General features: G+C 42.0%; 1 protein-coding gene across 1 annotated transcript; it reads right to left on the reverse strand.

Moving 5' to 3' along the window:
• Nucleotides 1–809: 809 nt before the first annotated feature.
• Nucleotides 810–45,697, reverse strand: Smc3 (structural maintenance of chromosomes 3). Its single transcript, XM_021152028.3, has 29 exons — nucleotides 45,445–45,697; nucleotides 44,459–44,534; nucleotides 32,069–32,107; nucleotides 30,668–30,735; nucleotides 27,448–27,519; nucleotides 27,042–27,121; nucleotides 26,741–26,819; nucleotides 25,088–25,205; nucleotides 23,655–23,830; nucleotides 22,859–22,939; nucleotides 22,320–22,484; nucleotides 21,958–22,079; nucleotides 20,378–20,591; nucleotides 16,973–17,076; nucleotides 16,775–16,874; nucleotides 16,107–16,267; nucleotides 15,549–15,690; nucleotides 13,201–13,351; nucleotides 10,904–11,056; nucleotides 9,255–9,406; nucleotides 8,518–8,676; nucleotides 6,312–6,419; nucleotides 5,716–5,824; nucleotides 4,184–4,431; nucleotides 3,883–4,095; nucleotides 3,493–3,684; nucleotides 3,176–3,353; nucleotides 1,533–1,639; nucleotides 810–997 (listed from the first exon to the last, which is right to left on the reverse strand). Exons 1-29 carry the CDS (start codon nucleotides 45,457–45,459, stop codon nucleotides 926–928), a joined length of 3,654 nt encoding a protein of 1,217 aa, XP_021007687.1. The 5' UTR covers nucleotides 45,460–45,697; the 3' UTR covers nucleotides 810–925.
• Between the last annotated feature and the right edge of the window lie 26,392 nt (nucleotides 45,698–72,089).

Below are 72,089 nucleotides of genomic sequence, written 5' to 3' on the forward strand. Positions count from 1 at the left end.
GCATGTATTAAGTGTCTCCTGGAACTGCCTGACTTAGTCAACAAGGAAACCGCATGGCTCACATTTGGTATCAGCATCTGAATCCCACGTAAAACTGATTTTCCATATCTATGGCTTTGGTTAAGAGAGTCATATTAAATTTACAATGTTGAAAGGGGTCTGGGGAGATGGCTCAGCAGTTAGGAGCACCGGCTGTTCTTCCAGTGGTCCTGTGGCAGCTCACAAACATCTATAATCAGACCCATGAGATCCCATACCCGTGTGTATGATGTAAGCACAGAAAAGAATGTTCAAAGGACGATCATACTGAGTATAAGCAGGGCTGTTAGCAGTCCTCAAACTCTGCACCACCTGAGGAAATTTTAAGCAAGGTGGTTGGGAGGGCACTTCCTTAAGACTGACTGGACTAGCCTAAGGAAAGACTTTAGCACTGTGACACTTTGGAAAATTCAAAACAGATTATAAACCATGGCCAGAATTGAAAACCCAGTGAGTAATTAACAGAATACAGAGCTGTACTTTTTGGCCTCTGGTAACTGAAAGCAACACTTTCTTATGCAAAATATGTATTTAATGTTTCTAACCATTACAAAGACCAAGGCCACATTTACACTAAGTTAGTCACAAACCAATTATTTAATACAAGCTATAAAATAATTGGGAAGAATATTTAGAATATCTCAAAAGATTTAAAATAGGAGGACACTTTACAAAAAGCCGCGTAGGAAATAAAATTCCTCAACTATATGTAGAAATGTAACATTACAGGGGAGCTTATAAAATACAAAGACAAGTATAAAAGGACTGTGTACTCTAAATCTAAAAACTCAATAATAACCAAATATTTAGTTTTAAAATTTACAGTTTCTGGGTATGGACCACATTATTATACACATCTTCCAAGACAGCAAGCATTATCCTTCAGTTAACCATGTGTGGTATCGTCTTCTACAAAATCTTTGGCCATCTCTGCTGTGATCACATCAATGTGACTAACCTGAAGAAGAATAAACGTTAAAGTCTGTTAAATCTTAAAGAACATACCAGTTAGTACCAGTTAGTACCTGCACTGCACAGAGTAGTATCCAATATGCACAGCCTGCCACCAATGACATTTCTAAATTTACATGCCAAGTGGTTCTGAAGCACCGACTGTGAGAGTCTTTACAGCCCTGTCTGCTCACTGTGGAAGAGTAATCAGCGCTCCACAGCCTGGCATGGTGAACCCTGTAATTCCAGCTCTCTGGAGGCAGGGGCAGGGTTGCCAGCCCAGGGCAGCCTGGGCAACAGTAACTTGTTTTGAGGCTGCTGAGGATCAAGACCTTATCAAGGTCGTTAGATAAGCAGTCACCACCCACATCTTTTTCTCTTAATGAAAATCAAGGTCATAAATGGTTAAAAAGTTAAAAGCTTTTCATTTTTGAGGAAGACATCATTTAAATAATGACTTTCTAAGTCTTTTTTCAGTAAAATAACATAAAATAAAAATTATAAAAAAAAGTAAATATCAACCTAAAAGAAAGTAAAATTACCTTATTTCTGAACTTTACACCGTAGAATTTGTCAGCTGACTCAAGCAATTCAGGCCTAAAAGTAGTAGTAATAAACTGGGCATGTACAGCTAGCTCCATAATCATATCTGTGAAAACAAAGACTAAGTTAGTAAATCTTTTATCACACCTGAAAATTTAAAAAGGAACTGTTTTTATTTCTGACTACAACTCAAATCTGTCAAAGCAGCCTGTAATTTCTACTGTAGGAATATAATCTTTAACCCTAGTGTGTGTTACAGCTACAGAAGGAGACAGTTTTATTTACTAGAAAGGAACACTGGAAGCAGGAGGACCAGATGTTCAAGGCCATCCTACATAACACTGTCCCAAAATGAAAAATAAAAACAAAAACCCAATCTGAAATAGAAGACTTTTAGCACAGACACGTCAGAGCCAAACATTTCTCATACACACAAGTAATAATGGCAGCCATCCCTGTACTGTTGCTCCCTCCAACAGCTCCCAACTTCTAAGATCAGATTTAGCATCTAGAAGTAAAAAAGCAGGTTTATGACAAGCACTGCCTTCTGAACATCTTGTCATATGTGTGTTTCTGCATATACGTGTGTGCCCGGTACCCTCCCTCAGAGTCATATGTGTGTTTCTGCATATACATGTGTGTGTCCGGTACTCTCCCTCAGAGTCATATGTGTGTCATATGTGTGTTTCTGCATATACATGTGTGTGCCCAGTACCCTCCCTCAGAGTCATATGTGTGTCATATGTGTGTTTCTGCATATACATGTGTGTGCCCGGTACCCTCCCTCAGAGTCAGAAGAGGGTGTTGGATCCCTTTGGAGTCATGGATGACCATGAACACACCATATGGGTGTGAAATCAAATCCAGGCCGGTCCTCTGCAATAGCAGCAATGATCTTAACTGCTACACAATCTCCAATCCCGCAAGCACTACTCTTTACACTGAAAAGACAGACAGATCAAGTTTTAAGGCCTTTGTATAAAAACTTAATTGAAGGATTTTTCAAGTGGAAGAATTACATCTATTTGTCAAAAGTAAACTCTGAAACAGTCTAATAACAAACCACAAGAACTATTCAGAGAAAATACTATTCAATATACACAGGCAACAAATGACTAGGGGTAAGCTACCATGATCGTCTTTAAGGCTTTCCTTGAGACAGTGCTCAATGCATCCCAGACTGGCCATGAACGGACTCCACCTTCTAAGTGCTAAGAGCACGGACAAGTGCCACCGTGCCCGGTTTACGCAGTACCGCATATCAAGCCCATGGTTCTGTGCTAGCTGGGTGAGCACTCTATGCCCAGCCGGCCAGTTCTGCATTTAAGCCAGAGGCTGACACTGCTGTCCTCCTGATTATTTTTAATCACAATTGTGGGTTCATGGGTGTGGGTCAAAGAACAACTTGTGGGAATTAGGAATTCGTTTCCCTCCACTCTGTGGGACACAGGGATTGGAGTAAGGTTTCCCAGGCTTGTGGCAAGGAACCAACTGAGCTGTCTTGGTGGCCTCCCCTTCACGGAACCTGAAGCTCCTGGTTCTGGTTAGACTGTCTGGCCTGAGTTCCCAGGATCCCAGGCACTTTACTCCCCATCTCCCCAGCCCACAGCAAGTTCTCACTGAACAGAGATCAGAACTGTACCTGACACGGCTTTTCTGTGCTGAGCATCCAAAGCTTGGTCGATCTCGTCAAACAGGTAAAAAGGAGCAGGGTCACATTTCTGAATGGCAAAGATGAGAGCAAGGGCTACCAGAGATTTCTGTCCTCCTGAAAGCTGCTGCATCTCTCTCATCTCCCCTTGCTTCCCTGTAAACGACACCTAAGAAAACACAGACAGTGTTACTACCCCAAAGAGACTGTGCCATCACCCAATAAAATTAAGTGGCACACGAGCAGTTCAGGTAAAATATGACTTCTACTACGGTAATGCTGTAAGAAAAATATAAAGGGATTTTTACCCTGATGCCAACTCCTGTGAACTGGTCAACTGATGGGACACTGCTCTGTGACCCAGAGCCCCGCTCACTCTCGCCACTCCCTTCTCCTTCGTCCTGAGACTGGCTGCCCTCCACATCTCCTTTCTTCATCACCAAAGTCGCTTTGCCACCAGGTACCAACTTCTGGAAAACTTCACTGAAGTTCTTAGATACCTTAAAGAAAATTCAAATGTTGCTTAGGCATATTTCTATACTTGAAACAAGTATTTAAAAGCAAGTAGAGGTATTTTTAACTCTTTGCCAAACACAACTCTTTCCAGAGCTGCACAACTCCGTGAGCAGCTGTGAGCTGGATTAGTCCACGCACATTAGATCCACCTCCACACTAGGTTCATTATCAACAGAACACACCTGTTTGAAAGTTAACTGAATAGCTTCATATTTTCTAAGTTCGAGCACATTCATCAATTCCATGATTGATTTGTAGCCTCTATCCAATTCCTCTTGCCGCTTTATCAGCTTTTCTTTCTGCTCAGAGAAATTCACAAACTGATCTAGAGCCTTTTTGTTCACGTGGCTGTACTTCTTTAACTCTGTGTTGCATTGCTCCAGTTTTCGAAACAACTAAAAGAGAAATAAATAAATTAACACACTCACAGGCCACAGGGAATCTTACAAGGTTACTATAAACTTAAAGTGCAGTTAGACTTACCTGCTTAAGGCTCAGTGTCTGGTACTTCTCAAATGCTTCCTGGGGGAGGGATCCCAGCTCCCGGATTTTCTTCATACACTCTTCCTTCTTCTTCAACAGCATGCCTTGCCGGTTGGTCATCTTCTCCAGTTCTTTAGTATCATGATTTATGGCATCCATGTGTTCTTTCTCCATATTTTTCCAGCGCTCCATACTTTTCTGGAGCTCTTTAATCCCAGCTTCTGTTTTGTCAATGGAATTGTCCAAATCTAAGGGGGGGAGGGGCAACAAAATGAAGGGCTTTAAGACCCACTTCATAATCAGAATCTTATCTGAGTAGACTTTAATGGTCAGATTTTCTTACGTAAGTTTTAAGTTTTCGTGGTGTTTAAATTTTACTGTGAAGCTGACAAATCACCTAATTCCAAACAGTTTTCACCTGAGCACTAATATAGGAAAACTTGTAGAATCATTTGCATATCTATACTGTATTATGCATAATGTATACATACATACATTTATATACATTAAAGAGGTAATGACACTCTTTCTTTTCAGACCATGCTTACTAATCATCAGTTAGGAACTGTCAGTGCCGCTGGTGCATGGCCTGGTAAGGACCTAGCAGTAGCCTTTCATCAGTAGTAATGATCCTGAGAGCGTCAGCTGGGACATTCACGTGCACCATGATGGAACACAGGAAAGGGTATTACATCTTCTGTTCACAGCATATATAACTGCATGGACATGGGGGCACACAACTTAATCCCAACATTGGGAAGGCAAAGACAGGCAGACTCTGAGAGTTCAAGGTCAGCCTGATCTACACCAGCTAGGGCTTCAGTTAATTTGTTGCAAAAACAAAACAAAGGTAAATAAGTAACCAGACTCTCCAGATGACCACCTGGATAGAGTTCAATGCCCCACACACACCAGCATGAAGGAAGGAAAGAACTGCCATGCCCACCCACTAACCCCAACTTCTCTCTAGTTCCCTCCTTAAAATTTCACCTCCAGGCCGGGCAGTGGTGGCGCACGCCTGTAATCCCAGCACTTGGGAGGCAGAGGCAGGCGGATTTCTGAGTTCGAGGCCAGCCTGGTCTACCGAGTGAGTTCCAGGACAGCCAGGGCTACGCAGAGAAACCCTGTCTTGAAGAACAAAATAAACAAACAAACAAAAATTCTCACCTCCTGCCCTAATAAATAAAATATAGAACATTTACTAATCTCATGAAACTGCCAAAAATATTTTAATAAAAAAGTGAGTTTTGTATTTCATTTTGTAGTAAACAATTTTGCAAAACAAACTAAATTCAATAAAATACTGAAAAAAATGTTTAATGATTTATTTTTATATTATGTACATTGGTGTTATGCCTGCTTGTATGTGTGTATGATGGTGCCAGATGCCCTGGAATTGGAGTTACAGACAGTTGTGAGCTGCCATGTGGGTGCTGGGAATTGAACCCAGGTCCTTTGGAAGGGCAGCCAGTGCTCTTAAACACTGAGTCAACTTTCCAGGCCCCTGGAAAAAATTTAAACTAAGCATTTACCTTCTGATCTTGCCATAGTATCTTTTACTCTTTTATTAATAGCTTCAAGTTCTGATGTTGTGGCAGTAAGAACAGTACCACCTTCTGTCTCTCTCAGTTCATTAAGTTCCTGCAATACCAAAAAATAAAATTTAATGAGATTAAATCTCAAAGTATGAATTATGAGTTATATATACACTAAAATATACGTATATTAAACCTGTTATAACTGGTTATTTAAATGAACATTCAAGGAAGCAAACGTCGTGTGCCTGTCCTCATGTACATATATGTGTATGTATTTGGCAGAAGCCATTAAAGCAGAAAAACTTAATAATCTAATTACTAGGAAATCTGAGTGCCTAACTACTGAGATAAACTAACACTAATCATGTGAGCATCTAGAACTTTTCATGATTGTAACCATACAAAGTCAATGCTATTACACTTATTTTACACTACAGGAAATCACAACAGAAATATGAAATACTTGCGCAGGTCACACACTAGGTGGCAGTGCTAGCACTACAACCTAAGGAGCATACTCAGCATGTCCTCTGGCCTGACCTTCTTCCTATCACTTATGATTAGCCCAGAGCTCTTGGAAAACAATATACCTGTTCTACTTGGTCCAAGCGTTTCCTGAGATTCTCATTCAAGTAAGTCTCTACTCGAGTAATAATACCTTCTAGTTTAATTCTTTCATTTAGCAGCTGTCTGTTTTCCTAGAATAGTAGAAGAAAAAATTAGAAAGTGTTAAAATGTGTCAAGAAATCTGTTAAGGGCCAGAGATGGCTCAGCAGTCGGTAAAGGCACCTGCCACACTGTGGGGTGACTTGAGCTTAATCCTGGAACACAGGAAGGTAGAAACAGAGTCAACCCCTCATACAAGGCTACCCTCCCCCCACATATGCACTGCAACATACACATGCAGCCCACCCAACACACACAAACACACAAGCAATAATAAAGTAACATTTAAGGAAGAAGGATGAGGGAGTGCCAATGTGCTGTCCCATTGGCTGCACTCAAATGAGCTCAAACAGGAGCTGTTCTTGTTTTTTCCTTTTTGAAATTTATTTATTTATGCATTTAAGCGTTCTATCTGCATGTACACCTGTGTGCTAGAAGAGGGCATCAGATCCCACTATAGATGGTTGTGAGTCACCATGTGGTTGCAGGGAATTGAACTAGGGACCTCTGGAAGAACAGGCTGAGCCATCTCTCCAGTCCTAAAATGGGACTTATTCAACCATCGGGTGCAAGGAGAGAACCAATTCTCACAAGCTGTTCTATGATCTCCATATCTAGCCAAGAAACTAAAAAGTAATTTTCAAGTTGTGTCTGTTCTAGTCTCCTCTCTCTCTCTCTCTCTCTCTCTCTCTCTCTCTCTCTCTCTCTCTCTCTCTCTTTAAAGACATATTACCAAGGAGACTGAAGAGCTGGCCCAGGAGTTAAGAACACCAATACAGCGGCTCACAACCCATCTCTATCTATCTCCAGGTCCAGGGGACCTGACATCCGCTCCTGGCCTCCTAGGGCACCAGGTTTTTAAGTAGTGTACATACATATACATACGCAGGCAAAACACTTATACATATTAAATAAGGATAAAAGGCATGGGGCTATCAAAAGCAACATTCTTTTCCTGTTTTTAGTTTTTGGACTCAGTTTTGATGGTTTGCATTCAGTGGATAAAGGTGTGTGCTGCCAAGGCCGGAGTTCCATTCCCAGGGGTTGTCTTCTGACCTCCACATGTGTGAATGCACATGTACAACACACCACACACACACACACACACACACCACACCACACACACACACACACACCACACAGACATGAGTGGGACAGACTAGGCTACATGTGGAGACATTTACAGGAAAAAATAAAACCAAATGTTATTAAAACATTAAATGAAAATATCATACACAAAGGAGGTTGTATCAGCATTATGTGTGTGCACGCATATTCATGTAAGTGCATATAAAGAGAGCTAACAGACTAACACCGTCTACCTGACAAGCTCTACACCAAACAGGAGACAAGTCTCTGAACAGGCCTTCAAGACAGGGATTTTCTCTAAGGTTCTTTGAGGTGGGAGGGCCTACTCTGAATGTAAGAGGCACCATTCCATGGGCTGGGGATCTGAACTGCGTAAAAGTAAGCAAGCTCAATACAGGCATTCACTTCCCCTCTGCTTCAGATGCGGTGACCATCTATCTGCCTTAAGTTCCTGTTGGCACTGAGTATCCCAGTACTGACACCAGTACTATGCTGTGAGCCAAAAGGAACCCACTCTCCCTAAAGCTGCTCCTGTTGGTATTTTATCAAAAGTGACCACTGCTCTTACTAACCCTCAACATGCACTGAGTAAGACAAAGAAAATGAAGACTTCATGTATAATCCTAAGATAGCCAGAACAGCTTAGACAAATGTATCAAAAACCTTATTTACTCTCATGGGTATTCAAGCTGCATGTCTGGTTTTCCTATTTTCTTAATATATTTAACATTATCATCTTAACATTATTCTCTCTGTTTTAAAAAAGATTTATTTATTATTATAGATAAGTACACTGTAGCTGTCTTCGGACACTCCGGAAAAGGGTGTCAGATCCCATTATAGATGACTGTGAGCCATCATGTGGTTGCTGGGAATTGAACTCAGGACTTTTGGAAGAGCAGTCAGTGCTCTTACTGGCTGAGCCATCTCTCCAGCCCCATTATTCTCTTTCAAATATATACTTTTTGAGATAGGGTCTTCCTGTGCATCTAACAATAGCCAAGTCTTCAGCAGGTTTTCCTCACTGCTAGGTGTACTTGCCTGCTGCAGTTGACGGATTTCATCATTCAGAGCGTCGACTCTTTTCTGATCTTCCAGACTGAGTTGAGAAAGCAAATCCGTTCCCAGCTCTGCTTTCAGTGATTCTCTGGTGGACTCCATAGCATGCAGACTTGCCTCCAAGCTTTGTAAGCTACGTTGCTACATGAGATTATCAATTATTAATATTAGTTACTGTTACATCTCATAGTAAGACACTGAAAACTATATATATATATATATAATTATATATATATATTATTATATATATTAAGTGAGCTAAACAACTACATCAACTCAATTATTTAAGCACAACGACGTTGATGCGCTGTTAGATTTATAAACTGTATTTTGTGCTTATGATAGTTATAAGTTATGATAGGTTTATTGCGATAAAAATGGAAAGTGTACTAACTAAATTTTTTTCTTTTTGGTGCCAGGGAGTTGGACCCAGGACCTCAGGAAAGGATGCTGGGCAAAGCTCTACCACCAAGCCCCTCCAGTTCAATCGATAGAGCTGTGTAGGTATTTATAATCCAAAACTGAGAGAAGGGACAAATATTACAACTATTCAGGTATATTGTAAAAGCAAAAATTGGCAGATTGTTTTTGAATAAGAAAACATCTTTCTTGTCTTTTACTACTGATATATAAAGCCAGAAGTCAATGATACATGTATAACCTATGATCCACCCCAAGTGTACATTAAAGCAAAACTATAATGAAGCACACTTACGGACCTTTGGCATGAAGGTCTTTTCTGATTGCTGTCTCTTCTCTTTTAGCATCTTCATCTCTGATAATATGCTATCTCTGGATGCTTTAAATTTTCTTTGTTGGGTCTCTATCTGCTGCATTTGGTTCATCAACTGGTCAATTTCATTATTAATCCATATACAAGGCTAAGGGAAATTCTCTTAAGGTTGTAAATATATTCTACATTTTCTTCATTTCTTACAAATACACCATCATGAATCCTCTCCTCTATTCCCCCAGACTTACGGGACTACGCCAATGTTGAACTAAATACTACCACTAAAAATGTTCAATCATAAGAGAAATTTGAAGCATTTTGCCACACATTTTACTCTAAAATATGCATACTTATTTAACTTACAGTTGAACAAAACAACATAGAAATTATTAAAAAATGTTAAGCAAAATCAAGTAATAGCATGTGTGTGTATATATTATATATACATATGATATATATATTATATATATACACACAAACATATACACATATATACTTAAATTCATTTTTATTAAAAAACTAAATATGCAGAAGGCACTGCTTTGGTGACTCAGGTATGAAGAACAGCCTTGCCTAATGTGAAATAATGAACCTAAACAGTCAGTCAAATATACAGATAGCTGGAAGCTGTCAACATCCTCTCTCATGCATCTGTGTGCACGGAGGTGGTGGACATGGACAAGTGTGGGTGAAGGGCAGGGGTTAACATTTGTTGTTTTTTTTTACTCTTCTCCACGTTTCTTTCTTCATGAGTTTGGAAAGCACCAGAGGGTTAAGCTCACTAGCAGCAAACTCCTAGTCTCCACCTGTGCCCATCCTTTCAGCACACCCAGCCTTTCACACCAGTGCTGGGAAATCCGAACTCAGGTCTTCAGGCTTGTGCTGCAACCATCTGACCCACTGAGCCAGCACACAAGCATTCCTTTTCTTAAAACTTCCTCACATCCTGCCCTAACATCTTGCCACATTTAAGCAGTTCTCAAAGTACTACACAGATCCTTGCAGGGCACAGCTAAGGCATTTGTCTTTCTCCGTACTACACATAGGACATCACACCAAAAGCAGCATGGTGGTTTTAAGAATTGCGTATGTGTAAGAGCTCTGTTGGAGCTGAACCTGCCACCTTCCACGTAGCACTACACTCACTTGGAAGACCTGCAGATACTCATAATCGGAAAGCTGTGGTCATTACCTCCACTAACAAATCCACCCCAACTTTTGCCAAGAGAGTAAACCCTAAATGATGTTTTCCAGTGCTTCCATCCACTAAGTAGATCTGAAATCTATTTAACAATAGCATTACTGGTGCTGCTCCTTAAACCATCAGCCAGGTCTCCCCTTCCATTTCCCCTGTGGTCTGACAACCTTGAATTCTGTTGCTTCTCAAATTCTATGTCTTCAAAGCATGCACTAGTACTGTCTACTTAACAGTGAAACAAACATCAGAATTATCTTTTTAAAATCTTTTCTTAGTCTTCAGAAGTTAAACAAGCTCTTGTGCTTAAATAAAAAGCAAAGTGAAATGTGCAACATTCCCCTCCACTATTCATGAAAGAAAGCATGTAATGTACAGACAGCACATGCCATCAATGCTGTCTTTCTCTGCAGTCCCGTCACGCTCAAACAGAAGGATATTTTCAATGTTCCTGCGTAGGTTTTCATTGAGCTTTGCCTCGAGCTCACCCAGCTCTTCCTCTGCCTTTCTAACGTCTTTCTGTAACTCAAGCCGAGACTTTCTTGTGTCGTAATAGCCTCCAGTCAGAGCACCTCGATGGCTGACTTGATCACCTACAGACAAAAAGGAAGGAGCCGTTCTCTTTACCAGCCTCCATTCAATGAGTAACTTATAATGAAATATTATTAACCTGAGGGCTTTAACAACAGGAGACTTAAGAGGGAAAATCAAGAATTCTACTTATTCCTAAATATCCTACTTTTCTTTTTTTGTTTGTTTTTTCCAAGACAGGACTTCTCTGTGTAGCCCTGGCTGTCCTCATACTCTGAGATCCGCCTGTTTCTGCCTCCCAAATGATGGGATTTAAAAGTGTGCACCACCACCACCTTTCAACCCCCAAAATATCGTACTTCTCAATGTAAAATTGGTAGTCTTTAATTTGGGAAGATCTGAACATCAACAATTTGAGAAAATGTGGAATCACAGTGAATTTAAAGTAAAAATCCACTAACACAAATCTGAGAGGAGGGCTCTCTGTCAAAGTGCAAGCAGAATAAATGAGAGAAGGACCACTGTTCTGAAACCCGGCTATTAGAAGAAACAAGGATGTTTATCAACAAAGCATTCTTAAGCAACTGACAGGTATGTATGCATGTAGACTTTTCTATGTATTTATTTTTGAGCAACAGTCTTGGCTGTCCTGGAGCTAGCGATGTAGTCCAGGCTGCCCTGAAAGTGGAGATCTACATGCCCCAGCCTCCTAAATGTTGGGATAAAGGTGTGTACCACCAAGACAAGTTCAGAGTAACCTCACATTACTTTGGCTACAAGTAAAGTACCTTTACCTGAGAGACATGCTAAACTTTAGCACAACGAGTAGGAGGATACAGTCTAAGAAACATACATCACTCATACAGTAGTCAGACCAAGAATGCTGACTGGAATAAATATGACAAATCCCAAGACTGAATATTTTCTCAGAGTCACTTGCCAGGGAGGTGACAGGGGGGAGCTGAGTGTGGTGGCGCACGCCTTTAATGGCAGCATCTGGGTGGCAGAGGTAAGAATCTGTGAGCTCTGAGATGCTCTGGTCTATATTAGTTAAGTTCCAGGATAGCCAGAGTACGTAGTGAGACCCTGTGTCCCATTTCCTGTCTTCTACCCACAAGTGCCAAAAAGGAAGGGAGGCAGGAGGCACTGTCATTTAGTAATGTTCAAATATTTAGGTGTAACAATGTACTGGGAATGCCTTTGTTAAGAGACACTGCAAAGTTCTAGAGATGAACTGCTGTAATGTTTAAAGCTCATTTCACTCCTGCTCTCTGGCTCTCCTCTTGGCTTCTGCTCCCTTCCCCTCCCCCTTTCTCTCCAGGTGCTCATGGCCGGCCTCTATTCCTCTACTCTTTCACTCTTTCTCTGCCTTTCTCTGTCTCTATTAGCCCCTTAACTCCCCTCCCTATACCCTGAATAAACTTTATTCTATACTAAAACAACAACAAAAACAAAATAAAACAAAACAAAACACAAAGCTATTTTCATTCAGATGACAATGTGGGTATGCTACTTTGAGAAATTAAACAAAAATGAGTAATACACGGAACTACATTATTAAAAATTCTGATCATGAGTTACACAGATAAATGCAACTATATTTGAGTGGGGAAAAGTTCATGCTATCATTCTTGGAAGGAAATGTAACATTACTAGAACTTATGACTTCTTTATAAAGAAAAGTTATCTCAAAATATTATTTAACGAAGCTTCAAATTTTTGAAATTTTGGTAGTTAGCTGGGTGTGATGATGCATGCTTTTAATTCTAGCACTTGGGAGACAGAGGCGAACAGATCTCTGAGTCTAAAGCCATCCTAGTCTACATATGAGTTCCAGGCTAGCCATAGCTATACAGTTGAAATTCTGTTTCAAAAAAAAAAAAAAAAAAAAGGTTATTATATCCATTTTTAACTATTATTTTAAAGAATATTAAAATTATTTTGGTAATTATCCACTAAACTGGTCTTTCAGTGACCCAAGGCATTATACTTAACACATTCTCATTTGTGAGAAAAGGTCCATGGGCTTTATTGTTCAACAGCCAGAGGAGCACACTGTGCCAGAGACCAAATGCGTACACTTACAAGTTAACTCTTCTAAAACCTACAATGTACACACCAAATATGTATAGCCCAGGTGACAGATTACATATCCCATGTTAAATGTTTTATTAGCATGTGCTTAAAGCTAATTACTATTACAAACCTTCCAAAGTAATACAGTCCATAGTGAAGGCCCGGGCCAGCTGAGTCGAAACTTCCATGCTCCGACAGATCAGTGTCTTTCCAAAGACATGTTTGAAAGCTTTGTCAAATCTGGGATTGTACCTCAGCTTACTGATCATAGGAATAGCATCCTGCAACAAATATTTTGTTAGGAAAAATACTGTCACATAGTTGATTAAAAACTGTCTGCACAATTTTTACTATCATCTATGTCTTTATGAAATGAAAAACACAAGTGGCCTTTATACAGAGAGCGTTAGTTAGAAAAATCATTCTACTGAACTACAATGGAAAGTCTGCCTCTGCAACCAAAGGGTGAACAGCTCCTTACTGGGAAGAACAACTCTTTTTCTTTTTCTTTTTCTTTTTTTTTTCTTTTTTTTGGTTTTTGGAGACAGGGTTTCTCTGTGTAGCCCTGGCTGTCCTGGAACTCACTCTGTAGACCAGGCTGGCCTTGAACTCAGAAATCCGCCTGCCTCTGCCTCCTAAGTTCTAGGATTAAAGGTGTGTGCCACCACTGCCCTGCTTGAAGAACAACTGAGCTGACCATGAAAGCTTAACTCCTGGTTCTGCCTCTAGATGTTTTCTTTGGAGGACTTGCTTAACTTATCTAGTTAAGACCTACTATGTGTTCAAGACGTAACAACAGTCCTTCCTTATAAAGCTATAAAAAGTAAATGAAGTAATATATAAAAATGAGGAGGTTTATGTAACACAAAGGGTAAAGGTACAGAACTAGTTTTCCCTCAGTGTTCTAACTGGATATGGCAGGCATCTAAATTAGATATTCAGAAAAGCACTTTTTCAGATAGTATTTATTTTCCTGTGCAAGCATGAGGATCAGAATGCAGAGCCAGTACCCATGGCAGCACACAGCTGTAACCCCAGCACTGCAGACAGGCTGCTGGGGAGGCTGCAGATAGGGGGATCCCTGGAGCGCACGGGACAAGTTCATCCAGCCACTTAGTGAGGTGCAGGGTTAGTGAAATGACCCTGCCTCAAAAATTATGCTGAGGAGGGTAGAGGAGGACACTCTCTGGCCCCTACTTGCACATAAGCACACACACACACCATTTTTAATTCCCTAAACTCAGGACTTTTTAATAATTAGAGATAGCCACCACACAGCACAAGGAATACACTACAGTCCAGAAGCCATTTGTAGCCACACTGAAGCTACCTCTGTGGTTATCCTCTGAAGGTGCTCACTACTCAGACTGCTCTATCTTCTAACTCTCTGGCCTATAATTTCAGTAAGTCACTTTTTACTGTGCAGCAGAACCACATTGCATCCATTCTTCTGTCTGTCGTGCTAAGGATGGACAGAGCACCATACGCATTGCAAAAGTGTTCTCCAATGAGCCACATATATCGACCTGAAGCTCTCTTTACAGAGTGTGTGTGTGTGTGTGTGTGTGTATACGCCTGTACTGCATGTGTAAGAACATGTTTGGACATGGCCACAGTATGCATGCAGAGGACAGAGGACAATTTGAAAGGCTCAGTTCTCTCCTTCTACCAGGTGGACTCCAGGGACTGACCCTGGGTGGTCAGAATGGCAGCGCATGCCGTCACCGAGAGTCATCCCCCAGCTTTCTTCTACCAGGTGGACTCCAGGGACTGACCCTGGGTGGTCAGAATGGCAGCGCATGCCTTCACTGAGAGTCATCCCCACAGCTTTCTTCTAGCAGGTGGACTCCAGGGATTGACTGACCCTGGGTGGTGAGAATGGCAGCGCATGCCTTCACGGAGAGTCATCCCCCCAGCTTTCTTTTGTGTCTTGTCTCACTCATATGACCTCATATCTGTGAGCCTCAATTTTATTCCCCAGAATTTCAAAGTAAAATTAGTAGATTTGAAAGCAGGAAAGATTCTCAATATTCTCCTTAAATTACCAATTATTCTATACAGGTTCAGCCTTAATCCTAGAGCAAGACAGTTTGCTACAACAACATGCTGAAATCAAATACCTCAAAACAACATTACAACAGCTGGCAAGCCCTTACAGGACATATAAAAATATAACAAGAATAGACATTTCTTAGACTATTTTAAAAGCATATCCAGAAAGCCTCAACATACTCCTTTTATGTGACAGGATTCTTCCCAAATCCCTAAGCCTGCTGTCACTCTGAAGGTGAACATATATACAATGTTTTGTTCCATGTCTTGGCTGTGACCTCTTCACACTCAGCCCAACACTAAGTATACTCCATGCAATGCGTGTTTACCTTACAGACCACAGAATCCCAATATACCTAAGCACCAGCACATATTAAGCAGATGTCACAATAAAAACAACTTAGGGAGACTTTAACTGTGACTTACATTGGTTTCAGGATAGGCAGTATCTCTCACATCTAACTTGTTAAGAGGCAGGAAAGTCACCTCTCCAGGAAGATTCATTTTATTGAACTCCATTAAAATTTTTGTGCTGACTTCATCTGAATCAACTATGTGATAAAATAACCTGCATAAACAGAATAAGACACATCTTTACTGCCAGGCTGTAAGGTGCCACAGACATTTAAGGACCACACAATTCACATTTTTCTATGCAATCCAATCAATTTATCTGAAGAAAAAACTTCCAATGAAATGGAAATTCCCAAAGGGTAAAGTTCTAGTTTCTGAAATGTGAAACAAGTATCTAGCACCTACTTCTTTACTAGAAAGTTAAATATAGAACCAAGAAAAAGAGGATAATGGAAGACATATTGTACAAAATTACAAAATTGTTTTTAGATTATTCTCATTTCTTCTTTATCTTTAAAAGAAAAACAACAAAACCCATGTAAATGTCAGGCAAAACAAAACCCAACCAAAAAAACAAACAAACAAAACACAACCCCTACCCCCAAAAAAACCCAAAAACCCAAACCGTACCTGTTACCAGCAGTGACTTCCACACAAGTATAGAAAGCTGGTTCACACTCAAAGTTATTCATCACAATGCCATGGTAGCCATTTTGAACATGTTGGTTTATACCTTTTCGCCGAAAATGTTCCAGCACTTTGTTAATGCTATCTATTCCATTTAAAATGGCCTGGAAAGTAATCAATGAAAAATATTAGCACCACTAGCAACACTCTTGCTGTCAAAAAATGAGCCTACTAAGCCATTCAATTAGACATAGTACTAAAAATTAAATACTGTCTAGCATACCATCCACTTGAAACATGGTAACTACATTTTGCATAACTGTGGGTTCTGTTCTATGATGCTAGAGTTTAAAATGGGCTCTTTAACAACCAAAATGGCTTTCACTGCTACAGGTAATGAACCAGGTCTGATGGCACACACCTGTGCTTCCAGCACTCAGTGAGCAGAGCAGGAGCACGAACGAGCCTGAGGTCAGTAGAGCTATGTGAGTAGACCTCTCAACAAACAAAGCAAAGTAGGAAAGTATAAAGCAAGTAAGACAAAGAAAAACTGCCAACATAGCCCAACCACACCATACTTGTGAGTGACCTGGCTCAGCCATCTTGTCCTGGGGACACACGGACTGGAGTTACTGTAGTGACTGGTAGATGACCCAACAAGACCCGCTTACCTTCCCTGTTGCGGCTCTAAGAAGTTGCTGCTTCTTCTCCAGGTCTTCTCTTTTAGCAGCAAGTGCTTGTTGCTCTGCATTCTCCTCTCTCCACAAGTAACTAGTGAGTAAGAGTGAGGCGTGGACAGTATTTAAGAGTTACATACCAAAGTCAAACACAGGCTATGTCAACATTACAGCATATCTTAGTCTACTCACTTTCTTTCACTTTGTAGTTCATCTTTCTTATTTTTTACTTCATAATATTTTCTGTCCAGTTCTTCAACTCGAGCTTTGACTTCATTAAGATCCTGATCCAGTTTCTATGGGAAAAAATTTTTCAAAAAGATGTTTTAGGCACATTCAAAGGTGAAATTTAACACATATGTAATTTATAATAAACAAAAAAAAAGTTAAGTCGTGGAAATAGCCTAGACTAAAGCAGATTAGAGAAAGTAACAAGTAAATAAAATATAAAATTCTGGATCTAATATTGAATCCCATTTTCATCCAACTTTAAGAAATATATTTGCACAAAAGCCCCCTGGAAACCCTAACCACTATTTATACACAAAAGAAACAATCTGAGTGTGACATCAAAAATATTAGCACAGAGCTCTTTCTATAAGCAGTGAGAGGCCAACTTGAAAATGGTTCATGCCGGGCGTGGTGGCACACGCCTTTAATCCCAGCACTTGGTAGGCAGAGGCAGGCGGATTTCTGAGTTCGAGGCCAGCCTGGTCTACAGAGTGAGTTCCAGGACAGCCAGGGCTACACAGAGAAACCCTGTCTCAAAACCAAAAAGAAAAAAAAAAAAAAAAGAAAATGGTTCACTGTTTTCTTATCCATAAAACCCTGTAAGTCATGTAAATCTGAAAACTCGAATTCTTGTGTTCACTTTAAGAACACACTTGAGACTGCCTAGGCCAGCAGGAATATGCAAGTGGGGAAAGCCTCCACATATCAGGAAGATGCCACTTTAAAGAAGCAATCAATATGTGGCATTTTTGGCAGATATCAATGATACCATTTCGTATGGCCAGGCCTAACAACAGGGTTGAACCTGGGTTGTAGCCTAAAGTGTAGAAGTTTTGTTGCACATGCTTAAAGCTGCAGAGAGAACACTCAGCAAACATATGCAGGTGAACAGAACACCTGGGATGCGCTGTCTAACTTACAGAGCTCATGGTTCAATTAATCCACACAAGCTCCACCACACTGACACGATCCTAAATAAAACAAACTGTCCCTAAGTCAAACAAGGAGGTATACAGAAGAAAACATCCCAGAAGAACTAGAGAAACAACATTATGGCTCAGAGATAAATGCAACATAAAGTAAAACAAAACAAAAAGAGATAAGCATGTTTGTGCCTAAGTTAAAAAACACCAAATACATGTGTTTATGTATCTACACACATGTATTTTAAGATTTTATGGTTTCTCATGTTTTGAAACCAACGACCACTTAGAGCAGACCTCACAGTTTAGGTGCAGGCGTTTCCTTTCCTGGACACATGTCCCAGACTCTCCTCGTCCACCCTACAACCTTCCACTCACACTCGCACAGACGTGCAGAGAGATGGGGGTTCTTTCTTAAGCTGAACTAAAACTTCCATCCTCTACTTCAAGTTTTAAGAAAATTTTAACTAAATATGTAAACAATGCTTAACTCATTTAGAAAGAACTAAAAAAAAATCACTATTATTTTAACTAACAAAAATATTTTGCAGTGACTTATAAAGCTGATGGAAGAGCTAGCTGTGCAGTTAGTGCTTGCTGCTCTCACAGGGGACCCACATCGAATGGGTCGTGTCTGCCTGCTCCACAGGATCAGGCCGACACGCTATCTAGTCTCTTCTGGCCTCCCCACACACCGACATGCACATACCCACACATCAACACACCCGAATACATTAAGTTAAAAAAAAGTCTAAAAAAATAAAAACTGTTAGAATAAGAAACTGAACACTAATTAATAATATAAATGTATCTTAGATTTGTCTAACATTATTAGGTAAAGGCAGAGTCAAGAAGTGATGGTGCACGCCTTTAATCCCAGCACTCAGTAGGCAGAGGGAGGCAGATTTCTGTAAGTTTGAAGCCAGAGTCTACAGAGTGAGTTCAAGAACAGCCAGCTGCATCCCCTGCCTGAATTAAATAAATGAATAAAAATTAAGGCAGATTATGAGGTAATGAAAACATTTAAAATATACTCAGTTCAGGAGCTGGAGAGATGGCTTACACTGACATACATGCAGGCAAAACACCAATGCACATAAAATAAAAACAAATCAGTTAAAAATAAATAAAATAAAATATGCTCAATCTATGCAAACATCACTAGCATGGACTAACTATCCTTAGGAAACAAAAAGAGGGGCCACTGAGATGGCTTAGTAGGTAAATCTCAAGACCCAACCAAATCAATCCCCAGGACCCTCACAGTGGAAGATGAGAATCTCCATACCTGTACTAATGAAAGCACACATACACAGTACACAAGACAACAAACACTGTGTACTGCTGGTTTTGTGTGTCAACTTGACACAGCTGGAGTTATCACAGAGAAAGAAGCCTCCCTTGAGGAAATGCCTCCAGGAGATCCAGCTGTAAGGCATTTTCTCAATTAGTGAGCAAGGGTGGGAGGGCCCATTGTGGGTGGTGCCATCCCTGGGCTGGTAGTCTTGGGTTCTATAAGAAAGAAAGCTGAGCAAGCCAGGGGAAGCAAGCCAGTAAAGAACATCCCTCCATGGCCTCTGCATCAGCTCCTGCTTCCTGACCTGCTTGAGTTCCAGTCCTGACTTCCTTTGGTGATGAACAGCCATGTGGAAGTATAAGCTGAATAAACCCTTTCCTCCCCAACTTGCTTCTTGGTCTGATGTTTTGTGCAGGAATACAAACCCTGAGTAAGACACACTGTGTGTAATAAAACTGTGGCAGCCTTTCTAACCCTGAGTAAGATACACTATGTGTACTAACTGTGGCAGCCTTTCTAACTGAGCAGCTTCTTTGTTCATTTTAAGAACAGCATGGTGGAGGGAGCTGGGGAGATGGCACAATGGGACTTGTTTCCATGCCTGATTATCTCAGATCAACCATTTGAAGGAGAGATCTGAGTCCTACAAGATGTCCTCTGACCTATACACATACAAACACTAAGGGAGGGGAAAGAAAAAAAAAAACGGGCATGGTGGCACACGCCTTTAATCCCAGAACTTGGGAGGCAGAGGCAGGCGAATTTCTGAGTTCGAGGCCAGCCTAGTCTATACAGTAAGTTCCAGGACAGCCAGGGCTACACAGAGAAACCCTGTCTTGAAAAAAAACAAAACAAAATCAGATTTTTAAGTATGCAAACTTACTTAAAAACAACACAAAGCAGATAAAATGTATATGTTTATCTTACTAAAAAATTTTTTTCACAAAACATACTAAAGTTCTTATTCTTATGGTCAGTGATGGCGCACACCTATTTCTAACATTTAGGAGACTGAAACAAGATTGCTTTGAGTTTAGGGATGGCCTGGGCTACACAGTGAATTATAGATATAGCCTGAGCAACAGAGTAAGACATTGTCTCAAACAACAAACCAAACTAAAAAATATAAAGCAAAATTTTTCTTACATTATATTGCTCCAGATTTTTCTCTTTATTTGCCTCGGTGTCCTCCAAATCCTTGTGAATAGCAGCAATCTGTCTTTTCTTATCATTAATTGCCTGATCTAAAGACTTCAGTTCCTTTTTAATCCATTTATCCCTTTCTTCTTTTGATGTAAACTGGCTTCCTCGACCCTGCTTTGCATAAAGATCAGTTCTTTCCTGTGTAGCTTGAGCCAACCTACGGAATACAAGCCAAATACAAGAAATAAAAAATGTAATTATCAACCCTATAGAAACTATCCTTTTAAAAATTACATTGCACGGGGACTGTAGGTTATTGAGACGGCTCAGGACCCAGATGGTAGAAGGAAAACAAGCTCTTCAGGGCTATCCTCTCACCTCCACACATGACGAGCACAGTGAAATAAACAGGGGCAGGGGTTGAGTGCTAAACATAACTGCTAACTGATAAAGCTCCTGCATCACTGTTTTGACTGTACTAACACCAAAGGAACTTTAACATCATCATAACTACAAGCAGAACAATCCCTTTACTAAGGATTTTAGACAGACCCAAGATCTCAATGATCACTAAATTCTAGATACTGCCCTACCTCAGGAGCTTTCAGAAATACTCGAAGTATAGTTAACCAATACATGAACTTTCAACTATACAATAAAACACTCTAAATGATAATATAAAGTGTTTTAGACATCTAGAATGTAAGTATTCTGATTACACAAAACCAATTTAAATCTCCTCCTGACCTCCACACGCACACAATAAAAAGGGATGGCGCTTGGGCACGATGGTTCATGCCTTCAACCCAGCACTGAGGAGGCAGAGGCAGATAGATCTCTGAGTTCAAGACTGGCCAGAGCTATAGTGAGGCTGTCTTTATTTAAAAAGGGGGGGGGAGCCAGGGATGGTGGTGATGGTGGTGGCACATGCCCTTAGTCCCAGTACTCAGTTGGCAGAGGCAGGTGAACCTCTGGTCTACAGAGGACAGGACAGCCAAGACTACACAGAGACCCTGTCTCAAAATACAACAATTAACTAATTAACGTAAACCCAAGAGTGGGTATGTTTAGCCTCCCAGGGCTTTTGAGTAGTAGCAACCTAGACGGTATGTGGGTGTGATGGCACAGACTATCCTTATAAGGCGAGACCCAGTCTCAGAACCAGAACATGGCTCACAATAATCATCAGCACTGTTCATATGAACTGGCCTATGATTTTTGTCTCTACCATGCTAAGACCTTCTAACATAGTAGGTTGTATAGAGGAACTTAGCAGGCAAATTCAGGAGAAGCTTGGCAACACAGGCTCTTGCCTTGTGCTATGCACATAACCTCTGCTAAGTGCACTTAGCAACCTGGGTCTCCATCCTGCACTGCCTCGTTCCTCTTCCCAACCTCCTGAGAACTACCTGCTTGTGTTCAAACGTGTTTTTGTTTTTCTCTTATTAAAACTACTGGTTATTTTCTTTTAGTGTATACATCTTTTCCAATTCTTTAAACAAGACACCAAGAACCTGCAAACACCCAGAGATCACTGGTAACAACTATGTAGTAAGGTTAATTATTGGTGAAAATTCTCAGACCTAGCAATTCCTCGCTCTTCTTTTTCTTTTACGCTGTTGAATTTAGGTTCTGTTTCTGCCAGTTCTTTCTGCTTTTCTTCTATTTTTTCAAGCAGCTTCTGCCTCTCTTTTAATAAACGTTTCTGTAAATAAAGCAAGTAAAACACAATCTGCTTAATTTATACATCAGCAAAAAGTTTTCTCATGAAAATAAATAATTCTACAACTAAGTTATTAGTAAAAAGAGCATTTACTAGTTGATAATTGAGTACAAATTAAATGTGGCAAACCTTCTACCAATCCTCCAGTCTGCATCCATCAAAGAAACCGTTATCTTCAGTAGTCTGGCCATCACCACAGCCTCCATTGCAGCAGTAACTTACCCGCTGTTCACTGTTGCCCGCCAGCTCATCTTGTAAATCCTTGGCTTTAAGCTCCAACTTGGTCCTTTGCTTAATCTGTTCTTGTCTTTCAGCACTAAGCTGTTCTTTTTCTTCTTTCATAGCTGAAATTTTTGTTTTCAATTCTCTAACCTGGCGCTCAATATCCTAATCAAAGAGAGAATGCAGGTCATAAGCAGAAGGACAGTGGAAGGACCGTGCCGTCGCAAAACCTTTGTGGCCTTGCATGCACAGACCGTGAGAGTGCACAGGTCACAGAGCACAAGAGAGGACCAGAGGAAAAATTTATGGAACTGGTTCTCTCTTATCCAGAGATGGAACTCGGGCTGCTGGGCTTGCACCCATACACACACTTCGCTGGCTCCATCCTTTTCTTTCACTTGAAACTTAATACAACAATTATTTTCCAATATTCAACTTCTGTCCATCCCCTTTATCATCACCATCCCACAATTCTAGTACAAAAAAAAATTCTTAACTGCTGAAAATTCAAAGAACTCTGAGCTCAGGCATGGCCTCACCTCCATTTTGTCTCTTGCGTCCTGCTGGGCGTCCCTTAGTTGTCTGGACTTCTCTCCACTCGTTTCTCGCTTAGCAGAAAGCTGAAAAACAAAACAGCCTACCAGCTCTAAATCACTGTGTAGCTAGCATTTTATAACATACAGTTAAAATTACTTTGTAATTGCGAAGAAAAACTAAGAGTAATCATTTGCTTAAAATTTTATAGAGAAAAATTGTTTTCCACTAAGTCACGGATAATCTAAAATAAGTTTTTGTATAAAACATCATCATTATTTTACAAAATACATTCTAAAATGTGAAGAAAAAAATATCTGGCCTAGAGTGCTAGAAAGATGGCTCAGCGGTTAAGAGCACTGACTGCTCTTCCGGAGGTCCTGATTTCAAATCCCAGCAACCACATGGTGGCTCAACCATCTGTTATGAGACCCGATTCCCTCTTCTAGTGTCTGAAGACAGCTACAGTGTACTTACGTATGATAAATTAAATAAATAAATAAAAAAATCTTAAAAAAAAAAATCTGGCCTAAAATAACCCTCTACTGTATTCTAGAAATAATTAGAGCACTAAACATTCCCTTGTCAGTAACCTAAAGGAAATTATTAACCAGTGAATCTATGTACACTCAATAGTCACAACTAGTCTGGGTTTTACAATAAAACTATCTCAAAATACACACCAACAAGAGGTTTTCACTTTTAACTTTCTAATTAGAAATTACTAAGAGGTACAAATGCAGCAGAGAAGTTAACATGCTCACAAAGCAAACCCACTGTGACTGCCAAGGCAGCACTGACCTCGTCGAGCTTGGCGCGTGTCTCGTTGAGCTCCTGGTTGTAGATGGTGTACTCCAGGGCGCGCCTCATCTTATCCCACTTCTGATACTGGGCCAGCTCCTCCTTCTCCTCCTCTAGAGTGTGCAGGCGCTCCTCAATGTACTTTAACAACTCATTGATCTTTTCCCGTTTGCCCTCTTCAAAACAAAAATAAACCAATGGAAAGAAGATGGTGCTGAATAAACTTGTAAAATATAAATTAAAATTACCCTCTAGAATATAGCATTCTTTCTTTGATATCATGTGGTAATGAAATCTAAGATGTAAAAACAGCAATCAAGATTTTTTAATGAGGGCTGGTGAGATGGCTCAGTGGGTAAAGCACCCGACTGCTCTTCCGAAGGTCCAGAGTTCAAATCCCAGCAACCACATGGTGGCTCACAACCATCCGTAACGAGATCTGGCGCCCTCTTCTGGAGTGTCTGAAGACAGCTACAGTGTACTTACATATAATAAATAAATAAATCTTTAAAAAAAAAAAAATTTTTTAATGAAAAACAATGAACAAATTCACCCTCTAACAATCTCTCTTCCATGTGGCAGACGCAGCTCAGCTCAGGTCTGCCTTCCCGTCAGTGTACTTACTATTCCGCAACATTTGAGAAAAGGACCATCACTAGCATTACTAAGTCTCAGTTTTTATCACTAAGGGCACTGCATGCCATTACCATACAATGAGTCCTTAACTATAATCTAGGCATGACATTATCTCCACTGCTATCATCTACAAAACAAGCTTCCAGACAAAAGTCTTGGGACCAATTTACTATAACTTTAAGCCCACAACCGTCTGTTTCTAGGCAAAGTAGGGTTCTTGTAGTAAATACACTAGTAAGGACTCCAAGTTCTATTCTACATCTACCTGTTTCTGAACCATTTAGCACTTGTAACGACTGATACGCCAGTATCTGGAGAGGAGGGAGAAGCAACCAATTACTGACTCTCTGCTAACACTCCTGAGGAAGCCCAGACAAAACCTGCTTCACTTAAAGGCCCTATTATCTAACAACAGTCTGTCTGTCGTTTTCTTTTCTTTTTTTTTTCCCCTTCTTTTTTTGGTTTTGAGACAGAGTTTCTCTGTGTAGCCCTGGCTGTCCTGGAACTCACTCTGTAGACCAGGATAGCCTCGAACTCAGAAATCCACCTGCCTCTGCCTTCCAAATGCTGGGATCAAAGGCGTGCACCACCACTGCCCAGCAACAGTCTTTCTTTACTCAAAGATAAACTACTAGATACCCCAAACCTTAAACTACTTCAACCCTCATTTTGCTTTATTCAGTATGCAGGACAATTACTATAGGATGTATTTCTGAGGTCAGACAATGCCATTTAACTATTATTAACACAAGAACAATAACTCACAAGAGAAATTATACAGCACACGTTTATTTTACCTGTCTCTTTCATCAGGGAGATGCTTTCTTCTTTCCGCTCATCATACACTCTAGTACCAGCTACTTCTCTCAACAGCTTTAATCTCTGAGAATCTGGTGCTGTTGCCATTTGGTTGATCTATAATTTTGGAAAAAAAATTAACTATTGACTACACCCACTCCTTAAGAATAAACTTTTTAAATGTTAAAATTTTTAGGCTTTATTGTTCTGATTCTTTTTGAGACAGGTTTTATCTCTGTAGCCCTGGCTGTCCTGAAACTTTAATAAATATACCAGCCTAGCCTCAAACTTAGAGACCCACATGCCTCTAGCTGGGTCCTCTACAAGAACAGATAGTGCTCTTAACCACTGAGCCATCTCTCCAGCCCTTCTTCAGACTCTTCTTTTAACAGGCTATATTAAAATCCTAACAAGACTGTATGAAGATGGTTCAGTGGATATACAAATGTCTGTGCTAAAGACCTGACCTCCAAAACCCACTTAAGGGTGGAAAACAAGAGGTGACTACAAGGTTGTTCTCTGACTTCCACACACAAGCTGTAGCACAAACCCACATACCATGCACACACATCAATAATTTTTACAAAAAAATAACAAGAACTGTATGCTCTAATAAACAAAGATACTGGTACAACCTAAGTGGCATGTGACTTAGACACCAAAATACTACCACTGCATTGAAGAGATTGTGTTATTCTTAACACTTTTACATTAAAAAAGAAATGGTTCTGAGCTAAGACACTATGGTTTATCAAAGTACACACATCAAGCAATACTCTAGGAAAAAGATTCCCAAACAAAAACATCTACTGATGAGTAAGTTCTGAGATGGAAATTATGGAGGAGCAGCAGACTAAGCAGCCAGAGTCTGTAGTCCAGCTGAGAGAAGATCCCAGGGGATAACACGCAGCACCGTGCTGTGCTTCTGCCAATGTAAGCGTTGTGATAGTAACTTAGCTGTTAACCCTGTGATACCATAAAAACGGAACATTACTTTTAGAAGGCTTCCTTCCTTCCTTCCTTCCTTCCTTCTTTGGTTTTCTGAAACAGGGTTTTCCCTCTATAACCCTGACTGTCCTGGAACTTGTGCTGTAGACCAGGCTGGCCTCAAACTCAGAGATCTGCCTGCCTCTGCCTCCCAAGTGCTGGGATCAAAGGCGTGCATTACCACTGTCCGGCTTAGGAAGTAATTTTTTTCAAAACTAATCTTTATAGAACTTATGCAATAGTCTTAGATATGATCACCGTAACTTCTAAAAGCCAAAGTCTTCCAATATACACTACCTCAGAGGTCACTAATAAACAAGACCCACTTAATCTACTGATGGACTTCTTCCAATATAAAGCTACTGTAGGTGCCTAGTGGTGGCATGTCCTTTAACTCCAGCACGAGGTCCACACAGGCAGTCAGAGCTCTGTGAGTTTGAGGTCAGAGGCCAGTCTACATGTATTTGGTACTTCATAGCCATGAAAAACCATTAACATCAATAAAAAAAAGTCAATGAATACAAAAGACAGTAATGCCTAGTTTTTTTGGTCCAACTTAACAATTAGAACCAATAAATCAAAATCATTCAGGGGAAGACCATATCAAGAAAAATAATTTCTACCCAAAAAAAAAAAAAAAAAAAAAAAGAATCCAATTCTTTTACCTTTCCTTGTTTAACAATGTAATAAGGATTACTTCTGGAAAACCCAGCACTTTCAAGGAGATTCATCACATCATTTTTCCTGTTAATATACAAGAGAAATTTCAAGATAAATAATTTTAAAACATCCAACAATAAACAAGCAAATTAACTTGGAAGTTAAGTAGTGTTAGAAACTATAGACTAGACACTGAATCTCTCAGAGGAACCTGGGACTGCATGTTCACACCAAATGCTCTGGTAAGAACCCACTTGTGTTTTTATGAACATTTGTAACAAACTGTAAACAAAAACAAATCCTTACGTGACCATCTTCTTATCTAGGAAATACTGATCCTTTTTGGCACCAATAACTCTTCGAAGTGAAACTTCCTCTTTATCAATCTAAGAAGGAAAAAAAAAAAGGAAAAAGCCCAGATAGGCAAGTAGGCAACTTTACCTAAGTTCATTTTAAAGTCCTTGATCATAACTATTTCAGATTTCCAATGATTTCACTTAAGATGATACTATAATATTTAGAAAACATTTTCTTACAATTGCTTTACATAATCCTGTTCACTAGAGTGCTCATTAAAATTCAAACACAAAATCCATTGACAAACTAGTTATTTACTTTAGCATGAACTAAATTATAAATCTTTAATGCTTATAATTTTAGGTTATTGCATAAAATTCTCAACATTACTGAAAAGAAATTGACTGTCACTTACTGGTAACCGGTTGTCCGAATTGTCAAAAATGATTTCCACAAAAGCAGAAATAACACGAGGACCTGTACCCTCCTGGAATGTTGGGGGGGAAAAAAGGAATAAGGTATTTGTAACTTAAGTGGTATTTTCATATTCTTTAAATCCATTTTAAAGTCTAGGACAAAGAGACATGGAAGAGTACACCTGTAATCTCAGCACCTGGGAGACTAAGGCAGGAGGATTATCATTTAGTTCAATGTCAGCCTGGGCTACACAGTAAGACCCGTCTGTGCCCTCCACCTAGCCCCCAACACACGTATATAAAGCTGAGTACATAGCACAGGGCTCCATCCTTGGAGGTTGCACTCTGGCCTGTCTTTGTTTTATTTTTGAGACAGAGTTAGTTACAGTATGTAGCCATAGTGGCCTCAAACTCAGAGGCCATGCTGTCTCTGCCTCCCACGTGCTGGAATTAAAGGGCTGCACCATGGTGGTTAGTTGCTTCTTGTCCACCATGAGATGAGGAGCATCTGCCATGCGTTCTCAACCCATGACGGTCTTCTTACTCTGGAGCCAGAGCAACAGAAGCAAGGACGAGGGACTGAATCATAGGAATTGAACCAACAGAAATGTCTGCCCTGAAGCTGTTTGTGCCAGGCATTTTATTACAGCAACAAAACACCACTGAACTCAGGTTTAAATCTGAAACTACTTTATTGGGGCACGATAGCATGTAGTCACCTAATTCTACCGAATTGCTAATAATCAATATACTCTGAGGCTTCTTTCTTGTAGTCCCATCTTCAGGGAACTCTAAGAAACCATGTGATTACTAGACATCTGTTTTTAAAACATTTGAGGCATAGTATGTGATGTTAAATCTGTTAACATAAATGCACACACTCAGAGCAATCTATGAGACATCTGCGTACTAAATCCAGATGGTTCACCATCTCTTCTACCCAGCTCGGGTATCATTCACTGTATCAAGTCACTGCATGTGTTCTGGCAATGGTAAAGTACCCGCAGAGCTGGCACGAGGGCCTGAGTCTGGAGCCACAGCATCACGGAGAAGCTGAGTACCCTCGTATTTGGGGAAAGGAGACAGTCAGGAAAGGCACCTAGGCGCTCACTGGCCAGCAGCCTAGTCGAATGGGATTTTTAAGATCAAGCTCAGTGAGGTCCCAGACAGCAACAGAGGAAAACACCTGTCCAACCCCTCCCCATACACACCCTCCAAAGGTTATTGCTTTCAATGCCGATCTGAGAAGCCTAGTGAACATCTTATACTATATCAGTTTTGATCACTCAGCTACAAACTCAAAACAAAGAAGAAAAAAGTCAATGTTTAAAAGGGACTTCCTATATGTAAAAAACACCATTTAGATATACTGTACAATTTTATCTCATCTTAAAGTTATATACAATATTTAAATTTTTTAAAGCTTTTATTTAATTTGTGTTCTCCTTACATGTATATCTGTTTGAGACTGTGAGATCCCCTAGAACTGGAATTACAGACAGTTGTGAACTGCAATGTGGATGCTGGGATTTGAACCTGGGTCCATTGAAAGAGCAGCCAGGGCTCTTGACTAAGTCATCTCTCCAGCCTCCTATATACAATATTTAAATCAGCTAAATTGTGGTGTCTCATCACAGCCATTTGTAACTTCTTAACTCTAATGAAATTTATAACAACTTTGCTTACAGGTTTTGTTTTGCAGTGTTGGGGGTCAAACCTGTTGGTCTCAAGCAAGCCAGGCAGGCATTCTGCCACTGAACTACATCACCAGCCCTCAGCATACTACTTTCCACACTGAAAACAAGATTACTAAGTACAAACACAGACTTCATTTGGTTTGCAATGGTCGATTCTGTATGCCCGCAACTTCTAGCTGTCATCTTAAAGCTCCCCAATTCTCAAGTCTTTGTCTTCAGCAAACTTGTCTACAGAACCATGGCAGTCTTACATAAATGTAAATGGGGAGATGAGATGGTTCAGTGAGTAAGAACCCCTACTGTTCTTGCAGAGGACCCAGGTTCAGTTCCCAGCACCCACACAGGGTGGCTTACAACCAGTTTCAAAGAATCCAATGCTCTCTAGCTTCTCAAGGACCTGCGTTCATCTGACTCATACACAGAGAAGCAGGGAAGCAAATGCACATACACACACACAAGTAAAATTTAAAAGAAAGAAATGTAAAAAGCCACGAATGGTGGCTCACACCTCTAAATCCAGCACTTGAGACGAGGCAAGAGGATTACAAGCCTGAAGTCAACTGAGCAATGAAGTGAAAACTTGTCTCAAGCTAAACAAGGGCTGGCAAGGTGGGTCACCAAGAAAGAAAGAATGCTTGCCATACAACCTTGCTGCCCTGAGTCCAACCACAGGAACTCAAAGGAGAGAAACCGATTCCCCAAAGTCCTCTGATCTTAATACACACACCTTGGCACATGTACCCACACACACAGAGACACACACAATAACTTCTAAAAAACAAAACCAGAAAAAGTTCATATAGAAAAAGTATATATATCTTTCTTCTATTATAAAATTATCAGGCCTATCTGGCCCTGATGTAGTACACTAAATTTTACAACAAAATAACACACTTAAGGAATTAAGATTATATCGTGTTCACAGAGGATCTTTAACTTGAACTTTTAAAAAAATTTTATTTATTTACTTATTTAATGTAAGTACACTGTAGCTGTCTTCACACACTCCAGGAAAGGGCATCAGATTTCGTTGCAGATGGTTGTAAGCCACGCTGGGATTTGAACTCAGGACCTTTGGAAGAGCAGTCAGTGCTCTTAACCACTGAGCCATCTCACTAGCCCCTTGAACTTTTTTTTAAAAGATGTATTTATTTTTACTTTACATACAGATTTGCCTGCATATGTGTCTATGCACCACATGTATGCCTGGTACCCAGAGACCAGAAGGAAATACAGAAATTTGTGAGCCATCATGTGGATGCTGGAAATACAGCCAATCCCCTGGAAGAGCAGCCAGTGTGCTCTTAACCAATGAGGCATCCTTCCAGTCTGTCTCCCCACCTCCTTTTAAGATAGGAGGAACTAAGAAAGCCCTGGGTGGCCTCAAAAATCAAGGCACTCCTGACTTTCTTCCAAAAGCTGCAATTATAGGAAGGAGTGAGCTGCTAAACCCAGCAATTCTTTTTCTCAAAGTGAAGATTGAATGTATGTTTAAAAATACTTAATAACGAGTCTCACTCACATGCAACAAAGCCAATCGCTGCTCTGGACGAAGATGGCTGAATTCATCACTGAGAACAAACTGGATTGCTAGAAACACAAAAATAAGATTATTAGCATATCCTAAAGGAGAACTTAGGGCTTATTCACAACTCCATAACTTAAGAATGCCACATGCAATGTAACAAACACCTCAGATAAGTTGTTTCACACATAATGACTGTAGACAATGCTCCAGTACATCAGACTAATCGCTGGTAGGGAAATCAAGAAATTGAGCTTCTGCTGACAAGGACATCAAGTATCACAAAAACTAAGAGAGAAGCAGAAGGCAGGCCCTCTCCCTGATAATAGAGAAGCAGAAGGCAGGCCCTCTCCCTGATAATAGAGAAGCAGAAGGCAGGCCCTCTCCCTGATAAAAGCTTACACTGACTACACCTAGGTCACTACTATGCAGTTATGTGCTACTACATAACAACAAACTACATAAGAAGGCCACGTAAGGTCTTAATCGCCTAAAAAATATTTTTGTCTAATAATGTACAACGCACTGCTACGCCTGAACACATACAGGGAACTGTTCTAAATTCCCAGCTCCTGCCGCACTGCTTATGCCACAGTTCTATGAGAACTAGTCCTCATTACACACAAAATACCTAGTTAGTGGGCCACTGTCAAGATACAGAACGCTTTAATTCAGTTATTCTGGTCCAGGTCCTGGGATCGCTAAACTACAAGTCAGCCTGAGAACACAGGGAGGCAACACTCACAGTGGACAGTGCTACGCGCTCTGACAGACTGGTCTCCTCCTCCTCCTCGTGGGATGGGGAGATTGAAACTGCCCTCCTTTCTCTGGGATTCTGAGCTGTACGCTTTCCTTCTATCTGCTCTCTGACCAGCACCAAGTCACAGCCATTACAGGAGTTTGTTTCTGCATCCTTCAGACACATGTGTAAAGACACAGACCCTTTCCTCCTACTAAGCGCTGTTTTCCATGAGCACCACCCACTAAGCTAACATTTTTAACCCCTCCTTAGACTACAGCCCAACTTGCCTCATTTTTTTTCTCCACAAAGAATTGCTAACAAAGGCATCTTATATTTCCATCCTTAAAGAATTTTCAAATCTCTATCATCTTCAAACAGGTATCAATATTTTTTGCTACACTACTTTATCATTTCTTGGACTCCATCTAAGATAGACACTGCCATTATTACAGCATAAATAATTTCAACAAGTGTCTCTGCTGTCTCAAAGACAGACTGAACACACACAATTTAGATCTAACCTGCTACACTAAACAACCACCATGTATGACTTCTTAGGTTTCATACAAACATCATTTCAGAAATCAATTATTTAATAAACCATCTTAAAAACACTTGAGTTCATATAGTTAAAAAATCCAAAAATCTATACTTACCATAAAAGAAGTTGCTTTTTCCAGAGCCATTTCTGCCCACTATAAAATTTAAAAACTACAGATTAGTTCATATAAAAACCAGACAATTTAAATGTATTAAACTGACTTTAAAATTTTAAATGCAACCTTCTAACATACTACCTTAATATTTAAATAAAAAGTAGTGAGCAGAAGAAACCAACAGAGCTGTAATCACCTACTGAGTTTAATCTTTATATAGACTTTATATAAGAGTCTTTCTTTGTTCTACTTTGAAACCAAATCTTTGTACATACCCTGGTAGGTCTCATATTATGCAGTCCAGGCTAGCTGCTAACTTATAATCCTGCTGCCTCAGCTACCCAAGCTCTTGCCTTCAGTTTTTCTTTTCTTTCATTGTCTGTGTCTGTTGTGTTTGCGTACACCTATGCATGCCTGTGGAGGGCAAAAGTCAACATGGGTGTCTTCCTCTCTTGCTCACCTTAGTTTTGAAGACAGCCTCTCACTGAACCTGCAGTTCACTGTTTTAGCTACACTGACTGGCCAGCAACCTGGTACAATCTATTCCAGGCTCAGTGCTAAGGCTACAGACATGCCCCACTTCGACAAGGATGCTGATCAAGCCCCACGCCTGCAGAGCAAGCACTGTACCCACTGAGCCACCCCATTCCCTTGATTCTCTTGCTCTTTCCTATATTTTAAGTAGAAGTAACTATGCTACCTGACATTGGTAACTCATTAAAATGCATGAAAAATTACACCTAAATTATACATGCTACTTTAGCAATTAGATTCACATACTGTTACCTTTCTAAAATGCTTAACCATTTAAGCTCCCATGCATTCTCATGCTAAATTACTTGTGATCAGCCTTATACACTGATGCAGCCTAGTGGAACTACAAAAGTAGAGATAATTATAAAGCACTTCTTTGATTTTGTGTGGTTTTTGGAGACAGGGTCTCATACTATGTAACCTGGAACTAGCTATATAGACTAGGCTGGCTTCAAACTAACAAGAGATCTTCCTACCTCTGTACCCTAGTTCTGGGAATAAAGGTGTACACCACCATCCCTAGCTACGAGGCATGTTTTAAAGACATTTAGCTTTATTTTTAAGGTGTTTGGTGGTTTGGTTCGGTTTTGGAGACAGGATTTCTCCATTTTATAGCCCTGGCTGGCCTGGGCCCTTGCTCTATAGACCAGACAGACCATGAGCTCACAGAGATCAACCTGCCTCTGCTTCCTAAGTGCTGGGAGTGTGCCTTGTAGAGATTTTAGAGAGAGTGTGTGTGTGTGTGTGTGTGCGCGTGCGCGCGCATTCACACAGAAGTTTTGAGTGAAGGGTGCTAGGAACTGAACCCTGACCCTAAGCTAAAGCACTACATGCTCATAACTCCAGTCATCTCTCCAGTTCGGAAAGGCACTTGAATTTGAATATTAACAAATCTACATATTTGGATTTCACCAGCCAAATCCTGGGTAATATGAGAACCAAAATTGCTACCCTGATTAGAAGAAACAATTCATTAGTTTTACAACAATAGTAAGATAAATAAACACGGAGAGCTCTTGTTTAAAAGGGGATACCCATTGTCAAGTGATAAAAAGCAAAGAATGGTACAAATAGAAAAATCATTATTTTGGAACTATCAAACTAAAGGCAAAACTCATCAATAATTGTTAAGTATAAAGGCAATTTAAAAAATATACAGTTGCATGGGGCTAGAGAGATGGCTCAGTGTTAAAAGCACTGGCTCCTCTTTCAGAGGTCCTGAATTCAGTTCTCAGTTTGCAACTCCAGTTCCAGGAAATCTAATGTCCTCTTCTGTTCCAGTCACTAGTTATGCACATGGTACAGCCATAAATACAGGCAAAACACCCAAATGCAGAGAGTAGAATAACAGGGAATAGAATAGTTGCATGGTCCAAAAGTATTTCCCTGTATTCATTATTTACAAGGGGAAAAAACAGTACATATAACACTAGCCATGCCCCCGACCAGTTAAGTAATTAACAGCACCAATAAGGTGAATGGACCTGTCTCCAAAACTGCTGTGAAAACACAGGACACTGTAGCACTTCTCAAAAATACCAATGCAATAAAAGATAAAAATTTACCAAGCAGAGTGGTACAGACCTGTAATCTAAACACTCTAAAGGCTAAAGGCTGGGGACTTCTAATTAACAGCCCGTGACAGACACAGCAAGGCCTATTGCAAAACTAAATAAATATTAAGTAAATAAGCTAAATAAAAACACTGTCCATGGAAGGATAAACCTCCTAGTAGTCGAATGCTATAAAATAAACCCTAGCACCACACACAAGCTGTTGACCAGGGAGTCTCCAAGCACCCACAAACATTATAGATTATTGCCAATGTACTCGGCTGACTACTAGAACTATATTGAGAGATCCTATTGCTGAAGGCACCACAGACTTTGGTTGCAAGACACGGAGAGATCAAGTTCTATCTGAGCTGCAAGTTTCCTGCCAGTTTTCATAGGGCTGGAAAGTATTACAGCAGCTGCTGGGGGAGAAAAGTTATCAATAGTCCCAACCCAGCTGTGGACCCCATAAACTGCAATAATGACCTGCCTGGTAAGATCTGCCTAGTGGTGTAACTGTGGCCTGACTATTGTGGGGGTAACCTAGGCTTTCTGGTTGGATGTGAGGCTCCCTCCACAGGTGGATGCTATAAGCCTACACAAATCTCAGGGTTAGCAACATCAGAGCCCCAGGGAAGAACTTTCTACAGTTTTGTTAAATGGACATGACAGTTTTTTAGTTTTTGAGACATGGTTTCTCTGCATAGCCCTGGCTGTCCTGGAACTCACTTTGTAGACCAGGCTGGCCTCGAACTCAGAAATCCACCTGCCTCTGCCTCCCGAGTGCTGGGATTAAAGGCGTGAGCCACCACGCCTGGCCAACAGTTTTTATTTTTAAGATTTTGTTTTTATGTGTATAGGTGTTTTGATTACAAGTATATCTGGTCACCACATGCATGCCTGGTGTCTACAAGGTCCAGAAAAGGGCATCAAATCCCCTAGAACTGGAGTTCAGACAATGGTTTAACTGCCACGTGGGTATTAGGAATCCAACAGTCATCTGAAAGAGTACCCAGATGCTCTTAATTCCTGAGCCATTTCTGTAGACCCTACGTGGACGTGGTATAAGGCTGCTTCTAAACATGTTTATGCCCTTTGATGAGTGAGCCAGGGCAGTGCTAGAGAGCTTGCCCCAGGTATGAGTACAGGAGAGTTAGCCGGCTCAAATAACTCTCAGGCCCAGATCCATGGCTGAGTTGGTCCACCCCAGTATCTACCCTCATCAATGACTTGTGGAGCTATTGAATTGAAGAAGTCAGTCCTACAGATCCCAAACATCAGGATCTCCATGACTTAGGTCAACAACAGGATATCAGAGGAGTCCCAGTGAGATTCCAGTATTGATTGACGGTGTGTAGCACAAGCCCAAGGCCTCAAACCAGACCAATGGCTCATTGCAATAAACATGCAAGCAAAGAAGTGTGGACAAAGAACATACTGTGGGACATACTATATCTCTCCCAATGAGGGTTTTTTGGGGGCCAGGGAGTGCTGCAAGGGTAGATAGCGGGTACAAGGGGACAGGGAGAGATGATTGAGATTAGGATGCACAATGTGAAATTCACAAAAAACCAATACAAGGTATTTTAGAAAATTGTAAACAGGGGGCTGGAAAGATGGCTCAGAGGTTAAAAGCACTCACTGGCTGCTCTTCCAGAGGACCTGAGTTCAATTCCCAGCAACCACATGGTGGCTCATAATCATCTATAATGAGATCTGGTGCCCTCTTCCAGCCTGAAGGTATAGATGCAGGTAAAACACTATATACATATTTTTTTTAAAAAAAGAAGATTGTAAATATACATATGGCTGGTTAAATTTCAATTTCAGACAGTGAATAATATTTTAGTGTGTGTACATCTTATCCAGTATTTCCTCTGTCTTTCTTGAAATTTCTAGTGATTAAACGATCATCATCAAACAAGGGGAAATGCTAAACCTACTGTTGTGTAGAAATGTGCACAAATTCCAGATAGCTACAGGAGTCGCATGCACTCTCCTTTCTAGTGCTCAGTAGTTTAATTAAAGATGCTTGTGAAATTTAAATTAAAAAGTTATTTGTATCCATAGATTAGTGCTGCTCTCAGACTTCATCAGAGCAGCATCTCTTTTACAGATTTGCAGTGGTTAATGCAATGACTTAGAACTGCCAAACTGCAGAGACTATGAAGTGCTTGTCCCTAAATGAAAGTCATCGTCATCCTTTTTAAAAAAAAAAAAAAAAAAAAAAAAAAGACAGGGTTTCTCTGTGGTTCTGACTGTCCTGGAACTCACTCTAAACTAAGCTGGTCTGGAACTCCAGCTGCCTCTGCCTCCCGAATGCTGGGATTAAAGGCGTGTACCAGCACCACCCACTGAGACTGTCTTGTAGACTCGGATGGCACTACAGCCGTCAACTCACTGCAGCTATGATCACTTGCACAAGACTGGACCCAGCACCATTTCATCACTGAGGGCTGTGAGCTACAAGAGGCCCCACCACTCACTGAAGGTAACTAATGTGTATTGAGGAAAGAGCGTCAGTGTCTGCAACAGTGCAGCACTGACAAGCTGACAGGCTCCAACAGCTAAGCAGCCCCAGACTCACATTCCTGCAAGCAGCCATAATGAAACTCAGTGGAGCAGAAGTTAAGTGGGCGGGGCTTCAGTGTGTGGTGGGAGTGAGAGTGAGGTTAATGGAGTCCTTTTGTGAAGACTCATAAGTATATACATTATCAAATACATTTTTAAAAGGGGGGAAAAAAAGGTTGTTGAATGTTCCAGATTAAGGAAGTTTAAAGAAATATGGCAATTACGTCTAATAGTTAATAATAAACTGGATCTTTTATAGGGGAATTCTGTAAAGAATACATCTGGGCCAATCAAAAATAACTAAAAACTGGAGAGAAGAAATTAATATTAACTTTATTTAAACTAGTAACTATACAACGACTACAAAAATATCCCTGTCATGCAAATGACATATTCCAGTCAGAGGGAAAAGATGCACATATCTTACTGGGTGTCTTAGTCAGGGTCTCTATGCCTGCACAAATATAATGACTACTAAGAAGCAAGTTGGGGAGGAAAGGGTTTATTCAGCTTACACTTCCATGCTGCTGTTCATCACCAAAGGAAGTCAGGACTGGAACTCAAGCAGGCCAGAAAGCAGGAGCTGATGCAGAGGCCATGGAGGGATGCTCCTTACCAGCTTGCTTTCCCTGGCTTGCTCAGCCTGCTCTCTTATAGAACCAAGACTACCAGCCCAGAGATGGTCCCACCCACAAGGGGACCTCTGCCCTTGATCACTAATTGAGAAAATGCCTTACAGTTGGATCTCATGGAGGCATTTCCTCAACTGAAGCTCCTTTCTCTGTGATAACTCCAGCCTGTGTCAAGCTGACACAAAATTAGCCATTACACTTGGGCAAGGTGGGGAGTAAAAAGTATAATAAAAAAATTACGATGACTAAAAATAAGCATTTGCCAGGCAGTGGTGATGCATGCCTTTTATCCTAGCACTTGGGAGGCAGAGGCAAGCGGATTTCTGAGTTCGAGGAACAGCCTGGTCTAGAGTTCTAGGACAGCCAGGGCTATACAGAGAAACCCTGCCTCGAAAAAACAAAAAAACAAAAAAATAAAAGCATTTGTTCTCATTGGGAAAAATTCCCATAAAGTCAAAATTAATTCTAAATAAAAGCTGAAAAGATAATGTGAGTTTATGTACTTTAAATGACAACTGGAGCTAGAGAGATGGTCATGGTTAAGAGCATAGCCCTCTTTAGGACCCAGGCTTGGTTCCTAGCACCCACCTGTGCTCACAACCACCTCTAACTCCAGCTCCAAAGAAATCCAATGGCTCTGCCTCCACTGGTACCTGTGCTTACACATCTTAAACATAAGTCACAATCCAGTAATAACTTAAAAACTAAGCATCTCTATAAAAACTACTCCTATCCATAGAGTAAAAACACTAAAAACCTAAAAGGATGGTAGATATTTAATAAAAGTAGACATTCAAGACCTATTTTGAGCTGGGCATAGTGGCACATGCCCGTAACTCAGAAGGCAGAGAAAGGACTCCAGCAAGCTTCAGATCAGCCAAGTCTCTAGCTCTGAGGTAGCAATCTTGAGTTTGATGCCAGACTGGGCTACCCAAGACTATATGGAAACTAAAATTATTCTAGCCTCAATGTAACAAAAACAAGCATTTATTCTAGAGGTAAAAAATGGATTTTCTAACATTTAAGGTGAAGCCATTTTTATTTAATAAAGCTTAAATAAGTCTCAACTCTTAATGGAATCCTGAGGTAGTGAAGACTTCTACAGGACAGGATCTTTGGTTGTCTCAGCCTAGTCTGAGATACATGCAAGAGAGGCCTGTGAATATCTAAGGGAAACTGTAACACCACAAGTCCTTCAGAGTTCGTATCCAGAGCAAAACATTCCAAAAGCACCAGGGAATAATTATGTCTTATGCAGTAAACTACGACCAACTAGATGGCAGGCACCAGTGGACAAATCGTTCTCCAGACTTCTCTCATTTGACCTTTCAAGTCATGGTAGATCCAGAAGCTGTTTGGAAGTTATCAAACATGACAAGGCAAATGTGTCTTCTTTAAAAATCTGAGATGGGGGCTGGAGAGATCACTGGGTGGTTAAGAGCATGTGTTACTGCAGAGGATCTGGGTTCCCTTCTTAGCAGTCACATGGTTCACAACCATGACTTAACTCCAGTTCCAGAGCATTTATGATTTTTGTAGGCATAAAGCATGAACATAATAGACTCACACACATGCAAACAAAACAACCATACACAATGTAGTGGCTTGAACAATAGTCTCCAGTTAGTGAAACTGTTTGGCAAGGACTGGGAGGTATGGCCTTGTTGGAAGGTGTGTCATTGGGAGTGACTTTGAGGTTTCAAAAGTCCATGCCATTCCCAGTTAGCTCTGCCTCATGCTTGTGGATAAAGGTGAGTACTTAACTACTACTGCACCACGCCTGCAGCCATGTTTCTCACCATGACGTCATGTACTCAAACCCTCTGAAATTGTACATCCCAAATAAACTCTTCCTGCTATGAGCAGCCTTGGTCATAGCGTTATTACAGCAACGGAAAAGTAACTAAAACATAAACAAGGAAAGGTTCGTCTCAGTTTCCCCCCTCACTCTTACCCTTAAGACTAACTTTCATTTAATCTTTTAGCAGCTATGCCTGCTTACTGTCTTCCAGAAAACCAGGATTAACACAGCTATCTTTTTAAAAAACATTTGTGTGTGTCTGTGTACAAGGAAGCCAAGAGTACACTGGATCCCCTGAAGCTGGATCGTAAGTGGCTGTTAGCCTCCTGATGTGTGTGCAGTAGAAACCCAGTTCAGCAAATGCTCTTTATTACTGAGCTACCACTCAGCCCGGGGTTTCCTTATTAATGATTTTGAGCTGAACATGGTATATTCCTGTAATCCTAGCAAACAGGAGGCTGAGGCAGGAGGATCAAGAATTTTAAGTCCCAGCTTGCACTATATAGTGAAACTTTGCCTCAAAATGAATGAATGAATGAAATTTTAAGAGAGACAGTGGAAGAACAATCATTTCTAGATGGAATTACAATTTTTTTAAAGATTTATTTATTTATTATATGTAAGTACACTGTAGCTGTCTTCAGACACTCCAGAAGAGGGCGCCAGATCTCATTATAGATGGTTGTGAGCCACCATGTGGTTGCTGGGATTTGAACTCTGGACCTTTGGAAGAGCAGTCGGGTGCTCTTACCCACTGAGCCATCTCACCAGCCCGGAATTACAATTTAATTTCTTTTAGTTTACATGATTTCTCATAATATCCTAAATTATTTATTAAAAACTGGCAGAAGGCCCCTAAAAAGTATCTACAAATCAATCATAGTATACACAGGGTTAAGACTGGTTCTAGAAGAGACCTCCTCTCTAGCCAAGAATACCAAAGTCTGAAGATACACAAACCCCTTCAATAAAATGGCATAACGTGTACATACAAGCCTCTCTGGATTAGTTATAATGTCCAAATGCTATGGTTAAATAAGATTAAAAATCTGATCCTTGGGGCCTGGAACAAGCAGGCCAGAGCAAGAGGAAGAAAGGGAAGGGGGAAAAAGAAAAAGAGATTAAAAAAAAAAATGTACTGGCTGGGTTTGTATCAACTTGACAGAGCTGGAGTTATCACAGAGAAAGGAGCTTCAGTTGGGGAAATGCCTCCACGAGATCAAGCTGCAAGGCATTTTCTCAATTAGTGATCAAGGGCGGGACCATCTCAGGGCTGGTAGTCTTGGTTCTATAAGAGAGCAGGCTGAAGCCAGGCATGGTGGTGCACGCCTTTAATCCCAGCACTTGGGAGACAGAGGCAGGTGGATTTCTGAGTTCGAGGACAGTCAGGGCTATACAGAGAAACCCTGTCTCGGGAGAAAAAAAAGAGAGAGAGAGAGAGAGAGAGAGAGAGCTCGAGCGAGAGCGAGCGAGCAGGCTGAGCAAGCCAGGGGAAGCAAGCCAATAAGGAACATCCCTCCATGGCCTCTGCATCAGCTCCTGCTCCCTGACCTGCTTGAGTTCCAGTCCTGACTTCCTTTGGTGATGAACAGCAGTGTGGAAGTGTAAGCTGAATAAACCCTTTCCTCCCCAACTTGCTTCTTGGTCATGATGTTTGTGCAGGAATAGAAACCCTGACTAAGACAAATTGGTACCAGCAGAGTGGGGTATTCCTGTGACAACCTGACCATGTTTTAGGGAGGACTGTGGAAGGACTTTGGAACTTTGGGCTAGAAGATCCACTCGGTGTTAAGAGCTCTGTCAGATGTTGTGTAGGAGCTTGGGAGATAATGTTGAGAACAGTGCAGAAGATGGAGACCTGGCTTGTGAAATTTCAGAGGGAAAATTAAAGACTCTTTTCGGGGCCATTGCTATTTTAGAGTTTGATTATTCTGTGGTTCTGGTTAGCTGGGACTGAAGAATCAGCTGTGATTAACAAGATACCAGAACTACTAAAGCAAAACCTTTGCATTACTGGGACTATTGATGCTGGTTAGCTGGAGCTAAGAAATTAGCAGTGATTAAGAAGAGACCAGCATCGTTGAGGTGACATCTTCTGGGAAGTGTTTTCTGAAAGCACAAAGAGGCCGTATTCCAGAGATAGTCAAGGTTGTACTCCTGCTACAGCGGGACTTGGTAATGTGTAAGAATCACCCAGGTGGTACTGGTTTTGAAGGCATAAAAGGGTCACGCAGAGTAGCTGAGGCTCGGCACTGTCAGAAGCCATGGAAGGCCATTGGTGAAGGTGCAGCCTCAGTTGCAATTGAGGGCCCAGGACTGAAGGGGTCACGCAGTGTTTTGGAGATGCCAGTACCATGAGATGACCACCAAGAGCAGAAGCAGTGGAGTACAGACATCTGGAGCCTAGAGGACGACGTGTGTGCTACAAAGGGCATGGCTGGAGAAGTGACCCAAGCCCTTGAAGGGGCCCAGAAGATCGTGAGTTGGCTCCCAGACATTGGATGGTTGGAGATTGATTTTTGCTTTTGATTGTGACTGTGCCCTGATATTTTCCCTCTTGAAAGAAGAAACTATTTTAGTGGAGCCCACAGCTAAGAGACTTTTAATTGTAAAAAGACTTTGGATTTTAAAAGAGATGGATATTTTAAAGAGATTGAAATTTTAAGAATATGTAAAGACTGTGGGATGTTTAAAGTTATTTAGATCTTGGGGATGAATAAGAATGTAAGGGTTGAGGCTTACTAGTGATGTGTTTGTGTGTCAAGTTGACAAGGGGTCAACTGTACTGGCTGGTTTTGTGTCAACTTGACACAGCTGGAGTTATCACAGAGAAAGGAGCTTCAGTTGGGGAAATGCCTCCATGAGATCCAACTGTAAGGCATTTTCTCAATTAGTGATCAAGGGGGGAGGGGGTGTCCCTTGTGGGTGGTGCCATCTCTGGGCTGGTAGTCTTGGTTCTATAAGAGAGCAGGCTGAGCAAGTCAGGGGAAGCAAGCCAGTAAGGTACATCCCTCCATGGCCTCTGCATCAGCTCCTGCTTCCTGACCTGCTTGAGTTCCAGTCCTGACTTCCTTGGTGATGAACAGCAGTGTGGAAGTGTAAGCTGAATAAACCCTTTCCTCCCCAACTTGCTTCTTAAGTCATGATGTTTGTGCAGGAATAGAAACCCTGACTAAGACAAAAAATTTGATCCTTTTGTTGTACTCTCTGCCAGAAATGCTATATAAGTAACTGTCATACTATACTATTTTAGGGAACAATGATAAAAAACTGTAGATTCACAAGGGTAGTTTTTCCTTGCTCTAAGGTATCTTCAGTTTGTCTTTGTTAGATCTGAAGACTGGAGACAAGGACATACAGGGCAAACAATATTTGGGCAATCACAGAGGCAAAGATCAGCACAAGAGGTATTTGCTTTCAAATCTTTTATTTTAGGCTCAAAATCATTAAACAAGTTGGGTTTTTTTTTTTTTTTTTTTTTTAGGTTTACTTATTTCATCTTCTGTGGATGTGTATCTTACCTGCATGTATGTATATGCATATCATGCATGTGTGCCTGGTGCCAGGAGGTCAGAGGCATTGACTGGATCCCCTCAAACAAGTTATGGGTGGTTATGAACCACCACTGTGGGTGCTGGGAATCAAACTAGGTCCTCTGCAAGCGCTCTTAACTGCTGAGCCTCCTCCCCAGCCCCTCACTATATATTTAAAAGACAACTTCACCGCCTAACTACTTCCCACTTTCCTCCCATTAATAACAACTTCCCATCTGTCTCACAGTGAACAGCACCAGGCAGGAAAAGTAGCATCAAGAAAGGAACTTAGTTAAACTTAGTTAAAACTTAGAATTCTTACTTTCCTCTCAAAAGAAACTATGTTGCAAGCAAAGGGACAGAACTACTGCTATCTGACTAAAACAAAAATACTTAACTGACCTCATAGACATGATTCTAGATAGCAATCACTATCTCACAGATGACAACCACGCAACTGAAATATTAAGGCATTTTTCAGCTTAGAAGTAAAAGAAATATCAAATCTAGTTATTATTTCTTTTTCTCCATTTCTAGGATTTACAGACCAGCAAACACCAGGAAGCTCCTATAATGAAATGCAGCAAAAGCCCAGTACAATGGAGATGCTTGTGCGGCGAGTTAGTCAGTTAGCACCCTCTGAAGCTCAAGCACAAGGAGAACAAACGGCATTCTACTCTACTCTCACAAAGGGGGCAGCCCATGTACCAACGGCAGGAAGAGCCTAGCCTCCAACCATCCTGCCACAGACTACATTCATCTTCAATTCCTCAACTCAAGAGTCCTCTCACTTTAGCCTCTTAAGTAGCTGGAATTAAGTGACCACTCCTGGATTTCCTTCGTTGTTTTCTTTCATATGTTATGTAAATAATGCCTGGTTCTCTAAAGGCCTTCTGTGAACACTGGCATTCATTTTTTCCCCCTCGACTGAGTCTGCTCGCAGATCTCACCTCTCCTGTACTGACAATGCTAGACAAGGTCCTGATGAGGCCCGATCAGAACTCACTCCTGCTGGTACCAGAAACCCCAACCTCTATTCTCCAGGACCGCCTAGCCCACTGTCTAGAGTACCTCATCTGGCTGGCCTAGCAAACTGCAACTAGGACACTGTAACAGACAAACCATCAATGCCAGAACCTGTCCTCTCATGTCTAGCACTAACTTCATCCATCCTTCAAAATTCATCGGCGTGTGGTTTCCTCAGCAAAACGGAGACTTTAAACACTAAAAAAAAACCTTAACTAAGTACTGTTAATGGCAACAACCATGTGCGCTTTAATCTCAAATTTCCATATACCTTCTCTTTACTCTTTCCAATGGCCTTCTGAGACAGGTAGTGTCTGTTCACGTCTCTCATAAAAACTCACACTCACAAAGAAATTGGCAAGGGATAAAGACCACAATCTGCAAATAAGCTATCCTTCAAAGAAAGTAACAGTGATGGACCAAGAACAAAACAGGCGACACCGTCTCATGTAAAAGGTTCTGAAATGAAGACACATCATCAACATCACACACACACACACACACACACGCTAGGCAATCATTTCACTACTTACACCACTGGGCTCCAAAATGATTTACCCGTCTGAGTTACACAAACATTTTATTTTTATAAAATAAGCAATTCGTCGGTGCAGACACGAAACAGGTAATCTCATTGAGGAATATTAACATTCAAAGACAACTCCCGTCTCCCCTGGCCTGTCAACGTCTATCGGTAGCAATTCTAAGTCTGACATAGTAAACCAAGAACACCTACTTACCGATGACATTATGTTTGGAGCTGAAGGGATCTACAATTGTTTGGTCTCGGTAACTTCGGAAGCCCTGGATGATCACCTATTAAAGAAGAGACGACCCTTGAGAGCACAGAAAGAAAGCACTTCTAGGGCAACATTCTTTCCTTCTCCGCCTCTTGCTTCTCTCGCAAGGCAAGACAGAAACGGTCCACTCGGCGGAGACCATTGCGATTGGGAGCAAGCAAGTTAAAGATTCGCTAAACCCCTTCCGACACGGCCTGCAATGCAACCCTTGCTGGTGCAGGGCTGCTCTGGGAGAAGCTCTCCAAACCGAGCACTGCACGACAGTCAAGGTCCAGACAGCAGGCAGGCAGGCAGGCGAGCGAGCGAGCTGGTCGCATCCTTCAGCCAGCCCCAACGAGTCCATCGAGGAAAAAGAAATAAGATAATAAAAATTTAAGCGAAAAGGGGATAGATAGATAGGCTCGGAACGCTCCGAGCCTGACCCGTCCAATAGAAAAACGTCGCGCGACCCAGCGCGTGTCCCGGGGGCTCGGCGCTCTTGCGCGGGAAGAGCATTTTTGACAGAAGTAAACAACCCAGTGAGCAGGCGCGACGCGTCCTGCAGCGAGGGTCCGCCCTGCTGGGGCAAAGCCTGAGCGGGCAAGGCGGAGATCGCCTGCAGCCCAGCTCCGGGGCCTCGCGAAGGCGGCCCGTGCACGGCCATGCCTGCCTGCAGAACGACGCGGCCTCCCAGCAGCTCGCAGCAGAGCCCCGCGGCGCCCGAGGAAGCCGGGCCTCCGCCTGCAGCCCGCCGCGCCCGGCCCGGCTCCGCTCGGCTCGGCTCGGCTCCGCTCCGCTCCACGCACCGCGCCCCGGGGGAAAGCGCCGACTGCAGCCCGGCGCTCGGCTCCTCAGGGCCCCGCTCCTCCCCGCCCCCCAAGCCCAGGCCGGCCCTGACCCACCCGGGGCGCGCTCCGGGACACCCCGCCGCCTCTCACGGCCCTTACCTGCTTGATGTACATGGCTCCGCGCCCCTCGGCAGGGGGATGGCGTCACCTCAGCACCGCAGCAGCGCGGCCGCAGGCTCAGACCAGCAAGACGGCCCCCTCCTCACGGCGCTCCGCTCGCTCCCGCTCGCTCCCCCCCCCTTGTGGCCAAACAAAATGGCGGCGGCCGCGGAGGCGGAGCCCGCGCGTCGGGCGGAACCACGATGGAAGCGATGCGGATCGCAGGGGGGAGTCGGGGCCGGTCCCGCTCTGTCGCGTAGGAAAGGCTTCCCTCCCGCGGCCCTCTTAGGCGGACTGGATCTGAGAAAAGGATTTTAGTATCCTCTTGTTTTGCTGAGAATCACTTGGGAGTCCGACTCGGAGGAGCCCCGCTCCAGAGGCCGGCGGGAATTCCCTCCGGACGCACGGACTGTGGTCGCGCCCGCGAGGGGCGGGGCCTGCTCGGCGCCAAAGCCTGGAGCGAGAGGAGCGGAGCCAATCGCCGAGCGCGCCGGAGGTCACGTGGTCGCCGGGCCGCTTAAAAAGGATGTGGCCTGTCAGCCTAGCGCCTGACTTGAATGTAGGTCTCATTGTGACTGCCGGGGGTTCTGAGCTCAGAACCTCCGCGCTCCCATTATTCTCTTTATTAGCTCAGAGCGCCTCCTGCTGGTTCCGAGCCTCCTGACAGCTCTGAGAGGACTGGAGGACGCGAGAACATTTGAAGGGATTGATTTAGGGAGGTTGTCTTTAGTTTTCCAAGCCCCGATTTCACCTTGTGGCTAAGGATGACTTTAAACTCCTTATAGAAAGACCTGTACAATTGCCACAGAGAAATTTCTTGAAATAGGTAGGTTAAGAAAAGAAAAAAGAAAAAAAGGAGCCGGGCAGTGGTGGCGCACGCCTTTAATCCCTGCACTCGGGAGGCAGAGGCAGGCGGATTTCTGAGTTCGAGGCCAGCCTGGTCTACAAAGTGAGTTCCAGGACAGCCAGGGCTACACAGAGAAACTCTGTCTCAAAAAAAAAAGAAAAGAAAAGAAAAAAGAAGAGGGGCTGGTGAGATGGCTCAGTGGGTAAGAGCACCCGACTGCTCTTCCAAAGGTCCAGAGTTCAAATCCCAGCAACCACATGGTGGCTAACAACCATCCGTAACGAGATCTGGCGCCCTCTTCTGGAGTGTCTGAAGATAGCTACAGTGTACTTACACATAATAAATAAATAAATCTTAAAAAAAAGAAAAAAGAAAGAGATTTAATTTAAAATTTCATTTTGGGAGTTAAGGACCTCTACCCCTGCCAATTTGTGAGGGTTTTGGGTATATTATGAACAGAATTCTAAGCCTTCATTCAATTCCTCAGGATGACGACTGGTTTTGCAGCACAGTTGGTAAAGCCCTAGTTTGTCCTATAGGCGGTCTTAAGACTCTTCCCCAGCACTGGGTAAACTAGCCTAGTGGCACACATCTGTGATCCCAGAACCCTGGGAAGGTGGATGCAAGATCAAAAGTTCAAATTCATCTACTGCTTAGTGAGTTTGAAGGAGACCCTATTTTTCAATAATAACGAAGTCACCGTGATGGTTTCCACTACAATGAGATTTTTACTTTCTTCCTTAGGCCTTTACACACTTTATGAACTTTATTCAGTTAGCTTGTATAATCATATAAATAGGAAGAAAAGGTTTTTTTTAATCTCTACAATATCAAATAAGTGATTTTAGACTATTGCCTTGTTTATATTTATTGTCTCTCTCCATGACAGTAAAATCTAAGAGATGAAGAATTTCATTTTGTTACTATTACTCTCTTCAGCAATTATTTTGCACAAAGTAACCAAATCTTATGAAGGGAAAATGCACAGAGGCCAAGTTCTTACCACAGTGCCTGGCTCTCCTGGCTTTTAACAGTTATCACAGATTACTAAGTATCAAGCGGTATAAAATGAAAGTGAAATAGACGCCACAAAGAAATACCATTGAAAACCTGGTGTGGTGGCGCACGCCTTTAATCCTAGCACTCTAGAGGCAGAGGCAGGCGGATTTCTGAGTTCGAGGCCAGCCTGGTCTACAAAGTGAGTTCCAAGACAGCCAGGACTATGGAGAAACCCTGTCTTGAACCCCCCCCCCCACCAAAAAAAAAAAAAAAAAGAAAAGAAAAGAAAGACCATTGAGCAATAAAAAAGGATTCATTCTACAAACATGAATGAATTTCTTTTTTAAAATGCTAAGAGAAGGAAGCTGGCTACACAAAGGCTACAGAGCACATGACTGCATTCAACACCAGATAAGATGGTTGTAGGGTCTTTGAATCGAAAGGTTTAAGATAATTATACATGCCAGGCAGTGCTGGTGCATGCCTTTAACCCCAGCACTTGGGAGGCAAAGACAGGTGGATTTCTGAGTTCGAGGCCAGCCTGGTCTACAGAGTGAGTTCCAGGACAGCCACGGCTGTACAGAGAAACCCTGTCTTGAAAAAACCTAAAAAAATAAAAATAAATAAAAATAAAAAAAGATAATTATACATAACATTGATAGCACTTCATAGTAGCTGAAAACTAAGGGTACAGGTAGTTTATATAGAAGGCGCTCTCAGAGAGTAATGGGGTCCAAGAGAATGAGACATTAAAGAGAGAAAAGCCAGGAACTTCTACTCCAACCAAGGAGGTCCTCTGGGGTCAATCCTGGGGCACTCAGTGAGATTGGGACAAGGTATATTGTCATATGGAAACAGGGCAACTTGGGGACGACCTTCAGACCCTTGACCCTTGACTTTGCCCTGCTTTGGAAGGTAAGCTGTGCTTGGCTGTGCAGCCTCCCTCTGCCTTAGATAAAGAAGCAGAGAACTGAGTTGTATTGGTATAGCACAGAAAAGGTCAGCTTAGGAACTTTGAGAAGGTCATGAGACACTCCTCCCTCCGGAAGGGCAAGGCTAATTAACATTTCAACAACAGGGCGGACCCTTTGCCCACCTACAGACAAGGGAAGTCCTTGTCACCTCATTCCCTAAAGACCAGTCAGTTTAAAGGGTGCACTGTTCCGCCAATCATATTATGCCTAGTTGCTGATGCTCTATTCTGCCCCTGGAAACCATTTAAAAAACTCGCTGAACGGGTCCTGGGGGCTGCCTCTCCTTCCGGGTCTGGGACAACCCTAGTGCACTGGAACAATAAGTTCCTCTTGCTTTTTGCATCGATCCTGGCTCCACATGGTTCACTGAGGAGGCCCCAGTAAGCTAAGGCTCCCCGGAGTCTTACAGCACTTGAGGATGAAGTCTTCCAAATGTAAGGAGCTGTCTGCAGCCGGTTCTGCTAAGGACTTATGTTTGTAGGGGATGATTGGTTTTGTTTGTTTTCTTCTGTTTTACTTATGTAGCCAAGTTAGCCTGGAACTCTTGCTCTGAAGCCCTGGTGTCCTGAAACTTGATCCTTTTGCCTCTAGGGCACTGGGATTACAGCTCTCTCTCTCTCTCTATCTCTCTCTCTCTCTCTCTCTCTCTCTGTGTGTGTGTGTGTGTGTGTGTGTGTGTGTGTGTGTCTGGGTGTGTGTGTGTCTCTCTCTGTCTTTCTCTCCCTCCCTCTGTGTGTGTTTGTCTCTCTCTCCCTCCCTCTCCCTCACCCTCTCCCTCCTCTATGTTTCTCTCTTCACACTTTAGAAGATATTTATTTATGGTGCTTCCTTATTTGACAGCCACAACATGCCATGAGGCAGTGGGGAACATATTTAAACTTCTAAGTTTTTGTTATGTTTTGGGTTTTTTTTAGGTTTGGATGTTTTTTATTTTATTTATTCATTTTACACCCCTCTCATTGCCCCCCACCAATCCTTCCCCCATTCAACCCTCCCATTCTCCTCTGAGTGGGTGGGGGCCGCCTGGATACCCCCCCCCCGGCCCCCTGTACATCAAGTCTCTTTGAGGCTAGACACATCCTTTCCCACTGAGGCCAGATAAGGCACCTCAGCTAGAAGAACAAATCCCACAAACAGGCAACAGCTTTTGGGATAGCCCCCGCTCCATCTGCTACATATGTGCAGGAGGGTGAGGAGGGAGGCGGGGGTGCGGTGGGGGTAGGAATTCCTCATGTGTCTCTTAGAAGACCAGGACCTCTCCCCCTTTTAGTTCAACAAAAGCCTCTGTCTCTAACACCAATAAACTGTATATATAAGAAAAATTGTGAAAACTATCAGTTAAGAATCACATTCACAATATTCAGTCCACATGCATTTGGCAACCTTGGAGAAAGTATTGTACTATCTATCCTGCCTTGGTGAGTCCAAAGTTCTGTACCTAAGTCATTTTCTTAAATCCTAAACAACTTAAGCTTAATTGTGAGACTGTGACTATCTAGTCTTCAGCATCGTCAAAGACCTGTGACGGATAAATATTCCCTGAATAAACAGTGAAGGTGCAGAGCAAGCAGATTCCAAAATTATAAAATGACAGAGGTTGAAGGCTATCAGGACAGATACCAAGATACTTCTGCAACACTGGAACATCGTCTTCATCCTTCTGGCCCACAATATCTGACAGACATTTTGTGAAGCAGCAATGATGAAGAACTGCCTATCTTGTCTTGGCAAAGCTTGGCAGTTGACTTCCTTCCTGTCCTGCGTGTCCATGGCCTGGGCAGCATGCTATCAGCAGTTGAGGCAAGGGAGGTTTCTTGCCCGATGGCAGCTTGCCACATTTGAAGCAACTCCATAAGGAGAGTTTTCAATGTTCATCATCTTCCTTGAAGTAGTATGGCAGTACTGCCAGGAGCAGACGTGTCTCGCTGTCAAAATAAAGAACATCTTTAAATGCCATAGTGTGTAGATTGCTGAAGTTTTTTAGTCTATCTATCTATCTATTTATCTATCTATCTATCTATCTATCTATCTATCTATCGTATGTCTGAGTAGGCAGGCAAGTGTTGCTTGTTTTTAGATATTTGCTATCTGATTAACTTTGAAAACATTTACGGGAGACTAAATCATCTTTCTGTGATTAAACTAGTATGTAATGTTACTACAAGTTTGACTGATTACTAACTTGTATTTCTTGATAAATATAAACAGTTTGTAATTGCAGCCTTTAAAAGGACTGGAACTTCACGTTTTTCGATGAACTGTAGAGGTACTATGAATTGAAACATAGCATATTACGTTGTAGCAAAATATAAACCTAAATCTGTATCAATATACAAAGTCCATACCAAATGTAAAATTTGGTTTATGAATGCCCTTTAGTCTCAACATAGGTTCAATCATCTACCGCTTTATCCTACTATTCCTATGTCCCTCTTTTTCTTTTCATCCTTCCTCCTCCCCTTCCCTCCTGACACTAGATAAGAGAGAAAGAAGGATAGAGGACAGAAAAAGAAAGAGAAAAAGAGATTTCTGAATCCAACCTCCCTTACTTGTTTCTTCCATGACCAAGACTATTAACAACTGTGGTCAACCCCCCTTAAACAACAACAAACAACCATCACCCATCAGACAACCAAAAGCCATCCAGACCATCTCTTGGGAACGGGGTGTCATTCTCTAAAATTGCTTTCTGCTGTCTGGGGATAATGTCTCTCTTGAGGCCCTAAGAAAAGTGAGATACTGGCCAGTCTTAAGAAAGCTAGAGGTAACATTTATTGTCCAGTCTCTAATGTGGAAGTGTAGATGTGGGGTGTCTTAGTCAGGGTCTCTATTCCTTCACAAACATCATGACCAAGAAGCAAGTTGGGGTGCCGGGCATGGTGGCGCACGCCGTTAATCCCAGCACTCAGGAGGCAGAGGCAGGCAGATTTCTGAGTTCGAGGCCAGCCTGGTCTACAGAGTGAGTTCCAGGACAGCCAGGACTATACAGAGAAACCCTGTCTCGAAAAAACAAAAAAAAAACAAAAAAAAAAGAAGCAAGTTGGGGAGGAAGGGGTTTATTCGGCTTATACTTCCACATTGCTGTTCATCACCAAGGAAGTCAGGACTGGAACTCAAGCAGGTCAGGAAGCAGGAGCTGATGCAGAGGCCATGGAGGGATGTTCCTTACTGGCTTGCTTTCCCTGGCTTGCTCAGCCTGCTCTTTTTTTTTTTTTTTGGTTTTTTTGAGACAGGGTTTCTCTGTATAGCTCTGGCTGTCCTGGAACTCACTTTGTAGACCAGGCTGGCCTCAAACTCAGAAATCCCCCTGCCTCTGCCTCCCAAGTGCTGGGATTAAAGGCATGCTCTCTTATAGAACCAAGACTACCAGCCCAGAGATAGCACCACGAACAAGGGGACTCCGCCCTTGATCACTAAATGAGAAAATGCCTTACAGCTGGATCTCGTGGAGGCACTTCCCCAACTGAAGCTCCTTTCTCTGTGGTAACTCCAGCCTGTGTCAAGTTGACACAAAACCAGCCAGTACATGGGGCTTAGCTGAAGTCCTAACTAGAACAATCTGAGAGGTTGGAACACATGGGATCGGTCTTCAGAATGAAGCTGTCCTGGAACCAAGTTTTGATAAAACAGCTAATGGAGTAGTCTGAGGCTTGTGTCTGGGCTTGGATTTCTTCTGTATATAGTCTGTGGTGCTCCTTCTCCAGTTTAGTTACCCTCTGGTGTTAGTAGCTGGCTTCGTTCGCTCAGCTGGGTCTAGCAGGTTACCCAACTGGTTCTGCCTTCTGCTGGACGGGCCAAGTCTCTTCAACCTGCTTTGCTCCTGTGCGGCTTTAGGCCTTCACCCATAGGCATCCCCCAGTTGTCTTGGGCCCATAGACCCACACTATGCTGGGCTGGCACCTTGGCACTGGGCTGGAGAAGCAGTGGACCTGAAATGGGGTGCTGTTCTTCCTATGGGCACAGCGCAAGCTATGTCTAGTATTACATAAGAGACAAAAGAAGCAAGTTCAACACCCCCTCAAAAAAAAAAAAAAAAAACACCACTTTGAAAGAAAGAAAATGTCTTCCAGTCTCTATCTGCACTCCTCCAGACCCAAGGTTGTCCCACAGCCCTCTGCACCCAAATCCCTCTAGGAGAGAGTTGGTCTCCCGAGGAGAGCTGACATACCTAAGGTCACAGGCTCACAGGCCCACAGAAGGGACAAGCTCCAGTTAGAGACAGCAAGACCAACTCACACCAGTGATAACCAGTTGGTGAGAGGCAAGCACAAGAACCTAAGCAACAGAAATCAAGGCTACTTGGCATCATCGGAACCCAGTTCTCCTACCATAGCAAGTCCTGGAACTTGCTATGGTAAGTTCCATACACCGGAAAAGCAAGATTCAAATTTAAAAATCACATGTCAAGATGATAGAGGACTTTAAGAAGGACATAAATAACTCCCTTAAAGAAATACAAGAGAATACAGGTAAATAGGTAGAAGCCCTTAAAGAAGAAACACAAAAATCCCTTAAAGAATTACAGGAAAACACAACCAAACAGGTGAAGAAATTGAACAAAACCATCCAGGATCTAAAATTGGAAGTAGAAATAATAAAGAAATCACAAAAGGAGACAACTCTGGAAATAGAAATCCTAGGAAAGAAGTCAGGAACCATAGATGCAAGCATCACCAACAGAATACAAGAGATAGGGCTGGTGAGATGGCTCAGTGGGTAAGAGCACCCGACTGCTCTTCCGAAGGTCAGGAGTTCAAATCCCAGCAACCACATGGTGGCTCACAACCATCCAGACACTCTTCTGGAGTGTCTGAAGACAGCTACAGTGTACTTACATATAATAAATAAATAAATAAATAAATAAATAAATACATCTTAAAAAAAATAATACAAGAGATAGAAGAGAGAATCTCAGGTGCAGAAGATACCATAGAATACATTGACACAACTGTCAAAGAAAATGTAAAATGCAAAAAGATCCTAACCCAAAACATCCAGGAAATCCAGGACACAATGAGAAGACCAAACCTAAGGATAATAGGTATAGAAGAGAGTGAAGATTCCCAACTTAAAGGGCCAGTAAATATCTTCAACAAAATTATAGAAGAAAACTTCCCCAACCTAAAGAAAGAGATGCCCGTGAACATACAAGAAGCCTGCAGAACCCCAAATAGACTGGACCAGAAAAGAAATTCCTCCCATCACATAATAATCCAAACACCAAATGCACAAAACAAAAAAAGAATATTAAAAGGTCAAGTAAGGGGAAAAGGTCAAGTAACATATAAAGGCAGACCTATCAGAATTACACCAGACTTCCCACCGGAAACTATGAAAGCTAGAAGATCCTGAGCAGATGTAAAAGAGACCCTAAGAGAACACAAATGCCAACCTAGGTTATTATACCCAGCAAAACTCCCAATTAACATAGACGGAGAAACCAAGATATCCCATGATAAAACCAAATTTACACATATCCATCCCTACAAAGGATGAAAAACACCAACACAAGGGGGGAAACTACACCCTAGAAAAAGCAAGAAAGTAATCTTTCAACAAACCCAAAAGAAGAGAACCACACAAACATAATTCCATCTCTAACAACAAAAATAACAGGAGGCAACAATCACTATTCCTTAATATCTCTTAATATCAATGGACTCAATTCCCCAATAAAAAGACATAGACTAACAGATTGGATACTTAAACAGGACCCAGGATTTGCTACATACAGGAAACACACTCCTCAGAGTAAAAGGTTAGAAAACAATTTTCCAAACAAATGGTTCCAAGAAACAAGCTGGAGTAGCCATTCCAATATCAAATAAAATCAATTTTCAACCAAAAGTTATCCAAAAAAGACAAGGAAGGACAGACACTTCATACTGGTCAAATGAAAAACCTACCAAGATGTACTCTCAATTCTGAACATCGATGCTCCAAATGCAAGGGCACCCACATTCATAAAAGAAACTTTACTAAAGTTCAAAGCACACATCGCACCCCACATAATAATAGTGGGAGACTTCAACACCCCATTCTCAGCAATGGACAGATAATAAACACAAACTAAACAGAGACACAATGAAACTAACAGAAGTCATGAACCAAATGTATTTAACATATATATATATACACACACACACATATATATATAACTTTTCATCCTAAAACAAAAGAATATAACTTCATCTCAGCACCTCATGGTACCTTCTCCAAAACCGACAATATAATCGGTCACAAAACAAGCCTCAACAGATACAAGAAGACTGAAATAATCCCATGCATCCTATCAGATCACCACAGATTAAGGCTGGTCTTCAATAACAAGGAAAACAGCCGGGCGTGGTGGCGCACGCCTTTAATCCCAGCACTTGGGAGGCAGAGGCAGGCGGATTTCTGAGTTCGAGGCCAGCCTGGTCTACATTGTGAGTTCCAGGACAGCCAGGACTACACAGAGAAACCCTGTCTCGAAAAACCAAAAAGAAAAAAGAAAAAAAAAAAATAACAAGGAAAACAACAAAAAGCCCACATAGACGTGGAAATTGAGCAATGCCTACTCAATGATAACTTGGTCAAGGAAGAAATAAAGAAAGAAATTAAAGACTTTTTAGAATTCAATGAAAATGAAGGCACAACATACCCAATCTTATGGGACACTATGAAGGCAGTCCTAAGAGGAAAACTCATAGCTCTGAGTGCCTCCAAAAAGAAACCAGAGAGAGCATACACTCACAGCTTGACAGCACATCTGAAAGCTCTAGAACAAAAAGAAGCAAATACATAGCAGGAAATAATCAAACTCTTAGCTGAAATCAACCAAGCAGAAACAACAAGAACTATACAAAGAATCAACAAAACCAGGAGTTGGTTCTTTGAGAAAATCAACAAGATTTATACTTAAGTGATCCAAAAAAATTCCCCCAGAGAACTCCTACAGCTGATAAACAACTTCAGCAAAGTGGCTGGATATAAAATTAACTCAAACAAATCAGTAGCCGTCCTCTACACAAAGGATAAACAGGCTGAGAAAGAAATTAGGGAAACAACATCCTTCACAATAGTCACAAATAATATAAAATACCCTGGTGTGATCCTAACCAAGAAAGTGAAAGATCTGTATGATAAGAACTTCAAGTCTCTGAAAAAAGAATTCGAAAAAGATCTCAGAAGATGGAAAGAACTCCCATGCTCATGAATTGGCAGGATTAATATAGTAAAAATGGCCATCTTGCTGAAAGCAATCTACAGATTCAATGCAATCCCCATCAAAATTCCAACTCAATTCTTCATAGAGTTAGAAAGAGCAATATGCAAATTCATTTGGAATAACAAAAAAAATAGAATATCAAAAACTATTCTCAACAATAAAAGAACTTCTGGTGGAATCAGCATTCCTGACCTCAAGCTGTACTACAGAGCAATAGTGATAAAAAAAAACTGCATAGCACTGGTACAGTGACAGGCAGGTAGATCAATGGAACAGAATTGAAGAGCCAGAAATGAACCCACACACCTATGGTCACTTGATCTTTAGGAGCTAAAACCATCCAGTGGAAAAAAGACAGCATTTTTAACAAATGGTGCTGGCACAACTGGCAATCAGCATGTAGAAGAATGCAAATCTATCCATTCTTATCTCCTTGTACAAAACTTATGTCCAAGTGGATCAAGGACCTCCACATAAAGCCAGAGACACTGAAACTAATGAAGGAGAAGGTGGGGAAGAGCCTCAAACACATGGGCACAGAGGAAATTTTCCTGAACAGAACACCAATGGCTTATGCTCTAAGTTCAACAATTAACAAATGGGACCTCATAAAATTGCAAAGCTTCTATAAGGTAAAGGACACTGTCAATAAGACAAAATAGCAACCAACAGATTGGAAGAATATCTTTACCAATCCTACATCTGGTAGAGAGGTAATATCCAATATATACAAAGAACTCAAGAAGCTAGACTCCAGAGAACCAAATAACCCTATTTAAAAAATGGGGTACAGAGCTAAACAAAGAATTCTCAACTAAGGAATACGGAATGGCTGAGAAGCACTTAAAGAATGTTCAACATTTTTAGTCACTAGGGAAATGCAAATCAAAACAACCCTGAGATTCCACCTCAAACCAATTAGAATGGCTAAGATAAAAAACTCAGGTGACAGCAGATGCTGGCATGGATGTGGAGAAAGATAAACACTCCTCCATTGTTGGTGGGACTGCAAGCTGGTACAACCATTCCAGAAATCAGTCTGGCGGTTCCTCAGAAAAATGAACATAGGACCCAGTTATATCACTCCTGGGCATATACCCAGAAGATGCTCTAACATATAACAAGGACACATGCTCCACTATGTTCCTAGCAGCCTTACTTATAATAGCTAGAAGCTGGAAGCTCAGATGTCCCTCAATGGAAGAATAGATACAGAAAATGTGGTACATTAACACAATGGAGTACTACTCGGATATTAAAAACAATGAATTCATGAAATTCTTAGGCAAATGGATGGAACTAGAAAATATCATCCTGAGTGAGGTGACTCAGTCAAAAATGAATACACATGGTATGCACTGATTGATAAGTGGATATTAGCCCAGAAACCTAGAATACCCAAGATACAATTCACATGTGAAGCTCAAGAAGAAGGAAGACTAAAGTGTGGATGCTTCAGTCCTTCTTAGAAGGGGAACAAAATACTCACAGGAGGAAATACAGAGACAAACTGTGGAGCAGAGCCTGAAGGAAAGGTCATAGAGAGACTGCCCCACCTGGAGATCCATCCCATATACAGATACCAAACCCAGACACTATTGCAGTTGCCAAGAAGTGCATGCTGACAGGAGCCTGATATAGCTGTCTCCTGAGAGGCTCTTCCAGAGCCTGGCAAATACGGAGGTAGATTCTGGCTGCCAACCATTGAACTGAACGTGGGGTCCCTAATAGAGGAGTTAGAGAAGGGACTGAAGGAGCTGAAGGGGTTTGCAACCCATAGGAAGAACAACAATATCAACCAACCAGACCCCACAGAGCTCCCAGAAACTAAACCACCAACCAGAGTACACATGGAGGGTCCCATGGCTCCAGCCGCACATGTAGCAGAGGATGGCCTTGTCAGACATCAGTGGGAGGATAGGCCCTTGGTCCTGGGAAGGCTCGATGCCTCAGTGTAAGGGAATGCCAGGGTGGGGAGGTGGGAGTGGGTGGGTGGGTGAGTACCCTCATAGTAGCATGGGGGAGGAATGATGGGATACGGGGGTTCCGGAGGGGAAACTGGAAAGGGATAACATTTGAAATGTAAATAAATAAAATATCCAATAAAAAAAAGAAAAAATTTAAGACACATTTTCAGTTGTCTGCTTTTTAATCTTAAGAAAAAGAAAGAGAGAGAGAGAGAGAGAGAGAGAAAGAAAGAAAGAAAGAAAGAAAGAAAGAAAGAAAGAAAGAAAGAAAGAAAGAAAGAAAGAAAGAAAGAAAGAAAGAAAGAAGCTGGGCAGTGGAGGCTCACACCTTTAATCCCAGCACTCGGGAGGTAGAGGCAGGTGGATTTCTGAGTTCGAGGCCAGCTTGGTCTACAGAGTGAGTTCCACGACAGACAGAGAAACCCTGTCTTGAAAAACCAAAAGGAGAGAGAGAGAGAGGGAGGGAGGGAGGGAGGGAGGGAGGGAGGGAGGGAGGGAGGGAGGGAGGGAGGGAGGGGCTGGAGAGAATGCTTAGCCATTAAGAGAACTTTCTCTTGTAAGGAACCTAGGTTTCTCAGCACCCACAGGGAGGATCACTACTCTCTGTAACTCCAGTTCCAAGGGATCTCCTGCCCTCTTCCGGACTCTGCAGACACTGCACAAATGTGGTACACAGACATACATGCAGCGAAATCACCCATACACATAAAATAAAAATAAGTGAGTCTTTGAAAATATATTTTTTTATTTATCGTGTATGTATACCCACATGCCACAGTGCACATGTGGAGGTCACAAGGCATGTTTATGGCATTATTTTTCCTCCTCTGGGGTGGGTCCCACAGATTGAGCTCAGGTCACCAGGTGTGACAGCAAACACACCTATCTTGCTGTTAACCATCTCACCAGCTGCCTTAGTTAGGGTTTCTATCGGGGTGAAAAAGGCACCCCAACCAAGGCAACTCTTATAAAAGAAAGCATTTAGTTGGAGGCTTGCTTACAGTTTCAGAGGCTTAGTCAGTTATCATGGCAGGGGGCATGGTGGCACACAACAGACTTAGTCCTAGATAAGTTGCCGAGAGTTCTACATGTTGGTCTGCAAGCAGCATGGAGTCATGGGGTCAGGGGTTGAGGGGGAACTAGGCCTGGCACAGGCTTTTGAAACCTCAAAGCGTAGTGACACACATTCTCCAACAAGGAAATACCTCCTAATCCTTCTAATCCTTTCAAAGAGCTCTACTCTCTGGTGACTAAGCATTCAAATATATGATCCTATGGGGACCAGCCTTACTCAACTCACCACACCAGCCTTCCACTAAACTCTCCTCTCCTCTCCTCTCCTCTCCTCTCCTCTCCTCTCCTCTCCTCTCCTCTCCTCTCCTCTCCATACTTCTCTCCTGTCCTACATTTTTTTTCAGACAAGGTCTCTCTCTATCCTGGAATTTGATATGTAAACTAGGCTGGCTTTGAACTCATAGAGATAGATACCCCTGCCTCTGCTTCCTGAATGCTGGGATTAAAGCCTTGTATCCCATGACTGACTTTCTACTAAACAGTTTGGTTTCTTTAATATTTTAAATTTAATTTAAATTTTCTGCGTGTGAGTACTTTGCTTGAATGTATATCTGTGTACCATTTACCTGTCTGGTGGCTGCTGAGGTCAGAGAAAGGTGTTGGACTCCCTGGAAGGGGAACCATGTGGATGGTGGAAATTGAACCTGGTCCTCTACAAGAACAGGTGTTCTTGGTCGCTGCACCAACTCTCGTGGCCTCCACTATAAGGGGTTGGTCTGGTGCTGCTATGTCCTCAGATGCTAAATACTGGTCCCCAAGATCTGTTTGTCCCTGATGAGGAGATCTTTGCATACACCAAATGATGCTATGTAAATCTTGCTCCCCGAGTTATCCATGATTGGTTAATAAAAATGCCTACAACCTGGGCTGGGCAGAAGATAGAGGACACAGCAAAGGCTCCTGGGCTTGAGATCTGGGGTAGGGACCGTGAGTGTTGCCTGTGCTCTGGACTACTCACAGCCTGATCCTACCTGCCCTTGGGGGTTGGAGGTGAGGTGGCTCAGAGTCAAGACACAGATTCCAGGAACCGGTGAAAAATGGTGCTGCAGCAAGCTCCTTTCATACCCTCCACATGCACCTCATTGGTCTCAAGAAAGCATCTCTTCTAAACAGCAGTTCCTGATTAGCTGGCATTGTCTGCACCAGCAATCCTTGGCTTCTCAGGCAGTCCTCAATTAGGTCCTTCAGTACATGCTTTTGTAGCTGCACGACCTCAGTGTTTACATAGAGGCAGCCTGCTATATATCTACCCTTTTGTTTTTAGATGTTGACAGCCTAATGGGAGCCGGGGTGCCATTGCCTTGATCTTGTTGACCCCACCTCGAGGATTCACAGTATACTGAGCTGTGCCTGTCTTAGGTTATGCTGTCTTCCAGGATCTTACCCATCATTGACTGCCAGCCCTCAAAGAGACATCACTGCAGAGGCATGTCATATAAGGGGGAGATGAGGAACAGCCTACATAGTGGTCTCAGGGATCTCTGCCATCCATGCTTCAATCACTTCCTTAGGGGGTTCACAGTCGGGATTTTTGAAAGCCATCAGCACCTGGAGGGCTGCTTTATTCATGGAGCATTGCCTGGGAATGTGCTGTGCGAGATACTTAAACTAATTATTAGTATAAGCATTCCTCCCATCATAGCGTAAGTGGCTATCCATGAGAGATCAAACAGACTCTTAATATTGTCCACCACTTTTCCCGGCATCTAAGCAGAGCACAGATACCCTGGTCACATTGAGGTTGGCTGTGTTCTCCATTAGCAGGACAGAATAGTTAAGGAATTTGTCTGACCAGCTACCATCACTGTTGTTGGGCTTCAGTGGTTTTATGCACCTGGTAAGGGGTTAGGCAAAATGAGTGAAACCTGGGGTCGCATGCCAATAGAGACATGTCCCTAACAAGGGCCAATTCTTATGCCAGTAAGTTAATCTGGTTTTTTTTTTGTGAAATATGGATGGCTTGATAAAGATGTTGATGTAGTACCTTCTGTGCCTGCAGCACCTCAGCGGACTTACAGACTACAGCATTGATAGTCTCTGACATATGGCTGTCTGGGTTTAGGCAACAGCAGCTGTTGTTGCCCCGGCAATGCCTGCAATGATGGTTGCAATGACAGCAGCTGTAATACCAAATCCCTCTTTCCATAATGTAGGGGTTGTAAGTAAGTCTAGGCCATCAGAGTGACGGCATGAAAGTGAGTGATATTTACCACAGGCACCCAAATAGTGGCTGGTTCCCTCATCAGGATAGCCATTGTTGAATACTCCATCCAGCAGGCAGTCAGGAGACATTTCTCATTAAAGCAGTTAAGGCTGCCAATGGTCACATTCAAGATGGTTTGCACCAGTCCACATTTTTGCCAACCTGTTTATGTGGAAATATGTCCTATTAAAGAGACGGCCATCCTCTAGGAGAGTAAAGGGGTGTGAATCAAGGCAGTTAGAGGGGCCACATAAACCCCAATAGCTCCTGATGGAATCATATTGGAATCTAATGGGATCCCTGTTAACATAGGGAGTAATATGGGAAGCATGATGTGAGGTAAACCTCCACATGCCAAGTGTGAGGTTAGATGACAATATCGGGTAGTCCATGGTGAGTCTTAAACCTAGTGCTGGCTGGCAGGATTCCCAAGGGGTAGGATGCCCCTGAAAATGGGCATTTCAGGGACCCTTGGACAGTGAGGCAGGGGTGGACGTGATATGCTTGGGGATCCTTTGGGGATTTGTAATCAGTAAGGGGACATAAAGTTCCCTGCTTAACGTGGTGCCGTAGATTAGGTTATCATGAAAGTCCCCCACGGTCATATTGTGTAGCTGGATCCAAGGACCAGAGAGGAGACATGGGTGGTGAAGCAGAGAATGTCCTCTGTGGGCCAGATGTCTTCTAATTGTCGTGTAGTAGTGACTAAGTCCATGAAGGGCAAGCTCGAATTCACATCAGAAGAGAAAAGAACAGGGTAGGCAGGGGAGTTAACTGCCTCAGGCAAGAGAATGCGAGGCAGAGGCACCAAAGCCCAGAGCTCATCTGCCCTCTCAGGCTGAAGAAAAATTAATAAACACAGTATGTACCTTACGTCTCTACATCCTGTTCTTCTTCTGGCTCCTTCATCGCCCTGTGGTCCATAGCCAGGCAAACACCTCTCGAGGGTGCCCATAACAGGGGAAAAAACAAGTGGGGTAGGCGGATCGTGAGCACTAGGCCATGAGGGCCACCTCCGGGATCACCACAGGGTAGCAGACAAAGCAGCAAAGAAGGCTCATATCTGCCCAGCTCTAGTGCCCCTAAGCTTATTGTAAATCTGAAGGTTTCTGTGTCTTTTATCTGGGAACAATATGGTCTGAAGTGGGGTAGAAACCTCTAATAGATATTCAAAGACAACGGGGTTGGGGTGGGGTGGGGTGTAGCGACCACCAGAATAATAATTAGCACAACGCACCGCTCACTTCTTTTTTTTTTTTTTGCTTTAAAATAAATTTTAATAAACATATTTGAGTTTATTTATTTATATATTTACTATGAATCTTTGTTTTTATTTGGAGAACTGGCTGAACCAAAGAGTCCTTTTTTTTCTTTTTTTTTCTTTTTTTTTTCTTTTTTTAAAATTAGTTATTTTCTTCATTTACATTTCAAACGCTATCCCAAAAGTCCCCCAGACCCTTCCCCCGCTCCCCTCCCCCCCTCCCACTTCTTGGCCCTGGCATTCCCCCGTACTGAGGCATATAAAGTTTGCAAGACCAAGGGGCCTTTCTTCCCAATGATGGCTGACTAGGCCATCTTCTGATACATATGCAGCTAGAGACATGAGCTCCGGGGGCTACTGGTTAGTTCATATTGTTGTTCCACCTATAGGGTTGCAGACCCCTTTAGCTCCTTGGGTACTTTCTCTAGCTCCTTCATTAGGAGCCCTGTGTTCCATCCAATAGATGACTGTGAGCATCCTCCACTTCTGTGTTTGCCAGGCACTGGCATAGCCTCACAAGAGACAGCTATATCAGGGTCCTTTCAGCAAAATCTTGCTGGCATATGCAATGGTGTTAGTGTTTGGAGGCTGATTATGGGATGGATCCCCGGGTATGGCAGTCTCTAGATGGTCCACCCTTTTGTCTCAGCTACAAACTTTGTCTCTGTAACTCCTTCCATGGGTGTTTTGTCCCCATTTCTAAGAAGGGGCAAAGTGTCCACACTTTAGTCTTCTTTCTTCTTGAGTTTCATGTGTTTTGCAAATTGTATCTTGTATCTTGGGTATTCTAAGTTTCTGGGCTAATATCCACTTATCAGTGAGTATATATCATGTGAGTTCTTTTGTGATTGGGTTACCTCACTCAGGATGATGCCCTCCAGGTCCATCCATTTGCCTAGGAATTTCATAAATTCATTCTTTTTAATAGCTGAGTAGTACTCCATTGTGTAAATGTACCACATTTTCTGTATCCATTCCTCTGTTGAGGAACATCTGGGTTCTTTCCAGCTTCTGGCTATTATAAATAAGACTGCTATGAACATAGTGGAGCATGTGGCCTTCTTACCAGTTGGAACATCTTCTGGATATATGCCCAGGAGAGGTATTGTGGGATCCTCCGGTAGTACTATGTCCAATTTTCTGAGATACTGCCAGACTGATTTCCAGAGTGGTTGTACAAGCTTGCAATCTCACCAACAATGGAGGAGTGTTCCTCTTTCTCCACATCCTCGCCAGCATCTGCTATCACCTGAATTTTTTATCTTAGCCATTCTTACTAGTGTGAGGTGGAATCTCAGGGTTGTTTTCATTTGCATTTCCCTGATGATTAAGGATGTTGAACATTTTTTCAGGTGCTTCTCTGCCATTCGGTATTCCTCAGGTGAGAATTCTTTGTTTAGCTCTGAGCCCCATTTTTAATGGGGTTATTTGATTTTCTGGAGTCCACCTTCTTGAGTTCTTTTTATATATTGGATATTAGTCCCCTATCTGATTTAGGATTGGTAAAGATCCTTTCCCAATCTGTTGGTGGCCTTTTTGTCTTATTGACAGTGTCTTTTGCCTTATAGAAGCTTTGTAGTTTTATGAGGACCCATTTGTCAATTCTTGATCTTACAGCACAAGCCATTGTTGTTCTATTCAGGAATTTTCCCCCTGTGCCCATATCTTCGAGGCTTTTCCCCACTTTCTTCTCTATAAGTTTCACTGTCTCTGATTTTATGTGGAGTTCCTTGATACACTTAATTTGACCTTAGTACAAGGAGATAGGAATGGATCAATTCGCATTCTTCTACATGATAACCGCCAGTTGTGCCAGCACCATTTGTTGAAAATGCTGTCTTTTTCCCACTGGATGGTTTTAGCTCCCTTGTCAAAGATCAAGGGACCATAGGTGTGTGGGTTCATCTCTGGGTCTTCAATTCAGTTCCATTGGTCTACTTGTCTGTCACTATACCAGTACCACGCAGTTTTTATCACAATTGCTCTGTAGTAAAGCTTTAGGTCCAGCATGGTGATTCCACCAGAGGTTCTTTTATCCTTGAGAAGAGTTTTTGCTATCCTAGATTTTTTGTTATTCCAGATGAAATTGCAAATTGCCCTTTCTAATTTGTTGAAGAATTGAGTTGGAATTTTGATGGGGATTGCATTGAATCTGTAGATTGCTTTTGGCAAGATAGCCATTTTTACTATATTGATCCTGCCAATCCATGAGCATGGTAGATCTTTCCATCTTCTGAGATCTTCTTTGATTTCTTTCTTCAGAGACTTGAAGTTCTTATCATACAGATCTTTCACTTCCTTAGTTAGAGTCATGCCAAGGTATTTTATATTATTTGTGACTATTGTGAAGGGTGTTGTTTCCCTAATTTCTTTCTCAGCCTCTTTATCTTTTGTGTAGAGAAAGGCCATTGACTTGTTTGAGTTAATTTTATATCCAGCTACTGCACTGAAGCTGTTTATCAGATTTAGGAGTTCTCTGGTGGAATTTTTGGGGTCACTTATATATACTATCATATCATCTGCAAAAAGTGATATTTTGACTTCTTCCTTTCCAATTTATATCCCCTTGATCTCCTTTTGTTGTCAAATTGCTCTGGGTAGGACTTCAAGTACTATGTTGAATAGGTAGGGAGAAAGTGGGCAGCCTTGTCTAGTCCCTGATTTTAGTGGGATTGCTTCCAGCTTCTCACCATTTACTTTGATGTTGGCTACTGGTTTGCTGTAGATTGCTTTTATATCATGTTTAGGTATGGGCCTCGAATTCCTGATCTTTCCAAGACTTTTATCATGAATGGGTGTTGGATTTTGTCAAATGCTTTCTCCGCATCTAAGGAGATGATCATGAGGTTTTTGTCTTTGAGTTTGTTTATATAGTGGATTACGTTGATGGATTTCCATATATTAAATCATCCCTGCATCCCTGGAATGAAACCTACTTGGTCAGGATGGATGATTGTTTTGATGTGTTCTTGGATTCGGTTAGCGAGAATTTTATTGAGTATTTTTGCATTGATATTCATAAGGGAAATTGGTCTGAAGTTCTCTATCTTTGTTGGATCTTTGTGTGGTTTAGGTATCAGAGTAATTGTGGTTTCAAAGAATGAATTGGGTAGAGTACCTTCTGCTTCTATTTTGTGGAATAGTTTGTGAAGAACTGGAATTAGATCTTTGAAGGTCTGATAGAACTCTGCACTAAACCCATCTAGTCCTGGGCTTTTTTTTTTTTTTTTTTTTTTTGGTTGGGAGACTATTAATGACTGCTTCTATTTCTTTAGGGGATATAGGACTGTTTAGATCATTAATCTGATCCTGATTTAACTTTGGTACCTGGTATCTGTCTAGAAATTGGTCCATTTCATCCAGGTTTTCCTGTTTTTTTTGAGTATAGCCTTTTGTAGAAGGATCTGATGATGTTTTGGATTTCTTCAGGATCTGTTGTTATGTCTCCCTTTTCATTTCTGATTTTGTTAATTAGGATGCTGTCCCTGTGCCCTCTAGTGAGTCTGGCTAAGGGTTTATCCATCTTGTTGATTTTCTCAAAGAACCAGCTCCTCGTTTGGCTGATTCTTTGAATAGTTCTTCTTGTTTCCACTTGGTTGATTTTGCCCCTGAGTTTGATTATTTCCTGCTGTCTATTCCTCTTGGGTGAATTTGCTTCCTTTTGTTCTAGAGCTTTTAGGTGTGTTGTCAAGCTGCTAGTGTGTGCTCTCTTTAGTTTCTTTTTGGAGGCACTCAGAGCTATGAGTTTTCCTCTTACAAATGCTTTCATTGTGTCCCATAAGTTTGGGTATGTTGTGGCTTCATTTACATTAAACTCTAAAAAGTCTTTAATTTCTTTCTTTATTCCTTCCTTGACCAAGGTATCATTGAGTAGAGTGTTGTTCAGTTTCCACGTGAATGTTGGTTTTCTATTATTTATGTTGTTGTTGAAGATCAGCCTTAGTCCATGGTGATCTGATAGGATGCATAGGACAATTTCAATATTTTTGTATCTGTTGAGGCCTGTTTTGTGACCAATTATATGGCCAATTTTGGAGAAGGTACCATGAGGTGCTGAGAAGAAGGTATATCCTTTTGTTTTAGGATAAAATGTTCTGTAGATATCTGTTAAATCCATTTGTTTCATAACTTCTGTTAGTTTCACTGTGTCCCTGTTTAGTTTCTGTTTCCACGATCTGTCCATTGATGAAAGTGGTGTGTTGAAGTCTCCCACTATTATTGTGTGAGGTGCAATGTGTGCTTGGAGCTTTACTAAAGTTTCTTTAATGAATGTGGCTGCCCTTGCATTTGGAGCATAGATATTCAAAATTGAGAGTTCCTCTTGGAAGATTTTACCTTTGATGAGTATGAAGTGTCCCTCCTTGTCTTTTTTGATAACTTTGGGTTGGAAGTCAATTTTATTGGATATTAGAATGGCTACCTCAGCTTGTTTCTTCAGACCATTTGCTTGGAAAATTGTTTTCCAGCCTTTCATTCTGAGGTAGTATCTATCTTTTTCCCTGAGGTGAGTTTCCTGTAAGCAGCAAAATGTTGGGTCCTGTTTGTATAGCCAGTCTGTTAGTCTATGTCTTTTTTTATTGGGGAGTTGAGTCCATTGATATTAAGAGATATTAAGGAAAAGTAATTGTTGCTTCCTATTATTTTTGTTATTAGAGTTGGCATTCTGTTCTTGTGGCTGTCTTCTTTGAGGTTTGTTGAAGGATTACTTCCTTGCTTTTTCTAGGGCATAGTTTCCATCCTTGTATTGTTTTTTTTCCCTGTTATTATCCTTTGAAGGGCTGGATTCGTGGAAAGATATTGGGTGAATTTGGTTTTGTCATGGAATACTTTGGTTTCTTCATCTATGGTAATTGAAAGTTTGTCTGGGTATAGTAGCCTGGGCTGGCATTTGTGTTCTCTTAGTGTCTGTATAACATCTGTCCAGGATCTTCTGGCTTTCACAGTCTCTGGTGAAAAGTCTGGTGTAATTCTGATAGGCCTGCCTTTATATGTTACTTGACCTTTTTCCCTTACTGCTTTTAACATTCTATCTTTATTTAGTGCATTTGTTGTTCTGATTATTATGTGTCAGGAGGAATTTCTTTTCTGGTTCAGTCTATTTGGAGTTCTGTAGGCTTCTTGTATGTTCACGGGCATCAATTTCTTTAGGTTTGGGAAGTTTTCTTCTATAATTTTGTTGAGGATATTTGCTGGCCCTTTAAGTTGAAAATCTTCATTCTCATCAACTCCTATTATCTGTAGGTTTGGTCTTCTCATTTTGTCCTGGATTTCCTGGATGTTTTGAGTTAGGATCTTTTTGCATTTTGCATTTTCTTTGATTGTTGTGCCCATGTTCTCTATGGAATCTTCTGCACCTGAGATTCTCTCTTCCATCTCTTGTATTCTGTTGCTGATGCTCACATCTGTGGTTCCAGATTTCTTTCCTAGGGATTCTATCTCCAGCGTTGCCTCACTTTGGGTTTTCTTTATTGTATCTACTTTCCTTTTTAGGTCTTGTATGGTTTTGTTCAATTCCATCACTTGTTTGGTTATGTTTTCCTGTTTTTCTTTAAGGACTTGTACCTCTTTAGCAGTGTTCTCCTGTATTTCTTTAAGTGAATTATTAAAGTCCTTCTTGATGTCCTCTACCATCATCAAAAGATATGCTTTTAAATTCGGGTCTAGCCAGGCGTGGTGGCACATGCCTTTAATACCAGCACTCAAGAGGCAGAGGCAGGCGGATTTCTGAGTTTGAGGCCAGGCTGGTCTACAAAGTGAGTTCCAGGACAGCCAGGGTTGTACAGAGAAACCTTGTCTCGAAAAACCATAAATCAATCAATCAATCAATTAATCCAGGTCTAGCTTTTCGGATGTGTTGGGGTACCCAGAACTGGCTGAGGTGGGAGTGCTGGGTTCTGATGACGGTGAGTGGTCTTGGTTTCTGTCGGTAAGATTCTTACGTCTGCCTTTCGCTATCTGATAATTTCTGGAGTCAGTTGTTATAGTTGCCTCTGGTTAGAGCTTGTTCCTCTCATGATTCTGTTAGTCTCTACCAGCAGACATGGGAGACTAGCTCTCTCCTGAGTTTCAGTGGTTAGAGCACTCTCTGCAGGCAAGCTCTCCTCTTGCAGAGGAGGTGCACAGATATCTGTTGATAGGATTTGCCTCCTGGCAGAAGATGAAGGCCCGAAACAGGGCCTGTACCAGAAACTGTGTAGCTTCTGTAGTCGACACTCTCACCTACACAGTCTAGTCTCTGAGAGATCCTGGACCAGAGATGACTCCCCCAGGTGCTCCAGCAAAGCCCTCCCGGGCGGGGTGGACACATCTCCTCTGCCAAGGAAGGTGCCCGGATGTCTGGAGCCTAAAACGGGGTCTGTCCCAGAAGCTGTGTGGCTTCTGCCTGTCCCAGAAGCTGTTAGCTTCTGTAGTCCACACTCTCACCTGCTCAGACTAGTCTCGGCAGGATCCGGGAACCAAGATGGCTCCCCCAGGTGCTCTGGCCACCGCTCACTTCTTATTTGAACAAAACAGAAACTGTTCTCATACACATCCCACCTTGCAGTGTCTCCTTGGAGTCCATTCTTCCTGGACTGGACAGTTTAAGCCAATGTAAGAGTCGTTTACCCATTAAAGCCTCTGGCTGTTGGTATACACAATGCTCAGGAAAATCAGGCAAGCACTATTTTAACTTGTGACTTTTCATTTAGTTATGAAAGCAGAACACCAGAAAGTACAATTCTCTATATTAATTAAAAACATTGAGCAGACATGCACCAATGCAGACATTATTTTTCCTAGGGTTATGTTTTATTTTTTGTATATTTGGTTCTTTGGGTTTGTTTGTTTGTTTGAAACAGGGTTTCTCTGTGAAGGCCTGGATGGCCCAAAACTCACTCTGTAGACCAGGCTGTCCTGGGACTTGGAGATCCTCCTGCCTCTGCCTCCCAAGTCTAGGATTAAAGGCCTGAGTCACCACCACCCAGCTATGTTTGTTCTTGTTGGAGTGTACTTTTATCTCTTGAATCTTATTTTTGTTTTTTGCATGTTTTTGTTTTGATATCATGTGCACCTTAATTCATTTTGATTGTATAAATGAATTGCTTTGCAACCCCCACAAAAAAAACTAACCAAACAAAACACGGAGTTCCTCCTAGACTATTCGAAAAACATCATTCAGTTCACCTTATTTGTTTTGTTTGGTTGCTGGGATTTTTATTTTGTTTCAATATTGTTATTTTGTTTTGGGTTTTGGTTTTGGTTTTGGTTGTTTGGTTTTTTTTTTTTTAAGACAAGGCTCACTGTGTACAAACTCAGAAATTCACCTGCTTCTGCCTCTGTGCTAGAATTAAAGGTGTGCACCTGGCTGTGTGTTTTCTGAAACAGGCTCTCCCTCGGTAACCCAGCCTAGCCTGGAACTTACTCTGTCGCTTCCAGCAATCCTCTTGCCTCCACGTCATAAATTCTGGGATTACAAAACCACTACACTCAACTTTTAACTGACTAGAATTTCATACTCAGTGAAGTCAGTAAGAAAACAACACAAAAGACAGGGACACAAGATGACATTTGTGGTCACCACCTGCTAGAAAGCAAATAGACTTAGGTGGTTCTTCGCATCATTTTCATCATTGCCACTAGAGGGCGCTTCAAAGCTACGTATCGGTGTGAGGAGCACAAAAATCAATCAGTGACCATTATTTACTGAACATTCATGTCATCTGGTGCCATACTAAGACTCAATAAAGGCTTTATGGCTGGTAAGAGGGCTCAGTGGATAAAAGGTACTTAAAACCAAGCCTGCTGGCCCACATGCACCTGTCCCTGCCAGAGTCGTTATGCCTCCATGTACCTTTCCCCACCAAATAAATGAATAAAAGTACATACATAGATGCATACATACATACACATATGCATATATACATGCATACATATAAGCGTAATACATACATGCATACACACATACATGTGTACATGCATGCATGCATATATACATGCAGACAGACAGACAATGATAAAGACATTAAACCCAGTGACTGTGTACTTGTGGCTAAAATCCAAGATGGCGGTAGAAACTATGATGAATGTAAGTGAAAGACACAACTTTGTACCATGTTGGTTGCCCAAAAATGGAAATGTAAACACTGAAAATAGTTAACATGCTAAATTTTGTGTTGTATCTACTTCATATCTTAAGAGACAGACAGACACAGGGGGTGGGGGGAGATGAGTGACATCCTTGGTGTCCCGTTCCAGAAGGCTGAAGTGGGCAGAACTCTTCCGTGGGCAGCTGGAGCTCACAGGTATGGAGACATGAGACAGCAGGGCACAGGCCAGCATTTCAAAGGTGATCTGAGCTTTTACTTTCTATATATATCTCTGTATCTATATCTATATGCTTGAATTTGTGTAACACTTTTATTACATTTTATTATTATGTGTGTAGATATGCATGTACTATGACACTCATGGGGAGGTCAAAGGACAGGTTGCTTATGTAGAGGTCGGAGGGGTCGGCTCTCTTTTGCACCATGGAGTTTTGGGATTGAATTCAGATAGTCAGGTTTGGCAGCAAGCACCTTCACTGTCTGAGCCATCTCCCTTACTCCCTTTCGTGGGAGGTCACCACTACTAATCCTTTAATCACAGTACTCAGGAGACAAGACAGGCAAATCTATGTGAGTTCAAGGCTAGCCTCATCTTCATAGTGAAGATGCTACCTAGCCATAGTGAGCCATGGCTATTTAGTAAAATCCCCATCTCAAAAAATTATAATCTCTCTCTCTGTCTCTCCGTCTGTCTGTCTGTCTGTCTCTGCCTCTCTCTGATGTGTGTGTGTGTGTGTGTGTGCGTGTATGTGTGTGTGCGTGTATACATATGCATCGCAGCCTACATGTGGAAGTCACTTTCAGGAATTAGCCCAGCTCTGTCCCTCCACCAGACAGGTCCCAGCTTGTCAGGTTGATGGCAGTAGTATATTTACCCACTAAGCAATCTCACTGGCCACTACAAGCCTTAGCCTATTACTCTGACCTAGGTTCTTAGCCTGTGGGAAATGTGGCAGCCTCCTGTGCATAACTTATCATCTTTGCATGCATACACTGAACATTTTCTGAGCTCTCCACTGTGTTCCGGGTACTTTGTAAGTCACTGTGGTCCAGCAGTGACGTAGACAGACACTTACAAGATACCTCTTGTTCAGCCCGGAGCGAGCATGAAAGTCCTGACAACTTTGGTTTTTTTTTTGTTTTTTTTTTTTTTCACATTACCAAATCTTCAGTCATTCACCAGTAGGTCACTGGGAATGGCTGTCTCGAGAAGGCAAGGAGAAGGATAACTTCAGAAGCACAGAGTCAGTCCTGAGGTTGCCTTGACAACAAGATCAGAGAAAACAGTCAAGTCCAGTGGTGCCAGGGCCAGCTCTGAATCTCAGCTAATCTTCCACTCGGTGTCACCTTTGACTCTCACGGAAATTCAGTGAACCTTTGAAATCCAAAGAAGGAGGCCCACGCACTGAGAACTCAACCTACAGCTCCCCTGGCTTTGTTCCAATTCTGCAGGAGCGCGGAAAGGCTCCCTCGAAAACTGCTGGAGACTGCAGAAGCTGTGTGGGGTCAGGAGCCAGAGTTTGGTTTAAGAACCCAACAAAAAGCCCAAAAGTAGCTATGTGACTCTGGATTCTACAAGTGTGGTTGAACCTCAGTTTCCCCATTTGTAAAGTGGAAATAGAGTAGTACCTCAGAGGGTGTTATGAGGATGTAAATCGCAATACCTGGAGGGCAATAGCACAGTTAGTGATCACATGAAAACATAAGCAGAAGGGGTGGTGGGAGGTTGGCGGTGGGGGGTGAGGAAGCACCCTTTCAGAGGCAAAGGGGAGGGGGGAGAGGTGAAGAACTCTGGGCATTTGGAATGTAAATAAATAAAATAATAAAAAAGAAAGGAAGGAGAGAGAGAGAGAGAGAGAGAGAGAGAGAGAGAGAGAGAGAGAGAGAACAAAAGCTGAGCTGGAGCCCAGAGACCACCCAACTCCTTTATTCTTCAGCTGAGAGAGCAAAGACCCAGCAGCCAGGCAAGACTAAAGAGGCAGTGAGCGGTAGCTTTAGACAGACCCAGTTTTAAATCTTGGCT

The sequence above is a fragment of the Mus caroli genome, unplaced genomic scaffold (assembly GCF_978045245.1).
Source record: "Mus caroli unplaced genomic scaffold, Mus_caroli_1 scaffold_20, whole genome shotgun sequence".
NCBI lineage: Eukaryota > Metazoa > Chordata > Mammalia > Rodentia > Muridae > Mus > Mus caroli.

Bases quoted from the DNA above. Each gene is read 5' to 3' on its own strand.
- Smc3 (XM_021152028.3), bottom strand. The intron at 27,122-27,447 runs GTAAGTGACAGT...TTTCCTTCTTAG, and splicing joins ATTCGGACAACCGGTTACCA to ATTGATAAAGAGGAAGTTTC. The intron at 8,677-9,254 runs GTCCGTAAGTGT...AATCTCATGTAG, and splicing joins AAAAGACCTTCATGCCAAAG to CAACGTAGCTTACAAAGCTT.